Here is a 72,089-nt window from a genome sequence, read left to right as displayed (position 1 = left end):
CTTATAACAGTAAAATAAAACATGAAACCTTCTTATGAAAATGTAGATAGTACTGAATAACAACTCGTAGAAAGAGATATTGACGTGAAATACAGCAAAGAAACATTTGATAATTAGAAAACATAGGACTAACTTAGAAGAAAAAGAACATTTCGGCAACCTGTACAAGGAGACCCAAAGTCAGATATCGAGTACTGGCTTTATACCGTTGAAAAAATTTTTGTTACATAGCTGTAGGTGATCGTTAAGGATGAGGTTATCCTTTCGAGCAAGATGTTTGAAAATCTCTAATTCTTCTAGAATGTCTAGTGTACGCCCTTTCTTTTCGGTGTGCAAACTGTTGCTATCGCAGATGGCTTTAGGTGAATGACCTGTAATTAGAAGATGGTCGGCAAAGTACCAATTTTGGGGGCTAGTGCCATTTTTTCTTAGCAAGTGTTCTTTATATCTCGTAGTGGAGGCACGTCCAGTTTGTCCTATGTAGTAAGAGGAGTAAGTATCGCAGACAATTTTATAGACACCAGAATTTTCTAAAGGGGAACGAATAGAATGTAAATTATGAATAAAGTTTTTTTAAAAAATTGTTATAAGTAGAAAAAGCAACGTTGCAATCGTATTTCTTTCGAAGAATGCCTTGGATCTGATAAGAGATAGACCCCACAAAAGGAATAGAGAAGTATTTTTTTTGTACCAAATACTCTTCATTTATATTCATTTCTGCCTATTTTTCAATGTGAAGTAGCCTAATTGTCTCTACGGCTACTAGATGGCGCGCTCGTTGCAGTGCCATGTTCTCCTACCCGCATTTTTCAACGCGGGCACCTCAGTTCGTTTGCAACCTGCAACGAGCAGCCATTAGTGGCTTGTCATCACATTTTTTATCTTAAATTTCTCTGTGACTAATGCCCTTTTGGCATATTTATTATTTTCTAAGTGACATATAAGTACTGCCAATGTTTCACGATGATTCTGTACTTATACTCTGTATCATACGTTTTTAGTCATAATTCTGTGACCATGTTATAGACCATCCTTTGATTTAAATTCTGAGGAAGACACTCCCAGCAATGTCGAAACCCGGTTAATTCGTTAAAAATAGAGACCGAGGGCTGTTTTCTTTCATTTATAACTTCAAGTAATAGCCTATAGCTGAACACTTAAATCACTAGCTGCCGAGGTAGACGTGGAAAAAAAAAAATACCAAAATGAATCCCTAACTACCTTGTAAACCATCCATTCTGAGAGGGGCTTTTATACTGGTCTCAAACGGTATCGACAATATTAAAAAAAGAAAACACAGAGTTGACAAGATTCACAGACAGATGGCATGAATGACGTCCTATTTTAGGTTAAGTTGCATTATTGCGACATTGAAGGCATCCAGCTACAAGAATAAAAGTAACACTAGATCTAGCATGAGCGAATACTCAGCATGGGTGGACCGTGAGAATTGTTAATAACATCAAAGACAGAGAATGAAATAAACAGGTAGTGAATTTCTGGTATGTGTATATCAGTCAAACAAATAAACTGTCCAGTCACACTAATGTGACCACCGCCTATGTTCGACGTCAACGTGCAATAACTACTCACACACGGCAGGTGACAGTACTAGCAGTGGAGGGCAAATAAAGAGTGTTACAAGGACGCGCGAAACAGTGCAGCCGTTGTCGTAACAGGGAAACAGAGGGACTTACCTGACAGGGATGATAGACGGCTGCGCGGATGCGTACGGGCGAATAGATGCGCAGCTGTTGAGCAACTGGCTGCCCAGATGAACCAAGGGGATACCAACAGTGTCAACTCAATGACCGTTGATGACTGCTGTTCATCGGCGACGAAGGCTGTAGTGTGCACTCCAAGGCCGCAAGTGGACGTCCGCTGGGTGGCGACAGGTGGCCTTTTCAGATGGGGCACGTCTTATGCTCCATCGCACAGATGGCCGCTGGCGCGTACGGCTTGAAACATCTGAAAGCAAACACCCAGCAACTAGAGGCAGTCCCTGGGCGATTTCACCATTCTGGAAGGCACATCGATAAAAACAAGTATCCTTGGGGACCACGTCCACCGCCGGCCGGGTGGCCGTGCGGTTCTAGGCGCTACAGTCTGGAACCGAGCGACCGCTGCGGTCGCAGGTTCGTATCCTGCCTCGGGCATGGATGTGTGTGATGTCCTTAGGTTAGTTAGGTTTAATTAGTTCTAAGTTCTAGCCGACTGATGACCTCAGAAGTTAAGTCGCATAGTGCTCAGAGCCATTTGAACCATTTTGAACCACGTCCACCCCTGCTTGCAGTTTGTTTTTTCTCGATACGAAGGCATCTACCAATAGAACAATGCAAAGTGTCACAGATTTCGCGGTGTAAGTGCGTGGTTCTAAGACCACCAGATTGAGTTTATCTTACCATACTGCCATGGCTGCCAAAGTACCCGAATTTAAATCCAATCGTGAGTATATGGGACCATAGATCCTCAATCGAGAAACGTAGCGCATGTAGCCACTGCAATGGAGTCGGCATGTCGGTACGACCAGAACTTTATCGTCTCTTTCTGCACATCTCCCGCTGCAAGAAGAGGGTGCTGAGGCTTTTCAAAGATGGTCATATTTACGTGACTGGACAGTTTATTACACCGCAGTTGCAATTTTCATCTTTCATTCTGTAACAGAATGTAGACCGAAGTTAACTTTCATAGTTGACGGATAGTGTATGCTGTCTCAGAGCTTGGACGAATGTAAGTCCGTGCTTCTCTGCAGAGCGGAAAATTTAATTCTAGAATCAAATTAAGCAAGGTATTTTTCGTCGTATTTGTTCTTGGAGAACTGGTTACCAGAGTGTTTCTGTGATTATAGGGAAACCACAGGAAATCTAAATTTAAAACAAGATCGGAATGTGAGAATTACTCTTACAGTATTTGCACTTAGCGAAAAGTACACAGAGCCGCTCGATAAGTTTGTGAGCAAGTATGTTGAGCTCGTCGAACTCATTGCATTTTATACTCCTTTTGTTAACGTGTCAAATGAAGGGCCACGGCGCAGCGGCAGAAATCGTCGGAGAGCTCTGTAGGCCTTAGAAAGACGAGGGATCGGCCCAGGCAGCTCGTGGCAGGCGGAGCATCGGTTACTGAATTACAGAATTTCATTGTATCCGTTAAACGCGCGCTCTCCAGTACTGATTCAATTAATGGTGCCTAATGTGGCGTGAGGTCATTTTACTCGCAACTGTAGACAGATCCGCAGATGCTGAAATTAATTTTGTTATGCAGCAGGTACGCGCTGCTCCAACAAATCCTCGTTTCCTGTCGATAACGGATTGCTGTAACTTGGAAATTTCCTTCTGAGTGAATCTGAGAGATAAAATTTGACACTAACCAAATCACGTGTCTCTTTCATTCATTCTTAAAGAAAAATCAGAGTATTTACATTGAAAACGGGAAGTGTATAGGTTTGGCACAGCAAAGGTAGAACCTTACATAATCACATTGTTCTATGTAGGACGTTCTGAATACGGTTGTTCGTCGGTAGTAACAAATGAGGAGATATTATTTTCATTTTAACGTGTCGTTAAGATCTTCTGATAAGTCTTTGGGAAAAAGGACACCTAGTCGAGAAAAAAAATCTTATAACACGGATAGAATTATGACTACACCGAAGCCTTAACAGGGCACATCCAAGAACACTCCAAGACATTTCTCTACAAAACTTAAGGACAAGATAGATAAAATAACATAACATATTAGCATTTCGGTGGAAATGAACGAAAGCTCAAGAGCATGTTGCCAGAGATCTGCCAGTGGTTCAGAGAGAGCTGGACGTCATACGGTGCTAGGTCAGCATGACTATTGCGGCAAACGTGGCTGGTGCTGCAACACGAGATTGTTGAAGAAACGAGTAAAGACACCTGAGTGTCAATCAGTGAACATTTATAGTGCATCGTGGTACTAATCTTTATTACAACATTGCCCAGGGACAACAGCTGCATGACTTCACACGGATAAGAATCATAGGAAAACTGCAAGATGGACGAAGTGTAGCGACTGTAGCTCAGGAGTTTGGTACTGCCAGAAGAAAAGGAGATCGTCGACTACGGTCAGTCTATCGCAGGAGCTGAACGTGACATTGTGCAACAAGCAAGAAGGGGGACCCACGTCACACATTGGGGTACAGTTGCTACCATACTTCACACAGCTGCAAGGCAAACAATCTCACGCTCCACAGTGGCACAGCGACTGCGTGGGGGATGGTCTCTCTGCCAGATGACCAGTCTGTTGTGTTCCGTTGACACCCACACATCGGCGGCATAGTTTACGTGCTGCCAAGAGCAAACGAGAAATGGGGTGGCGAGCTCTTCTCGGATGATAGCAGATTCGGTCTGTCTGGTGATTCTAGACGTACCGTATGGCAACATGAATGCATCGAGAGACATTGTCGAATATGATCGTTTTGCTGGTCCAAGTGGTATGGTGTGGGAAATCATAACGTTGCATGAGCGTACTGACTTCCATATTTTGAAACGCGTTGCACTAACCGGTCAACGTTATTGCGGCACTGTACTCCTTCCTATGTGCGTCTTTTCAGGGGAACATTCGTCCATGACTTCATTTTTATGGATGACAGTGCGCTACAGCACTGAGCAGCGTAGGTGGAGGAGCTCTTGGAGGGAGAGAACATTCGGTGAATGGACTCTCCTGTCCGTTCCTCCGACTTGGATCCCATCGAGCTCGTGTGGGATGCATTGGGGAGACGTATTGCAGCACGTCTACATTCACCAACGAGCAATTCCTTACTAACCTTGTGGCGAGCATGGGAGCACGTTGCGGGGCATGCATTTCCATCCGTGGTGATCACACAATATTAAGAACGATGTTCCGCATTTTGTAATGCTCAGGGGACTTTTGTACGTCACGGTTACTTTAGTGTAGTTGTTGTCTTTGAGTAAATGCGTACTTCTTACCGTTATGTGCTGTACTACACTGTAGCACTTCCTTGTACATTGTTAATTGGCAGTGGAACATCATGTTAGAGTTACTTTTGTTCAAATGGCTCTGAGCACTATGAGACTTAACATCTGAGGTCATCAGTCCCCTAGAACTTAGAACTACTTAAACCTAACTAACCTAAGGACATCACACACATCCATACCCGAGGCAGGATTCGAACCTGCGACCGTAGTGGTTACTTTTGTCCTTACGTTTTTCACGCAAGAGTATATAGACCAAGAGAAGGGGAACTTCATAATGATCTCAAGGAAATGAGGAATGACAAATACTCTTGAAAAAAATAACAGAAACTTGAATCCTCAAAGAGGGTAACGAAACATCCATTAATATTGTAAGTCGACAAGATACTCATATAAAAGAGCTGTAATAAGGAATGCTATTTACAGATTGAAAAAAGCGTCTAGTATTACACGTGGCAAGGAATACGACTCCTAAAACTGCCTAGCAAACAGAAACGAAATGCCGTGCTATCTACAGCAACTAAACAGTCATCTCACCAAAGACATTTTAGAGTTACAGTGTTAAAATAAAAAAGAAAAAAATGATTTGAGGTAACATGACAGGTGCACTGATCATATGTATGGATCTCACATAATTTTAGACGGCAAATCAAACTGTCATAAAGCCGGGAAAAAAGTGTTTGAGTCAGTCTCCACGAAACTGATATTGCACATCATGAAAGAGAACTGAAGCACCGTAAAGTCGCTACCATACTCTAAATCTATGTCAACACTTTATACAATGTCGTAAATTTAATTAAAATAATGTTTCTTTACCTTTATTTGTTGTTGTTGTTATTGTTGTTTTGGTATTCAGTCGGACGACTGGGTTGATTCACTCCGCGACACTAGTGTATCCTGCGCTAGTCACTCCTCACTCCATCGCTGCATAGCCATTGTGGTCTATATCCAGTTGCAGCTTCTTACTGAAGTGAATTCACGACCTCTGTCTAAAATTTTAATCCGCAGAAGTACCTTTATAAGTAAATGAATTTAGTAAGACAAAATTGGGACCTTCGCTAGCTCAATTACGTCTTACCAGGCATTCTATCTTCAATTCGCTTAGGCTAGTATGTTACACTGCTAAAAAGTCATAAACTCTTGTGTTATAAGATTACCTATCAAGCGCCATTATTAGTGGTAGAATCAGCATTATGAAAACGTAATGTCACAATAGTTCCAATGAACAAACTCGTTTATTCCTCATATGAATGGAATCAAGAAAGTCGAATCCTTCATAACATTCGCGTGTGTTCCATAACTATCTGTTGTCTTTGTCACTCTTGTGTAATAATGAGATATAATGTAGGTACCTGAAGTGGTATACACTAGAGCCACGAAAAACTGGCGGATGTGAAATCATTTAATACATTTAGGCAATATCACATGTAACTGCCAAAGATTTGGCAGCAATCAAATATAGTTAGACTAAAGTACAACGTGAGCGTTAGGTATGAAATGGTACTACATGTTAAAATAACTCAGGCAGTTACTTCATTTGTTTACCTCGTGGGCACTAAAAACTACCAAAATGAAATTTGTGAATGGTATGAATGGTAGCTAAATGTGATTTTGTCCTTCCACGTACTCTTGCTGGCGGATGTTCAGTGCTCAATTTAGTGCGGACGGATGTGAGGTGAAAAATAAAAGGTCACACAACAAGAAAGTAAAGGAAAGAAATTGACTCTGATAGGCCATTCGCCGAACGATGTGGTCATATTGCTTATGATTAACTCAAATCTAGCCGGCCGGAGTGGCCGTGCGGTTCTAGGCGCTACAGTCTGGAACCGAGCGACCGCTACGGTCGCAGGTTCGAATCCTGCCTCGGGCATGGATGTGTGTGATGTCCTTAGTTTAGTTAGGTTTAATTAGTTCTAAGTTCTAGGCGACTGCTGACCTCAGAAGTTAAGTCGCTTAGTGCTCAGAGCCAGCCAACTCGCATCTACCTCCATTACAATCTGAGGTTACGCTAAACTACTTCAGGCATAGTTCCCCATAGTTCCCTGGTAAAAAAAAACCTTCTCATTCTAAAACTGAGTTAATATTTAGTTTCTGACGACGCTGTTTTTAATGGATGTAGACACATCATGAGTAATGTACAGTATTTACTCTCTCACCCACAAATAAGCGTTAGAAGATTCTAATTCCTAGTTAATCTTCCCAATTCCTGTAACTGTGATTTAATGATTCATCAGAGGCATCAGGATAAATCCTAAAGAGAATGCTGTAATTTTTCCGCTTAGAGAAAACCATTAAGTTTTTCTCTGAATATAGGGGCAAGGCCATAGATGACAACCGAAAAAGGAAAAAGTTCTTTTTTCCTTTCATCCATATACCACAACTATAAACCTGTTTGGTCAAAAGAGCTGCGCTAGTTAGTAAGTTTAACATTCCATGGATCATTTGCATGATAAATCTTAATGATGCGGAACGAGTCATTGTACATTCACATCAAGAATTAATTTGTAGTTATGGTTACATAATGAACACTTCTAAGATTTGTTTTGAGATACAGATATAAGTTAGTAAACCTTACCCACCACCTTTTACACATTACAGTTATAGAAATTGTTCTACCAAATAGGAGTTGTTCAGCACAAACCTTCATCAGCTTGTTTTCAAATTTTACTTTGCTGTTTATCAGACATTTTATATCACTGGGCGAGGGATCAAAAATTTTATTTCAGCATTGTGCACCTCTTTTCGTGATAAAGACAACCTTACTGCGGAGTAATGAACATAATTTTTCTTCTAGTATGGTAATAATGTACATCAATGTGTCTTTTGAACCGCAATGGATTATTTACAACAAACTTCATGAGAGCATAAATATCCTGTGAAGCAGTTGACTATAGGAGTTATAGTAGCAGATGGTATCCACCGTTGATGTTCGGAAAAGACTGTTTAATACGTCAGTCACGTCAACGGCACGAGTCTGTGGCACAATGAGCACTGTCAGGCTAAAAGTTTTGACATTCACAACATGTGGGGTGAAATGCTAACAGAAAGACCCTAAGTGTATTTTACGTCAGCGGAACTGTCGTCAAACGACGGGAAGACTACAAGAAAAATTGAGGTGGGATGGCAGTGTGGTACTTACAAGTAGAGATGGTTACTACCCTTTGCTCCAGCTCCAAACTAACGGTTCTATTAGTAAAGGGCCATTCTGTTCTATGGTAGCCATCCGTTTGTTAACATTACAGAAAATGCTCAATATGGTTACCACGCATTCTGGGACATAAGCCTCCGCTCGTTCTCAAAGAAACACGAATTCGTTCGAACTCACCTTGCTGCCCTTGGTTTTGGTCACATGTATTTACTACTGTAACGTGAGTACGCTGTAGATGGTTGTGGAATACGCTATGATGTTGCTCTTCGTTCCTATCTAAAAATCACTGTTGACAATTGGTGTCATAATATGGCACTATTATAGCAATTTTAACTGCTAATTCGATACATACGTAACTTATTTGGAAAGAGAAAACATTAACTAAAAGATCGTAGATGAATAATAATGAGAGTAAAAATTATACTCATCTTTGTTGTAGTTCCAAATTTCTGGCTAAGCATATTCTTTGCAGAGGTAGAGCAGTTGTCCTGTGTTTCTGATTTCATAGTAAAGGTGCTTCTTCAAGGCGTCATAACACAAAGTTATATTACACGGTTTGATATGTCATAACAGTAGGAATTTACAACTGTGTTCCTTTCTTGTCAAAAATACGACGTTAAAAATAGTAATATAGATTGTTTTAAATACTTATTTAACATAACCTTTAAAACTGTGAAATTTCCCACGTGTATAAGGCAACAGATATTTGGGTTTTACAAAATATACTATTATTTATAAAAAATTATGTGTGTTTTCAGAACATAATAATTATAAGGCTTCGTGGAAAATTACGTAAATTACATTTGGAAAAAAATATTCGAAACATGTGGCTTATGTTATAAATGATATCAAGAAAAAAATCAGATCACCTTTTGCATAAGTAGGCTACATGTTATAATTTGAATCCACTTCACTACAAAACGAAACCTGTAAGATAACTAACTTTTGTAGCACAACATTATCTCACAGGAGCACGCAAAAATATTATTATATTATGGACAATTTTGGAATAATATAAAATTTCGTAAATCCATAAAGGTACAGCGTAACTACTTGAGAAACACGAATCTCATGCTTTATGGCTGAAAATCGGAATAAAAATTACTGAAAGGAAAGTGGTACAGAAAACTTGGGTTAACGCAGTATATCTTGGTTTGTTATAAATCTGAATGATTAAAACGAGATGAATGGGAACGCCATGCTATGGAGGTTACTTATGACCTATCAGTTTCTCGCTTATTTGTTCCGGGATAATCTTCTACGCGTGGCAACACTAATTGCTGCATATTATGTAACGCGTGAACTATGCATGGTCTGCCGGCCGGAGTGGCCGTGCGGTTCTAGGCGCTACAGTCTGGAGCCGAGCGACCGCTACGGTCGCAGGTTCGAGTCCTGCCTCGAGCGTGGATGTGTGTGATGTCCTTGGGTTAGTTAGGTTTAAGTAGTTCTAAGTTCTAGGCGACTGATGACCTCAGAAGTTATGTCGCATAGTGCTCAGAGCCATTATGCATGGTCTATCGCGAAAGGCTTGGGATACCTTAAAAAATTCCTTTGGAACTACACTATACCGAGAATTCCGAACAGTATGTTATGATCAACCGCAAAATGAAAGACACGTTCCAGATACATATTTCATTTAGTGGAGGTTTGGTTTACATCCAAAAGCTGGTGCTGGAGGTATCCTAAAAAGTAATGATGTGTTTTGTGATATCTGTCAATAGTAATGATGTTTCTCTTCCTGGATTTACAAACTCCCGGAAGTCACGAAGGCAGTTCATGCTGAGATGAAAGCTAATGTGAATGAGAACTAGACGGCCGTCACGCTGTCCGCAATGCGTGCGCCGGAGGCGGCAAAGCGTGGGCTTCCCACCACCTACGTGGAGCCTGAGGTCAGCTCGGCTGCAATTGACCGCATAAGCCGTGCCCATGCTACTGCAGAACCTCAGCTTGTCTATTTGTCCTTGCCTATAGTCCTCACCAATATTTACGTATACCATATTTGTGAAACATGCTTTCGGCTGTATATGAACTTCTACAGGAACACGACCGATTTTGTGATGTCAGGTGACGTTCAGGTGTACATCTACAAGGCAGGAAATCTACAAACGGCATTATGATCATAAGGTTGATTGTACGTTTCCTTTCTTGTAGATATACATGTGACCTGACATAGCGAAACCGGTCGTGTTCCTGTAAAAGTGCTTATACAGCTGAAAGTGGTTTATTTCATAAACATGAGTTACTTAAAATTCGGTTACTCTCAACAAAAAACTATTTGTAATTCATGTATGCCACTGCAAAACAGTGTTGTAATAACAGTACAGAAGAGCATGCATGTAAGACATGTCATGTTGGCTGCTTGGAGGGTTAGTGTGCAGTAAGTGTTCATCCGTGTACTGTACGTCGATGGAACTAGTAAGCTACACAAAGAAGGGATTAATAGTTTACCAGAGCCATAGTAAATGAGTGCCCTGATTATCGTCTGAAAAGGACGTCTTAATACTTTAATGCTCCACTGACACAAAAACAAAATACACTCCTGGAAATTGAAATAAGAACACCGTGAATTCATTGTCCCAGGAAGGGGAAACTTTATTGACACATTCCTGGGGTCAGATACATCACATGATCACACTGACAGAACCACAGGCACATAGACACAGGCAACAGAGCATGCACAATGTCGGCACTAGTACAGTGTATATCCACCTTTCGCAGCAATGCAGGCTGCTATTCTCCCATGGAGACGATCGTAGAGATGCTGGATGTAGTCCTGTGGAACGGCTTGCCATGCCATTTCCACCTGGCGCCTCAGTTGGACCAGCGTTCGTGCTGGACGTGCAGACCGCGTGAGACGACGCTTCATCCAGTCCCAAACATGCTCAATGGGGGACAGATCCGGAGATCTTGCTGGCCAGGGTAGTTGACTTACACCTTCTAGAGCACGTTGGGTGGCACGGGATACATGCGGACGTGCATTTTTCTGTTGGAACAGCAAGTTCCCTTGCCGGTCTAGGAATGGTAGAACGATGGGTTCGATGACGGTTTGGATGTACCGTGCACTATTCAGTGTCCCCTCGACGATCACCAGTGGTGTACGGCCAGTGTAGGAGATCGCTCCCCACACCATGATGCCGGGTGTTGGCCCTGTGTGCCTCGGTCGTATGCAGTCCTGATTGTGGCGCTCACCTGCACGGCGCCAAACACGCATACGACCATCATTGGCACCAAGGCAGAAGCGACTCTCATCGCTGAAGACGACACGTCTCCATTCGTCCCTCCATTCACGCCTGTCGCGACACCACTGGAGGCGGGCTGCACGATGTTGGGGCGTGAGCGGAAGACGGCCTAAAGGTGTGCGGGACCGTAGCCCAGCTTCATGGAGACGGTTGCGAATGGTCCTCGCCGATACCCCAGGAGCAACAGTGTCCCTAATTTGCTGGGAAGTGGCGGTGCGGTCCCCTACGGCACTGCGTAGGATCCTACGGTCTTGGCGTGCATCCGTGCGTCGCTGCGGTCCGGTCCCAGGTCGACGGGCACGTGCACCTTCCGCCGACCACTGGCGACAACATCGATGTACTGTGGAGACCTCACGCCCCACGTGTTGAGCGATTCGGCGGTACGTCCACCCGGCCTCCCGCATGCCCACTATACGCCCTCGCTCAAAGTCCGTCAACTGCACATACGGTTCACGTCCACGCTGTCGCGGCATGCTACCAGTGATAAAGACTGCGATGGAGCTCCGTATGCCACGGCAAACTGGCTGACACTGACGGCGGCGGTGCACAAATGCTGCGCAGCTAGCGCCATTCGACGGCCAACACCGCGGTTCCTGGTGTGTCCGCTGTGCCGTGCGTGTGATCATTGCTTGTACAGCCCTCTCGCAGTGTCCGGAGCAAGTATGGTGGGTCTGACACACCGGTGTCAATGTGTTCTTTTTTCCATTTTCAGGAGTGTATTTTTCATAGCACGCATGTTATAATATGGAATAACTCCAATAATGCCATTTACCTTCAGAAAATGTGACCAAATATGGAGTCTGATCGGTCTGGCGTATTATGCAGATAGTAAGACCCCATCATGTTGCCTGAAGTCTGACTCCACGTTCAGAAAATGTGATCGCTAGATACTACTGTTCACTCTCAAAAATGCTCAGCGTCATGAAATTCCTCTGTATGCCGTCACAATAATCGCTACACTCAACATGCACATTCGCATTCATGTCCCATATGAGGATGGTTTTAGTCAAGCACCTTCAAAAGACCAGTTCCACAAAACGTTCCGCTACTTGTCACTACGTAAATAACTTTTCTTCAGTGTCATTTTGCTGTCGCCGTTCAGCCAGTCGCTGCATCTACATACATACTTTTCATTAATTACGCTATCTCAGTTGGAAAAGTGTAGCAGATAAATCCGGGCGTCGCTTAGCCAAAGGAATCATCATAACCTTTCTCTGCAATGATTTAACGAAATCACGGAAGATTTAACTTACGGATGTCTGGTGGTAATTTGAATCTTATTCAACCTGAATACGGGTCCACTACAACGATGTCCAAAACTCTCTACCACTGTTCCACAAATCAAAGAGAAAGCCGTCTGCGCACACTAGCTCACGTCAGGCACTTTTGTCACGTAATCTATGGCTTATGGTCAGTAACACGGCCATGAAAACAGACTTACCTCACTTTTCTACCTCTACAACAGTTTTACGTCTACATGTGTACTCCGGCAGCCAGTTTCCGGCTATGGCACGGAGTGCGTAGTGTGCCAGAGTCATTTTGTACCCTTCCGATAAAATTCGTGGGTGTTACGTAGGGAGAAAGATCGTCGTTGTGAGCATTACAGGAAATGTTTGTTGGAAATAATGCTGGAATGCGGAGTCACGGAATTTCTTGTACTGTCTCCCATGATAGTTTGTTGAGCTGTTTAGTGAGGCTTTCACTCTGTCTTCACAGATCTGTAATGAAGAGAGCACTTATTTTTTCAATATTCTCTGTCTCTTCCGTTTATTAATCTTGGATAAGCGCCCCAGTCGTGATCAATGGACAGTACTCAAGAACCAGTCGATCGGAGGGTTTGCAAGTGACGTCCTTCATAGACGATTTGTACATCAGGATTTTTCCTATAGCTCTCCGTGGCCACAACTTGAATTCTATGATTGTTTCACCTGCAACTACTCCGATCATGTATTCCTTTATCTAGGACCACCGTAGCTAGCTCCACAGACTGATCGCCAATTGTGTAAATAACTACCATCAAATATTTTCTCCCATTTTCACGAATCTTATTTATGTTCTTGTGAGCAGCCAGTGTTTGTACCAGACACTGATCAGCAAACAGATTTCTCTGCATTTTATGAAATAATATCAGCTACTCCACCTCATTACATGCACCTGCTTCCTCTCCGAACAACCTTTTGATTACCACAGACGATATGTCCCATGTCTTTTGTGCAGAGTCGTCCATCCATCTTCTCTCAGAATAGCTTCATGCAACCTACTATTTATAGACGTACTACAAACATCGGTTACTTCTCTCAAATCGCAGTAAGATGAGATGAGCAGATTTAACAGCAAGATGGCAACAGAAATCGCTAGCAACACTCTTAATTTCTTTTTCTTTTTCCTGGTATTATACCGTATCTTCACGGTGTCGGCATGTTGATCTGCATTTCGCGATGTCAGTATCAGGGGTTGGCTGATGCCTTCCCTCTCGCCAGACCTTCCCTCCCGGGATAGAACTTCTTTGACCCCTTAAGTCTACGTCTAGCGTTATCCCGTGTGAAAGTATGGGAACGTTTTCGAAATGTTTGCGAATCGTGTAGCTTCGGAGGGACGCGAGTACCAGCCCAGTATTCACGTAGTCGGATGAGGAAAACCGCCTGAAAACCATATCACACTACAGTCCATACTTATCGAGCGTAAGTGGACCCGTGGGTACTTGGTGTTTGTAATTATGGTGCGACGTCTCACTGTCGTTTCCATGAAATTTTTGTTTATTTGTCCCTAAAACATAACATTTGTAATGCGTCGTAAGTTATGAACCTGGGGTAACATAGAAAGAGATACGTGATTCACGAAGTACCCGTCGTTGCGTAAAACGTCGAGGCAGCAACTATGTTGTCCCTGAATGCGTATTTTATTGCTGCAGTTTGTTTTCACCCAAGATCTGGCATCTTATAGTACAGCGTCGTGTGTCACATTTTGATAGAATATCCATTTAATATCTGACGACCAATAACCAGTTCTAATACTGCTAGTTTTCCAAATTCCTAAATAAGTACTGAAATAAATAAAACTAGAATAACATCAAAAACAGCACGCTCTTATTGTTAACATAAATTAGTGCTTAATGATGAAAGTAAGCAATAAAAATATAATAATAACGAATGCAAGTAAGTGTTACTTGTAAATTACTAAGAAATTCAAGCGTAGTCTGCTGGTTTAGTTAGTGTCTAGGAGGAATGTCATCTTCATCACTACGTAGTCGCCGGCCGGAGTGGCCGTGCGGTTCTAGGCGCTACAGTCTGGAGCCGAGCGACCGCTACGGTCGCAGGTTCGAATCCTGCCTCGGGCATGTATATATGTGATGTCCTTAGGTTAGTTAGGTTTAATTAGTTCTAAGTTCTAGGCGACTGATGACCTCAGAAGTTAAGTCACATAGTGCTCAGAGCCATTTGAACCATTTGAACTACGTAGTCGACTAGTACCTTTTACTAGGACCTAAATCCTACTGGCCTATTTCATCTGTTGTGAGTGGATTTCCCTCATTGGTTTATGAACTATGTAAACGACATCTACTATTACATTTAAATTAACAGCTACATTAAGAACCGTTAGACATTTAGAATTAAGTTCAATCTTCGAATGAAAATATTACAGTTAGTGTGGTGTTCCCTTCACAATAAACAACTTTTACGCTGCACAACAGTCGACGATGTTGACATTGCTATAGATCAGTGATTCCCAGCCTGGGGATAATTACCCTCTAAGGGGTAAAATGAAATATTCTGAGGCATAAAAACATAACGTTGCAATTATGTTTCTGTCACAAAGCTAAATAATCTTTAAAGACTATTATTATTATCACTATTTCGTAAGACTGTAATACCGATTACATAACTTACCAACTATTACAATTTATTTTTAAATAGTGGAGTAAACATGGGACACAGTGTGCCGGAGGTTATACCTTGTCAAGCTAATTTATGTACAAAATTTTTGTCACATGGTCCACCTATTAAAAAAATGCTTTGTTCTTTGTACTGTGCATCACATATACAAAAATATCTTACTAAAATGCGTTTTCAGAGCTGTTGGTAGCTCCCGGAATAGACAGGAAATTGCTTCATTATGCACTTCACGACAGTAAAAGAACTAATTGACAGTAGAAGAGTAACTGCACTGAGGTGTCGAAGCCATGGAATAGCGAAATGCACATATACGGATGGCGATAGTATCACGTACAAAAAGTATAAAAGGGCAGTGCATTGGCGGAGCTATCATTTGTATTCTGGTGATTCATGTGGAAAGGTTTCCGACGCGATTACGACCGCACGTCGGGAATTAACAGACTTTGAACGTGGAATGGAAATTAGTGCTAGACGCATGGGTCACTCCATTTCGGAAATCGTAAGGGAATTCAATATTCCGAGATCCATCATGTTAAGAGTTTGCCGAGAACACCAAGCTACAGACATTACCACCACCACGGCCAACGCGGTGGCCGACGACCTTCACTTCACGACCTAGAGTAGAGGCGTTTGCGTAGAGTTTTCAGCGCCAACCGTAACGCAACACTGCGTGAAATAACTGGAGAAATCAATGTGGGACGTACGACGTACGGATCCGTTACGACAGTACAGGGAAATTTGGCGTTAATGGGCTATGGGTGCGGACGACCGAAGCTAGTGCATTTGCTAACAGCTCGACCTCGCCTGCATCGCCTCTCCCCAGCTCGTGACCATAACCGAAACCGTGGCCTGGTCAGATGAGCCCTGATTTCAGTTTATAAGAGCCCTCGGTAGGGTTAGAGTGTGGCGCAGACCCCACGAAGCCTTGGGCCCAAATTGTCAACAAGACACTATGCAAGGTGGTCGTGGCTCCATAATGGTGTGGGCTGTGTTTACAGGAATGGACTGGTTCCTCTGGTCCAACTGAACTGACCATTGACTGGAAATGGTTTTGTTCGGCTAGTTGGAGCCCATTTGCAGCCATTCATGGACTACATGTTCCCAAACAACAATGGAATTTTTATAGATGACAATCCGCCATGTCACCGAGCCACAAATGTTCGCTATTGTTTTGAAGAACATTCGCCGGCCGCGGTGGTCTCGCGGTTCTAGGCGCTCAGTTCGGAACCGCGAAACTGATGCGGTCGCAGGTTCGAATCCTGCCTCGGGCATGGATGTGTGTGATGTCCTTAGGTTAGTTAGGTTTAAGTAGTTCTAAGTTCTAGGGGACTGATGACCACAGATGTTAAGTCCCATAGTGCTCAGAGCTATTTTTTTGAAGAACATTCTGGAATGTGTTGGCCACCCAGATGGCCCGACATGAATCCTATCGGACGATTATGAGACGTAATCGTGACGTCAGTTCGTGCACAGAATCCTGCACCGGCAACATTTTTGCAGCTATGGACGGTTATATAGGCAACATGGCTCAATATTTCTGCAAGGGACTTCCAACATGTTGGGTCCATACCACCTCGAATTGCTGCACTAAGGCAAAATAAGGTCCGACACGTTATGAGGTTTCCTATGACTTTCGTCACTTCACTGTATGTAATGGCTACTACACTGCAGTGGCACCTACACGTTACTATTTTTACTATTATTATCGTTGTTATTATTAGTGGCAGTGGTCAGACATAAAGCATTCGCAGCTTCAAGACTTACAATTTACGTCAGTTCAGAAATAAGGAGTCCTGCAATCAAGTGATTCACAAACGACAAATGTAGTGCATAAATTTTAATTTGGTTGATTTTAAATGGGTTTGTGGGGTGTAGGTGAAGCAGTCGTCAGTAAGGAGAGGAGTGGTGCAGAGGACTGACGATTTGTAACAAGTGTAGAACTTCAGTTTTGATAGTTAACTTCCTTTTCCGAAAATGAGTTGTTGGTAGCACTCCGAGGCACTGAGAACTGCTTCATCGTCATAAAAAAAGACTGATAGAAATAAACAGTTCCAGTTGTCCCATTGATCTATAGTTCATGGTTAAAAAATATCGTTTACCTTTCATCATTTTAAAAACGGGGGTATATAAATAAATCGGTTTTTAATTCTAAAGTTTATTTAGGCCTTATACTGATGGTGGTGGAGCGGGGGGAGGGGGAACGGAGGTGGGGGAGAGGAGGGAGAGTATCTTAGTTCTGATTGAACTAAAGGGTAATGGTCTCAGAAAGGTAGGGAACCACTGCCATAGATCAATACAGCAGCGTAGCATAGCAGCTGAGAGCGCTCTCGATGGTTGTAACAGTAGACCTAGCCCTATGGCACACAGGGGGTGAAAGAGAGGGCCAGAAAGGTAGCACTGTTGCAGGAGACAATGTGCTATGTACAAGCAGAGTTGCTTCATCAGTAGGTAGTTCACCTGCACTCTCGTTTCCAGACGTGCTGAATCTTTCAAGTTCAGACCCGACAATCGGGCCTTGTGACTGACCAACACGTTGCACGAAGAAAAACTCAGAATGAAAGTATCTAGAGATGGATAACACAGCGCTAATGGCATGCCGCTAGGAACCGGTCGCTAGCTAACCCAACTAGAAAAGAATCTAGAATGCCGTCCGTTCTACATCCTTTAGACATCGAACAGAAATATATAAGATGTTGTAGAGTTCCACAATTGCTCTGTCTTCCTTTTCTCAGTAGTTATGTAGAAGTTTTGGGAAAGAGCCGTGTACACACACAAAGTGAATCATGTCCTGAATGGGAGATACGTAGTTCATTCTTTCCTGATATATAAGGGGTCTAGGTAGGCTTGATGGTTCCTAGCATATATTACGCAGACCTGTTATCCAGCTTACAACTGGATTTTGTCTCAAATTCTACTGTTAGTGATTCTCATAATTTTTCTAGTCATACAGCGGGCAAATATTTGACAGTTGCATCCGCTGCTACACCATAGGATTACCAGCAGTGACTCGACGAGGGTGGTACGGAAAACCACAGGTAGCCTTTTAGATACATCCATTTGTGCACGCCGCACGGCAGCTGACAGAAAAATTCGTAATCACCTGCAACGGCAGTTTGTATTCACAGATCCCCGGTCTGCTCATTGGCTGGTCCAAGGGTACGTGATAACGGGAATTTGATATTTCATGAACTCTTAATGAAACTAAGGTACCGAAATTTCTGAGATTATTCATATTTTGTAAAGAAATGAAAACTTCTGTTTTCGGATAAATGTGATCTCTAAGTAATGAAAGCTATGTTAATGGTTTTAAGAAAACCACAAGGTAAAAACAATGATTCTTACATGCTTTCACACAGCCTTAACACAGTCACTTCCTCCACTGACTTGAAAAAGAGTCTACAACGTAGACAGACAGGTAAAATAATGATTCTCACGTATTTTTAAGGAACCTTGACATACTAATTTCCATCACTGACTTGAAAAAAGCCCATAACGTAGACAGACAGATAGGATTCCTAAAACTAGAAGAAGCAGGTATCTACAAAAACAGCAGGAAATTAGTCGAACAGACTTACCTTCAAAAGTTAAATTTCTAGGAGGAGTTTCTGAACCTTTCAGAAGTAACACACGAGTTCAGCAGGTCAATGGGATGTCACCGATTCTCTTCAATTTGGTATTACACAAAGTCATCAGAAAGAGAGAGAAAGAACTAAGAGAGAAAAATATCGAAAGAATCGCCCTGGATAATCAAGTGAAAAATCTCGTTTTTACTGACGATATTACAACCATTCCTAAAGATAAAACAGATGCAAAGACAAAATTTTAGCTAAAATCTTATTACAAATATCACATGAGAAAATATAACAGAGAAAAATATATAGAAAAATAATTTGAAAAAATCAAAAGATTTTATAAGTTCAAGTATTTCGGGGCATAGGTTCAACAAAACGGGTTAGATAACACCACAATTAAAGAAAGATTAAAGAAAACGAAATTTGCATACAAACTCACCCAAAAACGACATAATATAAGATCAGTTACGTTCCAGGCAAGATTTAGACAGTGTGGAATAGCGTTTAAACCGGAAGCAGTAAACGGATCTGAATGTCTTAAACTGTATTAAATAGATGACCAACAAGAACTGGAAAATAAAGCCACGGGGTGGCTGCAAAAGACAGAAGGGATTTTAAAAGGCTTAACTTCACAAAACTTACCATTGAGCACAGACAAAATTTCAGGCAGTTCTTACTGCAAAAATTCCTACCCAACAACATAAACCACAACCTAGGAGAGTGATATCAAACGAGGCAAGCCATCAGCCAACGCACGAAGTATTTCTGGGAAGATAAGAAGAAAAGGCTGTACACAATTTTAGTTTCTAAGCGAACCTGGCCAAATTCTGTAAGAAAAAAGTTCTTTCCGTAAGAGTTTGCTATGAGACTCACAGTCTCGTTAAAGGCCTGTGCTTCGAAAATCCACCACACAAGGTTTTGCAGAGGAAAATGTTGTCCCCAGTCACTTTACATCTGGTGTACATTAGGTCTTACATTACTGCATATGAAATTAGTGAAAATATCGAAATACCTTTTAATGTTGGAAGAAGGACGATACCTCGGTCTGTTTTGACTAAATGGGTTTTACGCACGTGAACTAAAATGATAGCACAAAGTAGTACTAATACGGCAGCACAAATGATCACTGATTTGTTTGACCCACGGCAGAGTGTGAGGAAGATGTTAAAAGAACTAAACAGACGCTGACTATCCCGTGAAAGTCTAATTAGAAAGACTCTGGAATAAACATTACGTGGTGAATCTAGAAATATAATACAACTTTCTACGTATCGCTCCAATAGCAATCACGAGGACAAGATTGCACTACTTACAGAGGGCACAGAGGTGTTTCAGCTGTCATTTTTCCCCCGCTCTTCCCGGCAATAGAACGGCGAAAAGTCCTAATAACTACTACAAGGGGCCTACACTCAGCAGCCAGATATCTCAAATTTCATAAACGATTTACCACAAGGACACGAGGTTCTTGGTAAATGATGGCTCAGAAGAGACAAGTACTTTTTTGTACGGTTCATGCCGAAATCATATTTAAACATTGAGATGTAGAAGCACTTTCAGTTTTTTGGCGGAAGAATGTACTGTTTAAAGTTATGTGAGGGTTCTTATGAAGACAGATACAGGTACGTAACACATGGCAATCTTGTGAAACATTTCGTAAAGTGGAAGATGAAAAATTTTCCACACTACAGCTGCTGGAGTAAAGCTGAGAGGAAATTCAAATCAACACGTAATTCGAATACTGCTTCAGGCCACACTGTGCCATGATTTCTCCTCCCGGTCCCTCATCTCTTGTGAGGTCCTGCCAGAATTACTGCGGGAAAAACCCAATATTTTTAAAATAGGTCACTCTTGTTGAGTATAAATGGAAGGAAATTGTAAGGAAAATATTCCTAGCGAAACTATAGAAATAGGCTAGTTATGTAAAGTTTAAACAGAGGAAAATATCTAGTAAGGTGAAAGTAGGTCACATATCCTATGTAAAAATGAAAACAAATTCAAATTTCATCATAAGCCAAAAAGATCTCAAATACAATCCCCTAACCTAATTACAAAAATTTTGGAACCAACATTTAGTGCTTTCTAGATACTTTAGATCTCACGGCGGTGACATGCTTAGAATTTTTCGCCACAATCATCCGTTTTATGAATTTTGATATGTTTTCGGTGTTTCCACATTCAATGCTTCAGGTTCCACTTCCGTCTGGAGTAGTTTTTGAATATTTTCTCAATGGTCAGCACTTTGCAAGCAAGTATATCACATCATACTTTCAAATCACAACTCTTTCACTTAGCAATTATAAGTCACAAGGATAGTATTTTCACAATTTTTGAGTACTAGACTAGTGTCTCAGTTGCTCCCTCCCAAAATCTTACGAATTTGAATCCTGGTAATATCAAATTCATCATTTAGTTTCACCTTATAAATTACTGGATTGATGCTTGTATCCAGGTTAAAGTTTCTTGTTTTGTAAATAAGAACAAAGACATTGTGCATAATTGTTTAAGAAATTACGAAGAATAGAAGCTATACGCACAAAGTAATGAAATGCAGCTTATCTTTCATCAATAAAGTATTTTTCTTTGCACCGTTGGTATTATTTACTTCAAGAAAAGTGAAACTTTCAGTCGTGCCTCTTTATGACACATTTTTTTTGGCTACTTCAAAATCTTTTACCTGAAATCGTTGCTCTTAGTTTCATCCACGGTCTCTTTTCAGCTCACAACCTTGTCTGCGTTTCTTCGTCCAGTGCCTATCACACCAAGGTGAAAACACTTCTGTCTCTTTGTATTCCGCTCTCACTCTCAAAACAACTACAGACAGTAATACCTATTCTGATACTATACGTTGCTAGCTGTGGGAATGGAGAAGCTGGAGAAAACATATATACTCGTACAATGCTAAAATAGTAACACAATGAAGGTGGCATACAAAAATCATCAAACTGGCAAGAATAAGTTTGGAGACGCAAATGCTTACCATTTCAATGCAACCGCACATAAAAGGTAGAAGTAATGCTATTTACATTCTCTTTATAAGAAAAGATTACGCAACTGGTTTCTCATTGAGCAATCGCTATCAAATGTTGTTTCTTTGGGAGAAGATCGTGTTATGCCACGTGTAGAAAGGAGAAACCTCTACATAATGCTATGCAGAACTCAACTGACACAAAAGTTCTCTCGTGGGGAACTGCTGGTCTGCAGTGCAGGTTCATACAGACACGTCACCTAACTCCAGTCAGGATATGGTCTTGTATACAGCAAGACAAGTATCATCTTGCACGTCTGGAGCATCACAGACAGTTATCACGGCTACGGTTTTAGCGATTTCCCTGGATGCAGCAGCAGAGTGAGGTGCGCTGACTGTGACAGGACTGAAGAGTGACACCATGTCGTCTATCAGCAGAAATACGATTCTGCATACATCCTCATGATTGACGCATTTGTTTATGAAGGTCCCGAAGAGAACGAACGTTGTCAGATTGCGTTTGTCTTCCTCATACTATCGTTTGTCATTCTCATACTGGCCGAGAACCTGGTGTGAAGTTATCAGATTCCTTTGGGCACACAAAACGATCACCTCTGCTTCGTGGATCCGGTGGTTTTGAAAGTAGACGTTACATTTATGAAGTGTTATGGCACTGTAGGGCTGTGCCCAGCATTAAAGGTCTCTGTGACGTTTATATACTGTATTAAACAAATGCTGCAAGACTACAAGTTGCCCTTACTGTCCTGATCTACCTCGAAACGGAGGAGGTTTGACTACTTCCTGCCGCGCGGGATTAGCCGAGCGGTCTTAGGCGCTGGAGTCATGGATTGTGCGGCTGGTCCTGGCGGAGGTTCGAGTCCTCCCTCGGTCATGGGTGTGTGTGTTTGTCCTTAGGCTAATTTAGTAATTTAGGTTAAGTAGTGTGTAAGCTTAGGGACTGATGACCTTAGCAGTTAGATCCCATAAGATTTCACACACATTTGAACATTTGGACTACTTCCTGTCCAGCACGTTCACGAGACTCGTCACCCTGGAAACCTCCGGTCTTTTGTGGCCAAAGACTAGCATGAAACCACTTGTGAACCACTACGATTTATAATGTCTGCCATAGAGTTAAAGCAGCATAGAATGGCGTACCCATATCGGCCACGCAAGCTGTCCAACTCAATGTCCAGCCAGGTCAAATCCATTGTTTCTTCCACAGGTGGCAGTTTTGTATACTAACGTTCGCAACATGTTGTAGTAGAAGTATTATGCAATCAGAAAAGATTGTTCCAATGTTGACAACCAAAACTATGATAACGGAGTAAATTGCAAATTTAAAAGAATGGGCTCATACTGCCTGCCAAAAGTATTATTAATATTGTGCTGTTCAATGGAACTGTAGAAAACTGTAGAAAATAAAACTACTGAAACAATAATTACATTTATTATTTTAATATACATTTATTATTTTAATATACATTTAATTATTTTAATATACATTTAATTATATTTGTTATGATGTTTAAATTATAAATACAAATTTCTCAGGTCTGGTGGAACTGGGCATAAGCAAGATTCAGTAATTGGGCATGTAGTGGGAAATTAACTGTTTTATCTCACCACATGATGGAACTGACGCTGCATGAATGCGTAGGGAGCTGACGCATTGTTGTCTCGATCTTCAGGGAAACTGACAAGTTGATTGACAATCAGTGGCTTTTATCTCCACACCTTTGTGTATAGGGTTTACAGACGATGCTTAGAGCAGCTTAACCACGTGCTTTTCACCACTCCCTACTTAATCACTTTCCATTTTAGACCGCTGACACAGCAATACTGTTCTGGTTTAGCCTACGAGGTTTCTTTGGGCCATATCAACCGCTCGCTGTATCCAGATGCTCATGCGATGTCTTTTGTCTGCAATAATGAAACCGCAGAAGCAGCGTCCAATTTATATTTGGAAGTGTAGGTCAGGTGGTGGGAACACGTGTTCCTACCAGCTTCATGTATTCGAACATAAGGCCGAAAGGAAGACAATGCGATATGGAACGAAACTGAAGTTTCACAGTATGACAATAGACATCAGTATGAGTACAAAAATAAGACTCAAATTCTGAAATTCTAATAGCAGACATAGTGACATGACTCCAGAAAGCAAAACCGGAAAGCTCTATGCGATTCACTTTGAATAAAAAAAATCTATCATCCGAAAAAATCTCTGAATCACACATAGAATGAATCTCAGAAAGCTCAGAAACTTCAGAATAAATCAATCTCTGAAGAACCACTTGAAAGCTTCTGCTTGTTCTTCTTTCCCCACTTCTGTAATTCAGGGACCTGAATTTCCCATTGTACTGTCTTGCCATTGGTGGGCTCACTTTTTCAATGTCCCCTACTGAACGATCGACGCTGAGACACCAGCTTAGAGAGTGTCAGCCTCTTCGATCTAGCTTCGAGAAATAGCTGGATGCCGGCTGGTGCGTAACATGTGCGCACTGGTTAGCACACTGTACGCACATTTTGGAGACGACGAGTGAAATCCCCGTCTGGCCATCCAGACTTAAGTTCAGCCTTTGCTTACGACAAGTTTCTTTGCAGCTTATCAGATTTTCGTGAGAAATGGCTGTGAATGTGTCCTTTCTCTGCATTCCCTAGTCGCCAAGAAGGCTATAGCTTATCAAAAAGTCAACTTATTTGTATGAGGGTGGCCTCTAATTCCCTCTTTCTGAAATGCCTCCCGTCCACGGGAAATTGGCGACGTTCCTCAGCTGTCAGTCAGACTTTAAGCGTGACTTCCCTTCCAGAGCGAGCGAAACTCAACTCCTGTAAACCTCACCTGTCCATTTTCTGTGGCTTTGGGGACAAGGTACGGCTTGACTGTAATTCTACTGTTTAGAGTATCGGGTTGGAGAGGAGTACACAGTATACGCACAAATCACGATCAGATTAAATCATGTTTCTTTCCTACACTGAACAGCCAAAGAAACTGGTAAACCTGCCTAATATCGTGTAGGGCCCACGCGAGCACGCAGAAGTGCCGCAACACGATGTGCCATAGATTCGACTAACGTCTGAAGTAGTGCAGGAGGGAGCTGACACATTGAATCGTGCAGGGCTGTCCATAAATCCGTAAGAGTACGAAGGGTAGAGATCTCTTCTGAACAGCACGTTGCAAGGCATCACAAATATGCTCAATAATGTTCATGTCTGGGGAGTATGGTGGCCAGCGGAAGTGTTTAAACTGAGAAGAGTGTTCCTGGAGCCAGTCTGTAGGAAATCTAGATGTGTGGGGCGTCGCACTGTCCTGCTGGAATTGCTCAAGTCCGTCGGAATGCACAATGGCTATAAATGGATGCAGGTGATCAGACAGGACGCTTACTTATGTGTCACCTGTCAGAGTCGTATCTAAACGTATCGGGGGTCCCATATCACTCCAACTGCACACGACCCATACCATTACAGAGCTTCCACCAGCCTGAACAGTTCCCTGCTGACATGCAGGGTCCATGGATCCATGAGGTTGTCTCCATTGTCTCCATATCCGTACACATCTTTCCTCTCGATACAATTTGAAGCGAGACTCGTTCCCAGTCATCAACAGTCCATTGTCGGTCTTGACGGGCCCAGGAAATGTGTAATTCTTTGCCCGCATTTCGTGGTCGTGTGGTAGCGTTCTCGCTTCCCACGCCCGGGTTCCCGGGTTCGATTCCCGGCGGGGTCAGGGATTTTCTCTGCCTCGTGATGGCTGGGTGTTGTGTGCTGTCCTTAGGTTAGTTAGGTTTAAGTAGTTCTAAGTTCTAGGGGACTGATGACCATAGATGTTAAGTCCCATAGTGCTCAGAGCCATTTTGAACCATTTTGTAATTCTTTGTGCCGTGCAGTCATGAAGGGTACACGAGTGGGCCTTCTGCTCCAAAAGCCCATATCTATGACGTTTCATTGAATGGTTCGCACGCTGACACGTGTTGATGGTCCAGCATTGAAATCTGCAGCAATTTGAGGAAGGGTTGCACATTTGTCACGTTGAAAGATTCTTTTCAGTCGTTATTGGTCCCGTTCTAGCAGGATCTTTTTCCGGCCGCAGCGATGTCGAGATTTGATGTTTTACCGGATTTCTGATATTCACGGTACACTCACGAGAAATGGTCGTATGGGAAAATCCCCACTTCATCGCTACCTCGGAGATGCTGCGTGCCATCGCTCGTGCGCCGACTATAACATCACGTACAAACTCACTTAAATCTTGATAACCAGCCATTGTAGCAGCAGCAGTAACCGATAAAACTACTGCGCCAGACACTTGTTTTACGTATGCGTTGCCGCATCGCAGTATTGTTCCTGCTTACTTATCTGTATTTGAATACGCATGCCTACACCAGTTTTTTTGGCGTTTCAGTGTATTATACTGCACATACACGATGTGCAGAAGTTCGTTAATTGCTTCACTTCTTGGTTGCAGTGTCACATGCCAAACAACTAGCCACACGAGTTATCATATAAATGTGTGCACTATTCAATCCTCTTCCTCTAGGACTTGATTGATGTACGACAGACGCACAAAGATGCAGTCAGAACCACTATATCCAAATTCTATTCGTACATGGACTGTTTCAGACACATTAATATATATCAGGAGTATCTGTGTTGTCTGGAAATCCAATCTTTTCTCAGTTATCTCGAAGATCAATTGTCTTACGGACATTCATGAATATAACAAGGTCTCGAACTTAGAAATCGTTGCGACTCTGAAGGCATCGGTATCATTAAAATACCGGTGGCATAATTAATAGAAACCTCTAGCGCTTCTAGGGCTTGGTCCTAAAGTAAGCTACACTCCTGGAAATGGAAAAAAGAACACATTGACACCGGTGTGTCAGACCCACCATACTTGCTCCGGACACTGCGAGAGGGCTGTACAAGCAATGATCACACGCACGGCACAGCGGACACACCAGGAACCGCGGTGTTGGCCGTCGAATGGCGCTAGCTGCGCAGCATTTGTGCACCGCCGCTGTCAGTGTCAGCCAGTTTGCCGTGGCATACGGAGCTCCATCGCAGTCTTTAACACTGGTAGCATGCCGCGACAACGTGGACGTGAACCGTATGTGCAGTTGACGGACTTTGAGCGAGGGCGTATAGTGGGCATGGGGGAGGCCGGGTGGACGTACCGCCGAATTGCTCAACACGTGGGGCGTGAGGTCTCCACAGTACATCGATGTTGTCGCCAGTGGTCGGCGGAAGGTGCACGTGCCCGTCGACCTGGGACCGGACCGCAGCGACGCACGGATGCACGCCAAGACCGTAGGATCCTACGCAGTGCCGTAGGGGACCGCACCGCCACTTCCCAGCAAATTAGGGACACTGTTGCTCCTGGGGTATCGGCGAGGACCATTCGCAACGGTCCCGCACACCGTTAGGCCGTCTTCCGCTCATGCCCCAACATCGTGCAGCCCGCCTCCAGTGGTGTCGCGACAGGCGTGAATGGAGGGACGAATGGAGACGTGTCATCTTCAGCGATGAGAGTCGCTTCTGCCTTGGTGCCAATGATGGTCGTATGCATGTTTGGTGCCGTGCAGGTGAGCGCCACAATCAGGACTGCATACGACCGAGGCACACAGGGCCAACACCTGGCATCATGGTGTGGGGAGCGATCTCCTACACTGGCCGTACACCACTGGTGATCGTCGAGGGGACACTGAATAGTGCACAGTACATCCAAACCGTCATCGAACCCATCGTTCTACCATTCCTAGACCGGCAAGGGAACTTGCTGTTCCAACAGGACAATGCACGTCCGCATGTATCCCGTGCCACCCAACGTGCTCTAGAAGGTGTAAGTCAACTACCCTGGCCAGCAAGATCTCCGGATCTGTCCCCCATTGAGCATGTTTGGGACTGGATGAAGCGTCGTCTCACGCGGTCTGCACGTCCAGCACGAACGCTGGTCCAACTGAGGCGCCAGGTGGAAATGGCATGGCAAGCCGTTCCACAGGACTACATCCAGCATCTCTACGATCGTCTCCATGGGAGAATAGCAGCCTGCATTGCTGCGAAAGGTGGATATACACTGTACTAGTGCCGACATTGTGCATGCTCTGTTGCCTGTGTCTATGTGCCTGTGGTTCTGTCAGTGTGATCATGTGATGTATCTGACCCCAGGAATGTGTCAATAAAGTTTCCCCTTCCTGGGACAATGAATTCACGGTGTTCTTATTTCAATTTCCAGGAGTGTATGTACTTGTGTTTCATCCACTCAGTGGCTTTCTGGACAAACCACTCCACTCCGGCTTTATATGACAATAGATGAGCGTTGACTGTAAAATGTGTTGACCTTCAGACGTTTAGAATCGTTAATGTAACTTCTCGCGCAATGCTAGCAGTGTACACGTGTGCTCGTAGTATGTATGGAATGAATACGGTTGTCTACCTCAAGATTATGGATTATGGCGCTACACAAATTGCACATGGAAATGGAGAGTTTTTGAATATACGTAGTGCCTACCACTCAAAACTTCGTTCAAACATGTCACAGGTATTTCATACGAAATACGACGTAGGTGCCGTAGAGCTGTGAACCATGACTGAAACTGTATAATTATCTGAAGTAAAAGCAAGTCTGACTGCAGACATTTGAAATCTTACTTTTTTATGTGAAAAAGGGAACGGTGTTCACAGAACAAAAGAATAGAATGCGTTCACAAAACTTCTTCAGAGTGATCTGAGGTCTTTCACATATGTGTTTGCTAGTCATCAACAGTTTGTGTGTAATCAACACTACTAGATTCCACTTTTGTGGACTTGCAACTATTTCGATTATGTGTACAACGGAAGACTCTGCGCCCTCTTATTAGTGGTTTTTCCTCTAGGTGAGGAGAACAGAAAGGCCGATAGCGGGAGAAGAATATCTGGAGGCGAGAAACTTGCGAAAATTTGGTAAGTTGAAGCTGTTTTGAAGAGGTAAATCACAGAGTAATCCCTGGTACAAGGGCAAGCTCATTTCGACATGAATTATGTATGGCGCCGTAGATTTTTGATGCACATAAAATAAAACAATGCGGAAGCAGCAGTTGACCATAAATTGTGGGATTATTACATCGTCCCATCCAGACAGCGGGAGGCCGTGCGGATTTTCGCCTTAATAAGTCCTCTGCCTGCTGGAAGGCCCTTGACACAACGGACTTAGGCCCTTTGCGAGCAGACCACAATCCTGAAATCTGGTAAATCTGTCTGCGAACCTGGAGTTGTTGAAAACGTAGACAAAGTGAGAAATTGTCTGACGCCGACCTCCATTAAACTGTATTTTGCACTGCTGAAGTCGCGTCTATATATGATGATTGCCAGACACTTAATATTAGAAACATTAACATTAGAATTATGAGTACCCGGGATTTAATATTAGTAATATAAGAACTAAAGTTCAACCTAAAAATTGTGAATATATTCGGTACAAGATTTGTGCATAAGATATCTTTGCAATAGCGTCAGGACGTTTAGGTAATTATGTAGGTTCTCCTCAGAACTTGTCTTTACCACTAATTGGAAATCTTTTCGCCGTTATTTCTTGTTTAAAAATAGTTCAGTCTTTCCGAATCTGGATTTTGGAATTATTTGATGTTGTAACAAATATTGTTCGCAGGAATTATTTCATGTTTTCCACTCTGGCTGTATGCTGAATGTGGGGCGAAACGCACATGGGAATATCGTGTAGCTTACACTACGTAATATTGTCAGCACTAAGAATATAAAAGAAACTCCCTTAAGTACTCTGAGGTTATGGTTAGGTTGAACCCTAGATCTGCTTTAGCTGAGTCATGTAACTCACAAATACGCCTGTTCGCGTCGCTATGTGTTTACATCAAATGAGAACCCTGTGCAACCCACTGTGATCTTCCACTTGTGTTAGAAAATGGCGGAGAAACCAGTATAGACATAAAACTTAACCAAAAAATCTTCATTCATTCGTCAGTTAAAAATACCTATATATATTGAAAATAGTCCGTAATTACACCTTCTGCAATGCAGAGCAAAAAATACACCTATACGGGGATGTGTAGGGAATACAAAAAATAAAACGTCATGTAGGGACATCAGTCCCTATTTTGCAGTTAAGGTGTTCACTGCATCATATTCTAAAAGATTCATGAACATAAAAGTTTGTTCCCATGTGAAAGTAAAAGATTGTGGTTGAAGAATGAGAACCCCACGCTTATAGCATTTGTAGGTATAGAACAATCTTTTGAAAAGGTTGACTAGACTAAAACTCGTTGTGATTCTGAAGTTGTCAGGGATGAATTACAATAACTTACACGAATTGAGAGGTTATCTAAAACTTCTAAAGAAACCAGACTGCCGTTATAACAGTCGAAGGACATGGAAGGGAATCAGTGGTTGAATATAGAGGGACAAAGGATTGTAGCCTAGTCCGTATGTTATTCAATGAGTATATTCAGTAAACAGCAAAGAAAACTGAGGATACATTTGGAAGGGGAATTAAAATTCAAGGAGAAGAAATGAAAATTTTAAGGTTTTGTAATTCTGTCAGAGGCAACAAGGTACTTGGAAGATCGGTTGAACGAATCCGATAGTATCTTGCACAGAGGTTATAAAATAAACATAAATTAAATTAGAACTGGAGAAAACTGAAAGAAGTGAGGGGTTAGGTAAGAAATGGTCAACCTACAAATAGACTGTCTAGCATTTGCCGACGATCTAGCTAATTTTTTTCAGTCTCAATGCAGACAGCCGCTATATAGATATAATTTCTGGAAGAACAAACCGAAAAAGCAGGCTTATCAGTTTCCTTCGACGAAACCAAATCTATCGCGATAATTAAGGCAACCCCGAATATAACGAAAATTAAACATGGAAAAGTTGAGGGAACTAACAAATTCAGGTATCTCAGAGAAGTAACTCAGCAAGACATTTCGCAGAACGACGCCATTAAAGCAAGAGTTAATAAAATGAAAACAGCGAACTATCTCAATAAGAATGTATATAAAATAAGAAATCAGTATCCCTCAGTGCTACACCTACGCACTCCTCTATAGTAATTCCCCCAAACACACTTTATACAGCAGGATGTTTAACTATAAACAAAATGGCGATGATGGAAGCAGTGGAAATCACATAAAGAAAAATACTAAGCAAAATTTTGGAACCAGGTGAAGAGAAAGCACAATACGGAAGACGTCATGATAGTGAACTTTGTACAAATATTGAAAAATATTATAGACGTGATTAGGAAAGGAAGAATAGCTTTATATGGTTATCTCCTAAGGATCAGTCACAACAGCCTGTCAAAAAGACTGTTCACTTACTTCGGTAAATTAAAAATAAATAACGCAAGGCACAATGAAACTGGGAGGCACATAGACGAACTCCAAAAAAACTCCACGATATTGAGGGGCGACTGCTACTCATAAATAACGGTGAAACAGATGAAATAAACGAAGTCCATTTCGCTCATGTGTAAATCAAGGAAAAGTGGTTTCAACTTAAATTAGATGCTGGGAAAAATAGATTATGAACGAAGATGCTGAAAGTGGTAGATGCAATTTGCTGTTTAGGTAGGAAATTAAGTGAGTATGGCAGAGATAAAAAGGATATGAAATTCAGATGGGAAATAGCAAAAATAATTTTTTGAAGACTAGGAATATGCTAACATCGAATATAAACTTAAATGTGAGGAAGTCTCTTCTGAAAGTATTTGTTTGGAGTGTAGTCTAATACGGAAGTGAAACGTGGACGATAAACACTGTAAATATTCAACGAGTAGATCGCGGAAGTAATGCAAGTTGACTCAACAGAATTTGGGAGAAAACGAGCTTTATGCACAATTTGATGACAAGAAGGGATGTAATTTATATGAGACACCGTAAGGCATCAGGGACTAGATGATTTGGTAGTGGAGGGAAGTGTGAGCACGTGGATGATAGTAAAAGTTAAATGGCTGAATGTAGTGAGCAGATTCAAACGAATGCAGGATGCATTAATCATGCAGAGGTGGTGTGTCAGGTAACGTCTCCTCTTGAGCACGTATGCCTATTTGTTGTTTTGATGTTCAGCAGTTCTAATGGCATTGTGTTAACAGACTCTTTATAAGGTTTCACCAACTTAAGATGAATTTTTGTCAGCTCTAAACGGGTAAAAGAAACAGATTTTCATTAATAATTTTAAACATAATATGTATCGAACTCTAGCAGTTGCTATACCTTGGTTCTAAAAAATTGTCTCAATCGCGTTTGTTTAGTGTTGTTAGCGTTTTCTGTCAATAAAACATCATTAGCCAAATTTGGGGCAGGGCAACGTGAGCATAGCGATATCTACATATATGTTGAAACTGACAATTCGAACGTTTCTACAACACAACTTTTATGTACGTGAGTCTACATGGAAATGACTGAATAACAACGAAAAGTCACAATCATAAAGCCTACTAGAGGCAACAAAAGATAACTTCTAAATTTCCCACAAGAGTCCGTTGTAACACACATACACTTAATTCCAAGTCCTATTCCGATGGCGAAGACGTAGTCTTTGGTACAGACGTCCATGAGCTCGGTATTCTGCGTGAACTTACGTACGGTGCTGGCTCTAGCCCTTAGATAGTATTGGTCAGCCACTCAGATGTTGGTTTAGTAATACTTCCTGCAGGCCATCTCTAACTCCCTCTGCAGGAAGTAGTAGGCAGAATGTCTGTTTCCAAAACAGCCGATGTTTATCTTTGTTTACGCCTTTCGGCATAGGCAACCTCAGTCCTGTGTCGTGTTAGATGTGTTGCCGGCCCGCAGGGGCTACCTTGGCGACGGCGTAACAATATACATCTATCCTATGCTGTGCTTCTTCCCGTTCCATTCTCGTTTCGAGCGCGCGAAGATAAATTGCTTATATGCGAGCCGCAATTAGTTTAACCTCGTCATCGCGATTCCTATGGGGACAATACGTGGAGCGTTCTAGTTGTTGTTATTGTGGTCTTCAGTCCTGAGACTGGTTTGATGCAGCTCTCCACGCTACTCTATCCTGTGCAAACTTCTTCATCTCACAGTACCTACTGCAACCTACATCCTTCTGAATCTGCTTAGTGTATTCATGTCTTGGTCTCCCTCTACGATTTTTACTCTCTACGCTGCCTCCAATACTATAATTGTGGTCAATTGATGCCTCAGAACATGTCCTACCAACCGATCCCTTCTTCTAATCAAGTTGTGCTACAAACGTCTCTTCTCCCCAATCCTATTCAGTACCTTCTCATTAGTTATGTGATCTACCCACCTAATCTTCAGCATTCTTCTGTAGCACCACATTTCGAAAGCTTCTATTCTCTTCTTGTCCAAACTAGTTATCGTCCATGTTTCACTTCCATACATGGTTACACTCCATACATATACTTTCAGAAACGACTTCGTGACCCTTAAATCTATACCCGATGTTAACAAATTTCTCTTCTTCAGGAACGCTTTCCTTGTCAGTCTACATTTTATATCCTCTCTACTTCGACCATCATCCGTTATTTTGCTCCCCAAATAGCAAAACTCCTTTACTACTTTAAGTGTCTCATATCCTAATCTAATTCCCTCAGCATCACCCGACTTAAATCGACTACATTCCATTATCCTCGTTTTGCTTTTGTTGATGTTCATCTTATATCCTCCTTTTAAGACACTGTCCATTCCGTTCAACTGCTCTTCCAAGTCCTTTGCTATCTCTGACAGAATTACAATTTCATCGGCGAACCTTAAAGTTTTTATTTCTTCTCCATGGATTTTAATACCTACTCCGAATTTTTCTCTTGTTTCCTTTACTGCTTGCTCAATATACAGGTTGAATAACATCGGGGAGAGGCTACAACCCTGTCTCACTCCCTTCCCAACCACTGCTTCCCTTTCATGTTCCTCGACTCATAACTGCCATCTGGTTTCTGTAAAAATTGTACATAGCCTTTCGCTCCCTGTATTTTGCCCCTGCCACCTTCAGAATTTGAAAGAGTATTCCAGTCAACATTGTCAAATGCTTTCTCTAAGCCTACAAATGCTAGAAACGTAGGTTTGCCTTTTCTTAATCTAGCTTCTAAAATGGGTCGTAGGGTCAGTATTGCGTCACGTGTCCCCATATTTCTACGGAATCCAAACTGATCTTCCCCAAGGTCAGCTTCTACCAGTTTTTGCATTCGTCTGTAAAGAATTCGCGTTAGTATTTTGCAGCCGTGACTTATTAAACTGATAGTTCGGTAATTTTCACATCTGTCAACGCCTGCTTTCTTTGGGATTGGAATTATTATATTCTTCTTGAAGTTCTAGTATACTCCTAGATTCATTTCTTAAATTTTGTCCCAGAAAACATCAATGTAGGCTTTCATGGGATAGTTTGCGTCTAGCGTCAACAGTCTGCCGGTTACGTCCTTTCAGGATCTTCATGACAATCTCCCATGGGTCAAACAAAACCGTGACCATTCAATGTCTACTCTTCAATATCTACTGTTAGTCCTCTCTGGTACTGATCCCGCACACTTAAGCAATATTCCAGGATGGGTAACACGAGTGTTTTGTATTCAGTCTGCTTTGTAGACAGACTGTGTATCGCTACTATACTACCAGTAAACCATAGTCTGCCACCTGCTTAGTGACAACTGGGCCTATGTGATCGTTCTATTTTATATCCTTACAGTTTTTAACACTGAGGTTTTGTATAATTGACCGATTCCAACAAACTAGTCATAGTACACCACTTTTTTTCGGTTTTTGAAGAGCGAAATTTTTACATCTCTGAACATTTAAAGCATGTAGCCAGTCTTTCCTCCACTTTTAAATCTTATCGAGATCTGACTGAACATTTGTGCAAGCTGTATTTCATTGCAATTAACTGCATCATCTACGAAAAATCTGAAGTTCTTATTGATTTTGTCTGCAAGGTCATTAATATACCGGGTGATCAAAAACTCAGTATAAATTTGAAAACTGAATAAATCACGGAATAATGTAGATAGAAAGGTACAAATTGACACACATGCATGGAATGACATGGGGTTTTATTAGAACCAAAAAAGTACAAACGTTCAAAAAATGTCCGACAGATGGCGCTTCATCTGATCAGAATAGCAATAATTAGCATAACAAAGTAAGACAAACCAAAGATGATATTCTTTACAGGAAATGCTCAATATGGCCACCATCATTCCTCAACAATAGCTGTAGTCGAGGAATGATGTTTTGAACAGCACTGTAAAGCATGTCCGGTGTTATGGTGAGGCATTGGAGTCGGATGTTGTCTTTCAGCATCCCTAGATATGTCGGTCGATCACGATACACTTGCGACTTCAGGTAACCCCAAAGCAAATAATCAACGGACTGAGGTCTGGGGACCTGGGAGCCCAAGCACGACGAAAGGCGGCTGAGCACACGATCATCACCAAACGACGCGCGCAAGAGATCTTTCACGCGTCTAGCACTACTTGTTTTTTGTTCTAATAAAACCCCATGTCATTCCAAGCATGTGTGTCAATTTTTACCTCTCTATCTACATTATTCTGTGGTTTATTAAGTTTTCAAATTTATACTGACTTTTTGGTCACCCGGTACGTCATGAACAGAAAGGGTCCCAACACACTTCCTTGCCACACACCATAAATTACGAGGGTGAGTCAAATGAAAACCTTAAATTTGTAATAACAAATCGAAATTTCGCGCCGTTATCCTGTAAGTTGGTAAGCGTGCTAAAAACAGCGTGCAGAATGGCCTGTATGTGGCAGCAGAGTGCAGATGCACACATACCGTCGCAGTATCAGTATAAAGATGGCCACCCCACTTGCGACTTGCACCAGGGAAGAACAGCGTTCTGTTATTTTGATTTTAGTCAGTGAAGGTGTGAAACCTATAGAAATTCATTGGCGAATGAAGGTTCAGTACGGTGATGCATGTTTGTCACAGCAGCAAGTCTACGAATGGAGTAGGAAGTTCGCAAATGGCGTGACTTCAGTGGAAGCTGCTCCTCGTCCAGGTCAGGCACAACGAGTTGTGACTCCACAGAACATTGCAGCAGTTGAAGCCATAGTGAAGGAAAACCTCCGAGTGACACTGAATGACATTGTAGCATGATTACAGATTCCGTTCTGTTGAAGAGGTACGCCACTCGGTGCATGAGTTGTTGCGCGGACTACCAAAAGAATTTTTTTCTAAAGGAATTTATGCACTTCGTAAGAGGTGGAGGACTTGCACTGTGCCTGGGGACGATTATGTTGAAAAGTGATATAGCTTTGTACCACTTCTGCACAATAAATAGTATTTAAAAAAGTATTTAAGGTTTTCATTTGACTCACCCTCGTACTTCAACATCTGTCGATGTCTCTATTAAAGATAGCGCGCTGTGTCCCTCCCACCAAGAAATCCTCAATCCGGTCTCAAATTTCGCTTGATACACCATATGCTAGTACTTTCGATTATATGAGAATGTATGGTAGGAGTAAATGATTTTCGGACGTCATGAAACACTGGATTTACCTAACATCCACGGCTTTCAGGATGTTGTGCATAAAAAGCACGAGTTGGATTTCACATGTTGAGTGTTTTCGGAATCAATGGTAACTAAAAGTTTCAAGTTTCTCATTTGGATATGACACTGCTGTCTCTTTGTCTAGTTTACTGAACATATTAAACTCTCTATTTGTTTTAGTTGCCCTTTATACTTTGGTAACAATTGTTGCTACAACTGCCTCATAGCGATCTTTACTTAACCACAGTCAGACAGGAAGTGCTAACAGCCTCGGTACTTTCCGGGATCATATGGCGGTAAGCGTGTGGGTGGAGTTTACAATGTTTTCCCCCACTTGACCCCACACACCGATGGTTCCCCAGGCATTCCTGGACTGTGGAACTGTTAGTGTCAAAATCACACGTGCTTGTGTAGGCTTTGAATAATGAATATGTAATATATGATTTGCTAGGTTTATTGTGTTTTGAAGATTATCGTCTAACAACAGTCATCTTTCAATGAAGAAAAACAATAAAGAAAGCATGTACTGCTGAAAATATTGTTATAGTATTTGTACTGGTCCAACAGTTGTACGCGTTGCTGATATTTGTGAATATTTGCGCGGAAGCACTTTGATTATACGTTCCTGAATAACGCTCATGCCGTTCTGAAAGAATGAGAAAGGGAAAACTAATGACGTAAGTTACCAGGAATTTCCGGTTGGTAATTATCTAATAGAAATGTGGTTAGGAACGATTTCTCGAGAAAACTTCACGCCAAATACGCACTCAAATTCACAAGTAGTTTGCAGGAAACATTTTACCTGGAAATCTGGTTCCAAGACAAAAATTCAGAAAACATATAGCATTCCAAGCAGATTTCCAAATTATCCTCTCCATAAAGCAGCCTTTAAATAACCCCGTGTCTGGTAAACGTAAAAGAAGTGCAAGCCTTACGGAAAAAGCCCGAACAAATGTTCCATTAAACGCATTCGCAGAAGTTGGAGCACAAACAGAAGATAGTAATAAGCATCCCTGGCGTTAAGAAGCAACTGAAAGAGTTGAAAACAAATAAGTGGCCGAGTCCGGATAAAATCCCAATTCGGTTTTACAAAGAGTACTCTACGTCAATGGACCATTACTTAGTTTGCATTTATCGCGAATCTCGCGGTCAGCGCAAAGTGTCAAGCGACTGGAAAAAAGCACACGGATCCGCAAAATTACAGACCAATATCGGTTTGCTGCAGAATTCTAGAGCATGATCATAGTTAGAGTATAATAAATTTCCTGGAGATCGAAAAGCTCACGTGCACGAATCAGCACGGTTTTAGAAAGTATCGCTAGTGCGAAACCCAGCTTTCTCTTTTCTCTCATGAAGAAGGGCAACAGGCAGATTCCATATTTCTAGGTTTCCGACACGGCACCCCACTTTAGACTGTTAATGAAGGTACCTGCATGCGGAAGAGTCTCCCAGATATGTGACTGGTTTGAAGACTTCTTAAGTAATACAAACCAGTATGTTGTCCTCGACGGCGAGTGTTCATCGGAGACAGGGGTTACATCAGTTGTATCCCAGGGACGTGTGACAGGACAGTTGCTATTTTCTGTACGCATAAATGATATGGCAGACAGGGTAGGCAGCAATCTGCAGTTTTTCGCTGATGATGCTGTGGTGTATAGGAAGACGTCGAAGATAAATGACTTTAGGTTGATATAAGAAGACCTAGACAAAATTTCTAGTTGGTGTGATGAATGACATCTGGCTCTTAATGTAGAAAAATGTATGTTAATGCGGATGAGTAGGTAAAACAAATCCGTGATGTTCGGATACGGCATTAGTAGTGTCCTGCTTGACACAGTAGGGCCGTTTAAATATCTGAGCGTAACGTTGCGAAGCGGTATGAAACGGAAAGAGCAAGTGATGATTGCAGTAAGAAAGGCAAATGGTCAACTTCGGTTTATTTTAGGAAAGTATGGTTCATCTGTAAAGGAGACCGCATGTAGGACGCTAGTGCGACCCGCTCTTGTGCACGGCTCGAGTGATTGGGATCCATACCAGGTCGGATTTAAAGAAGACATCGAAGCAATTCAGAGGCGAGCTGTTAGATTTGCTACCGGTAGGTTCGATCAGCATGCAAGTATTACGGATATGCTTCGGGAGCTCAAGTGGGAATCCCTGGTGAGAAGAAGACATCCATTTCGAAGAACGCTACTGAGAAAGTTTAGACAACCGGCATTTGAAGCTGACTGCAGAACGATCCTAATGCCGCCAACATACATTTCCCGTAGAGACCACGAAGATAAGATACGAGAAATTATGGCTCATACGGAGGCACATAGATAGTCGTTTTTCCCTCGCTCTGTCTGCCAGTGGAACAGGAATGGAAACGGCTAGTTGTGGTATAGGTTACCCACCGCCAAGCACCGTAAGGTGGCTTGCGGAGTAGATGTAGCAAAGAAAGCTCTCTGCTTCAGCACTACTGGTAAGGCATATTTGCACACAAGAACATTAAAACGTATTCCACGGTTTCCTCACTGTACAACAAAAAAAAAAAAAAACATGCTGTTTTTTTCTAGTTCTGGCACTATATACGTCTCCAACAGTTTTCTTACGCCGTAAGTTTCCAAGTACGAGAGAACGCTTGCCACAAAATCGGGCATAGCATTTAGCAAATACACGAAGGTCATTGATGGTTAACCACTCTATTTCCGGTGATTTCATGGGAATATATCAAATCTATTAATGCAAATTTCCGCAAATTGGGTGAAAGAAGATATTTGCAGGTTCGACAGATTATTTCCTTAGTACTTTCATTACGGCACATCCACCGACATAGACCAATGATGGAAGCTTAACAGGTTCATGCTGCCTGTCTGGAAAAAAGTTTGCCCTAGCAAACGACGGTACGGTTGTACTATTCTCCTGCGTGAACGATTTCTTAAAAGTGGAATTTAAAACTTAGGCCTTCCTTTTGCTATATTCTGCTGCCAAACCAGACTGGTCAACAATTGACTAGATAGTAGGCTTAGGCCCGCTCAGAGATTTTACATAGAACCAGAATTTTTCCGGCTTTTCCCCAGATCTTTAGTCACGGTATAATGGTGGTAGCTGTTGTATGCTTCGCGCATACATCTTTTCACAGACGCACGAACCTCTACTAAGCTTTGCCTGTCGTATCTGAGCGTCCTGTTTTGAACTGTAAGTGCGGCAGCCTTTGCTTCCTCAGCATTTTCCGAATTTCTTTATTAAACCATGGTGGGTCTTCTCTGTCCTTAATCCAGTTAACAGGCACATACTTGTCGAGAGCACTATTTACAATCTGTTTAAACATTGTCCATAATTCCTCTATGGCCATCATTCTGGAACTAAATGATTGGAGTTCGTTGTCTAAGTGAGACACTAACAACTTCTTATCTGCTTTTTCTAGTAGAAACACTCTTCTACTCTCGTGACGGATTTATTAACTTTCGTAATCATCGTCGCGATGATGAAATCATGATCACTGAGCCGTGGTGGCTCTTTTCACCTTCTCACTGCCGGTAACCTTTAGCTGGCGTCTCACGAGGGGGCGCGGATTATCCCCTTGTGCGGTTATCGCTGCATCGCCTAGTCTTCAAAAGTGGCCATTAGAGTCGCGCCTGAGACAAACCTCCCAAGAGCGCAGCGCAGCCAGTTGACTGATAGTTTTCGCACAATGTCGAGCTGGGGGCAGCAGCAGTGCTTGGAGCATCGGACATGCGGTGTGGATCGGCACGACGTCTTTTCCGGGTCTTCACCAGTACTGGGCAGATGATGATGATGATGATGATGATTGGTTTGTGGGGCGCTCAACTGCGCGGTCATCAGCGGCCTTACAAAGTCCCAATTTTTTTACAGTCCAATTTTTTTTAAACATTCCAATCTAGTTAGTATTACGAATGATGATGATGAAATGATGACAACACAAACACCCAGTCTCCGCGCAGAGAAAATCCCAAACCCGGCCGGTAGTCGAACCCGCACCCCGTGATCCAGAGGCAGCAACGCTAACCGCTAGACCACGAGCTGCGGTCGGACTGGGACGTAGTCGAAGGTATGACCCGCTTATGTTGTGCGCAACTAGTAGTTCAGCTTTGTGCACCGATTTCTCGCTGCGCAACCTGTTTGAGCAGATGTTTGTGTTTGTTCTTTGAGTTAACATGTGTATCTTATTATTTCGCTCTGTGATTCTTGGACTAGTGTGTATTGCCCTGTCTGCTCTGTGTGATTTTGAAGTACTCACTCACACACTGGTCATACCGGGCACGAGAGTCCATTACCGCAGCAACGTGATTTCGCCATCTTGAGCTATTTCCTTCCATTCACCTTCAATGCCTAGGCTCCTCAAATCAGCCTTCACATTGTCCTCCCATCTACGCCTCGGTCTCCCCATAGGACGTTTTCCCTCTAAGTGCCCTACCAGTACTCTGCGCGCTGCCCTGCCCTCATCCATTCGAGCTACGTGACTCGTCCAACGCAGCCTACGTGATTTACTAATACTGATTATGTCAGGGCTTGAATAGAGTTCGTGAACTTCTTCGTTATGCTTGTTTTCGCCACTCTCCGCTAATGTCATCCCTTTTCGCTCCGAAAATTTTCCTCAAAATTTTGTTTTCAAATACTCGAAACGGCTTTTCATTTTGCACAGTGAGAGACCAAGTCTCACACCCATAGAGCATAACTGGTAGAATAATAGTTTTGTATATTCTAATCTTTAAATTCCTAGACAATATCCGTGGTGAAAGTAACCTGTTCAGCGAGAAGTAGCAGGCATTTACCGCCTGTAATCTCTTCTTCAGTTCGGATTCAATATCATTTCTCGAAGTGATGTCCATGCCTAGATCCTTAAATGTGTTCACTTTTTCAAACTGCATGTCTCCAACTCTTAACATTTCCTGATCTACTGCTGTTGGCATTCTAGTAGTAACCAGGTATTTAGTTTTGTCTTCACTTATCCTTATACCTACATCTTCACTAGCCTTGATTAACGCATTCACATTTGCTGTTACAGATTCTTTCCTATCGCTAATGATGTTTAGATCATCTGCATACCCTAATATCTTAATACTTCCATTTAACTTCACACCCTCTGAATTATCTGCTGATATTCGTACAATATATTCTAGGACTAAATTAAAAAGTAGCGGAGACAGGGCATCTCCCTGCTTAAGTCCGTTCTTTATTACAAGTTCTTTTGACTCCAATTTCCCCACGCGTACTCTACCTTTTGTGTTTTTCAAACTCGCTTCTATAAGTCTAACATACTTCTTTGGTATTCCAAGTTCCAAGAGAATTTTGTACAATTTTGATACAGCTCCCTTCCAGTAGTTCTGTTAGCGAAGGCTCTATAAGTGCAGTCATGCTTAAATCATAACTTTTACTTGTACTGTAATCCAGTCAGACATTTATCTTTCTTGTGTGTTACTAAGTTACTGGGAGAGTGTTCCGTGTCGGCGGCTTCTTGCCTCGTTGGCCTGGCTTATTTGTGGCTGTACGCACGGCTCTCGAGCATATCCTAGCGCGGCTTGCTATTTGTCTGTGGTTGTGCGTCCTGGCTGTCTGTGCTGAAGCGATTATCTTATGTTATCTGACTTGCACTGAAAACAAAATTTTGCCGTCGGCCAAGAGGCCTTTGATTAACTGTCATCGCACAGGAAATTTTCTCTTTAACGTTTAATACATATTGTATCCTTGTTCTAAGTCTTATTGGAATTTTTTGTTTGGTGTAAACCTTTTGGGTAATACTTAAAGGCCAACGGTTGTTTTGGTTAATATTTGTTATTTGGGGGTCAGCTTAATGTTTTGAGTTTGAATTTGCTTGAAGAAATTTTATCTAGAACTGTTTTGATTGTTTGGTTTATTTAAAATTGTTTAATTTCAAAATTTAAAAAGAAAGCCAACATTGTTAAGGTCTTATTTCTTGAATTTGTTTGAGGTTATTATTATTGTAATTCAACGGCTATCTCATTCACCATTTTGAACGCCTTCATGTTTTTAAGGAACGATTAACTTCATTTTCCTACCTGTTTTTCAAATGGGATCTGTTGTTACCAAAAAATATATAAAAATAAATTTTGTTGTCCAAGGATAAATAATGTTAAAGGAGCCTAGTCTTGCGACTGCAGTCTTTCTCGGCGTATTCCAACGATAAATTCTTCTCAGGTTATCAGCCGAGTGGTGGCGTCGTCTTTCGATGAGTTTCGAACCCATCATCTTCTTGCGAAGTGTGACACTTGGGCCTAGTCTTTCCATGTATTTTCCTGATCCTGGTAATTCCCGATTTCAGTCACTAATTCCCGTCTCTATACTGACGCCATCGATAAGGTCCGGCCTGTTTGTAGCTACAAATACAATAAATTGGGTGTGGGCTGCCGAACTAGCTGCTCAAGACACAGAAGCTTACGAAAAACCGAAGTTTTTGAACGCCAAACGGCTCAGTCGAAAGGTGTTGCGTGTTTTAACACCATAGATTCTTCACTCTGTAGGAGCTGGTAACAGTCGGCAGTCAGCGCTTTTCGGCGACCGTCTGAACTTCATACCATAACAAGTTCAGGTTCAAAAAAATGGTTCAAATGGCTCTGAGCACTATGGGACTTAACATCTATGGTCATCAGTCCCCTAGAACTTAGAACTACTTAAACCTAACTAACCTAAGGACATCCCACAACACCCAGTCATCATGAGGCAGAGAAAATCCCTGACCCCGTCGGGAATCGAACCCGGGAACTCGGGCGTAGGAAGCGAGAACGCTACCTCACGACCACGAGCTGCGGGCCAAGTTCAGGTAAGAAGTGCCGAGGCTGCTACAGCACACGAGTGGGCTACGACTTAGAGCTGCGACAAATTCACCAACGCCAATTAGAATTAAACACATCATACAGTATTATTCTCTCTGTAAGTATTTTTATTTATTACTGATTTTGAGGAGGAAAACTACGCTGTTAAGAACCTCTTACCGCTGGTTGACCTTTTTGGATTCGCTTGTTAGTTGCTAGATGTATAGTATACAGTTGTGAACCACGGTCCGCACGAATACTTGATTCGGGCCGCATGTGGCCCACAGGCCTCTGTTTGACGACTATTGCTCTAAAGCAGGACTTCCCAACGTATGGTCCACGGACCCCTTAGCGGTCCGCCGGCTCTTTCTAGGGGGTCCACGGCCACCTTTCACCAAGTCGTGTAAAATAATGAGTAAAATTATTGAATAAAAATATGAAAATCAAATTCATCACTTTTTTTCGTGTGAAAAACATGTGTACTTTTACTTCAGGTCGTATTCCCAAGCAGCCTTTGCGGTTCCTGCGTGAGAACGCATACACAGTTTAGTGCCGGAGAATGCGGCTTCTCTGATCGACTGTTTCGCAGCAATACGTTGGTCGTTTGTGCGCCGGCTCGCGGCGCTGGATGCGCTGAAACCTTTTACGCAAGCACGGAGCGAGGTTTGTCGACCAGTCACAGAGCTCGCTGGCACGTATGCGGCCCCAGGCATCATTAAATGTTAAACTTGCTTTGTCAGTGCACTACCTGTTTCATAAGTCGATTTTTGCATTAAGAAACTTCCAGTTCCCATGGCTTTCGCTCTGAAATTTAAAGTTACTGTGCTCTTGACTGACTAGGGGTCCGCCATGGATTTTCGACTGAAGAAGGGGTTCGCCAGATGAAAAGGTTGGGAAGCCCTGCTCTAAAGTTTTCGGTTATATCATACTGTGAGTCTGGTGGTCGACTGAAAGACTCGATTATAAGTTTATGTCCGGACTCGATAATTAATCTTGCTAAAATAATCTCACATGCAGTTTCGGTTTCTGTTTCGGTGGACCTGAGTTTCTTATTTATTGCGACAAATACACCATCTACATTTCCCATTAGCCGATACTAGACGATTAAATTTTCCCTAAAAATTTCACTGCTACCTATTTCTCGTTTTAACCAGCTTATTCTAACTAGCATGACGTGAGCTTCACTGCTTTTTACGAGCGCTTCAAACTCCGGCTCTTTATTGCGAAGGTGAAATTAATCTCGCTACCTAAGTTTCAGTTTCAGTGGAAGAAAACATCTATAATGTGTTGGTTAGAAAGACATATGAAATCCCTGAGTTCTCGCTGGTCCCTGTCACCCATTTACAGGGCGCCTATACATACCATTAACACGTCACTCACAGTGAAGTGGACGAGTAGTGATAGATTCTGTACGTCCTGCGGACAGGACAGTATTCAAAAATCTTTTGTATGTCCATACTTTTAGCAGGACGTCTCTGGGACGACGTCCGTTTACTATTGTGACAAAAAATAAAAACACTTGCAACCGTCCTTAGGATTTTATTTTACACTCCTAGAAATTGAAATAAGAACACCGTGAATTCATTGTCCCAGGAAGGGGAAACTTTATTGACACATTCCTGGGGTCAGATACATCACATGATCACACTGACAGAACCACAGGCACATAGACACAGGCAACAGAGCATGCACAATGTCGGCACTAGTACAGTGTATATCCACATTTCGCAGCAATGCAGGCTGCTATTCTCCCATGGAGACGATCGTAGAGATGCTGGATGTAGTCCTGTGGAACGGCTTGCCATGCCATTTCCACCTGACGCCTCAGTTGGACCAGCGTTCGTGCTGGACGTGCAGACCGCGTGAGACGACGCTTCATCCAGTCCAAAACATGCTCAATGGGGGACAGATCCGGAGATCTTGCTGGCCAGGGTAGTTGACTTACACCTTCTAGAGCACGTTGGGTGGCACGGGATACATGCGGACGTGCATTGTCCTATTGGAACAGCAAGTTCCCTTGCCGGTCTAGGAATGGTAGAACGATGGGTTCGATGACGGTTTGGATGTACCGTGCACTATTCAGTGTCCCCTCGACGATCACCAGTGGTGTACGGCCAGTGTAGGAGATCGCTCCCCACACCATGATGCCGGGTGTTGGCCCTGTGTGCCTCGGTCGTATGCAGTCCTGATTGTGGCGCTCACCTGCACGGCGCCAAACACGCATACGACCATCATTGGCACCAAGGCAGAAGCGACTCTCATCGCTGAAGACGACACGTCTCCATTCGTCCCTCCATTCACGCCTGTCGCGACACCACTGGAGGCGGGCTGCATGATGTTGGGGCGTGAGCGGAAGACGGCCTAACGGTGTGCGGGACCGTAGCCCAGCTTCATGGAGACGGTTGCGAATGGTCCTCGCCGATACCCCAGGAGCAACAGTGTCCCTAATTTGCTGGGAAGTGGCGGTGCGGTCCCCTACGGCACTGCGTAGGATCCTACGGTCTTGGCGTGCATCCGTGCGTCGCTGCGGTCCGGTCCCAGGTCGACGGGCACGTGCACCTTCCGCCGACCACTGGCGACAACATCGATGTACTGTGGAGACCTCACGCCCCACGTGTTGAGCAATTCGGCGGTACGTCCACCCGGCCTCCCGCATGCCCACTATACGCCCTCGCTCAAAGTCCGTCAACTGCACATACGGTTCACGTCCACGCTGTCGCGGCATGCTACCAGTGTTAAAGACTGCGATGGAGCTCCGTATGCCACGGCAAACTGGCTGACACTGACGGCGGCGGTGCACAAATGCTGCGCAGCTAGCGCCATTTGACGGCCAACACCGCGGTTCCTGATGTGTCCGCTGTGCCGTGCATGTGATCATTGCTTGTACAGCCCTCTCGCAGTGTCCGGAGCAAGTATGGTGGGTCTGACACACCGGTGTCAATGTGTTCTTTTTTCCATTTCCAGGAGTGTATTTCGTCACTACCAGTTTCGACGCTTCATTGCGTCATCTTCCGGCTGTTTTGATGCAGTACAGGTTGATACGATCCCCATGCATAACCCATCAGTTGCCAGCATTACTGGATTCGCAGAAAATGTGTCAGCACTCCAACCATCCACTTATGTTGATGGTTGGAGTGCTGACACATTGTCTGCGAATCCAGTAATGTTGGCAACTGTTGGGTTATGCATGGGGATCGTATCAACCTGTACTGCATCAAAACAGCCCGAAGATGACGCAGTGAAGCGTCGAAACTGGTAGCGACAAAATAAAATAAAATCATAAGGACGGCTGTGGGTGTTTTTATCTTTTGTCACGGTATTCAAAAATGGTTCAAATGGCTCTGAGCACAATTAGACTTAACATCTGAGGTCATCAGTCCCCTAGAACTTATAACTACTTAAGCCTAACCGACCTAAGGACATCACACACATCCATGCCCGAGGCAGGAGTCGAACCTGCGACCTAGCGGTCGCGCGGTTCCAGACTGAAGTACCTAGAACCGCTCGGCCACAGCTACCGGCTGGATAGTATTCGCAGGAGTGGCTAGTACTTGAGGCAACTTTGTATCTCCTGTGTATGGCTCTCAGTAGAGTACACAGCACACCCATTCGCAGCATTTCCCTATGATTTGACAGTATACAGGGCGATTTCCAGATGCTTACGAACAGTAAGTAACTCACCGTGAGTCGGGAAACACCATATGCCGTGAGGATGGGGCAGTACTTTACAATCAAGTAAACAAATGACTTAAAGTTTGCTCTTTCCCTTTTAATTTATGTGACTAATATGTTACAATTATTACCATCTGTCTTTAAGAACTGAAGCGATTAACAGCCAAACTTAGGAATGTATTATGATAACAGGAAAACTTCGTATAAAATTTTCTGTTCCTTGAGCGTTTCAAGGTCATGGTTTTAAACAATTTTGACTATAGCGTTAATGTATATCAAATGCAGACAATATCCACAACTGTTAAGAGACAACTGATGTGATGCAATAGGTTTGTTATGTACAATTTCTATAAATCACAAACTCCGATTTACTACGTAATAAATCATGCACCAAAATGATCATTTACGAAAATTCCTAGAAATATACTTTTATTCACGTTGATATACATTGAAAAATACAAAGAAATTGGGTAACGATTGTTTCTGAATAACGATACTTTCGCCAAAGGCTTCTAAATAGAATAAATTAAGTTTAAAATTGACGATATAGTATAAGTTTTTTGTGGGCCTCTAAAATTTCGAAAATACAATATAGGTATATGCACAAGAGAATTGACACAATCAATGAAAAATTACGCAAAAACAACACGAACAATAAAATATTATAATATAGAAATTCTAACTGCACTGATTATTTAAATTAAATGCATTTGTGACTCTTTCTACATTGGCGTACCAAAGATAGACGCTACAGCGTCAGTTTATCACTGTCAAAATTGCGAAAATCCTGTACTACCAACGAATGGCGTCTTCCGCTTGGGGCGGCTAACAATGCCAAAGCGTATGAGTTAAGTGCTGAGCAGAGGTCTACTAAGGTCTGTTCTGACACTGTTGTGATGGGGTTGTCTTCTAAAGATAGAGGACACCTGCGCTGTACTGTTTTTGAGTAACGGACATGTGACATAAGCTCTCATGTCTTTCGCTAGTCGAAAACTGGTGGATACATCAGGGATCTCATTCCATCCCATGTAAAATTCACAATCGTGGCTACTCCTAATACCTGGCTGAACACTGCCCTGTTGGCAAGCGTGATGCTTCACCTCATTTGCGTTTCGTCGTACTCATACCTTTTCATGGCTGTGTACCCACATGCCACTCATCAGTCCTGGTGACCATGATCTGAGGGTCCAATGGCTAAGTTCCTGCGCCTAGGCTGATCTATGTAGCCAGTGAGGTGCAGAGGCAGATCGGGATGTATGACTGCTGACATATAGGTGTTGCACAGCACTGAATTGCCGAGGGATTTCTACCGCTGTGGCTCATCTATCCGCAGTTAGAATCCACAGCAGTCGGAGATAACAACTGTTATCGAAGTACTGTTGTTCACAGCAGCTTAACCATAGTGGTGACGCTTTTTCTCGACTCGAGATATATACATCATCAACGCGGTGCCACGCATGGCGTAGAGGATATTGTGTCCCATGACTCAGACATGTGGCACGATCAAATGAGCTGATATCGGGAGTCTTGCCGATGGCTAGTTCAAATTCTGGTACTATAATATTTCTCATATTCAATGTAACCTTTTTATGGAAATTTGTGGTTTTCCATTAACGATGAAGTTGGACACGAGAGCCGTGCCCTGCAAAGCAGATTCCGGCATTGTTACTCTCAAATGTCTTAGATAATTCTTCGGAATTTTGAATTCCTGCATTAACTGGTTTTGCTCAAATGGACTAGTTTCAGCCTTTGAAGAAACGTAGCGTATTATGACTTGTTTTCTTTATTGGGGACCACAGTCATTCAAAAGTGTGTAAATACGGTAGGCAATGAAAACCTCGTAACTCCATCTGTCTGTGAAAATTCGTAATTCCAGTAACCAGTAACTCCATAATGAGAGAGAGATTTGAAAGTGTACGTATTGCCCTTATCTGTCAATAACTAAGCTTCCCCTATACAGTTACACATGTAGCAACTTCCTGTACCAGTTTATATTGTTTTTTATGGAACTATTTTCTCTTCACCCGCAAAATTTAACAAAATGGAATTATGAGGTTTTCATTGCCTACCATCGATTACGCCATTTAAGAGCAACTCTGTTTCTTTCCCTGGTTTTGAATGTTTATTGCGTACACCGGACTTTGGTCTCTTGACATTAGTACGTGATACGACAGAAATATATCAAATGCCCTACATTTGGCAACGACATGCACGTCCAGGTTTCTGCTTGACATTGCAGTCGAGAGTGGATCCAAAGCAGAAATTGTAGTAGTGGACATACTTAGGTTAGAAGGTTCGGAGTCATTGAAAAAAAAACATACGATTGGCGTGTTAAAACGTTTAGGTTCAGCTGCTTCTTCTATAAGGATAACTGCTAACTTTGGAAATATGGAAGTCAATAAGCTGACGTATTTTGCATATTTTCATTCAGTGAAGTCCTTCGGGATACTACACTGTGGTAATTCCTTACTTAGGCAAAAATTTTTCATTACACAACAGGATATCCTTGTAATTAGAATTATATGCGGAATTCACATACATAAGTATTGCAGGCTTCTCTTTAAACAACTGGGAATATTAACCACAGCCTCGCAGTGCATTTAATCAATCAAAAAATTTGGTGTCGAGAATCCTTTACACATTGAGAATAATGGAGACGTTCACTAACACAGTACTAGAACGAAAACCGAACTGCACTTCTGCCTTTTGGATGCAACCTTGTCACCTAAGGGAATCCAATAGTCAGCTATAAGACTCTTTGATTGTCTGTTCGTTCAAATAAAACATCTTACAGACAGGAGAAGTGTTTTCAAATGTAGATTGAAGTTGTCCCTCTTTAACTACTTCTTCAGTACCATACCATAGAGGAATTCTTGAGTAGAAATATATATATATATATATATATATATATATATATATATATATATATATATATATATATATATATGGAACATGTAACTAATGGTTCAAATGGCTCTGAGCACTATGGGACTCAACTTCTGTGGTCATCAGTCCCCTAGAACTTAGAACTTCTTAAACCTAACTAACCTAAGGACATCACACACATCCATGCCCGATTCGAGCCTGCGACCGCAGCGGTCGCGCGGTTCCAGACTGTAGCGCCTAGAACCGCTTGGCCACTCCGGCCGGCAACATGTAACTGCCTAACTAGCGTTACATCACTGAACTTGTCGTTTCAAGAGTTTTCGTGTGCCATTAAAAAGATGACAACGATCCATTACTATATATTTGCTGTAGATGATGTAAGGATTAAGAATATTTACCACATAACCCAAAGAAAAATCAAAAATACATCACGTGACCACTAAATCTGATGTCAGCACGAATGGGGAGAAATGTTTAGTAAACGAGTGACGGATCATACTGTTTAATATCCTTCACAACCATAAAGCATTGATGGATTTCTACCTCACAATCGGCAAGCGTATTCCAGTCGGCGGGTATTTGACACCACTCTGGATGGAGTTTCATAGTGTAAACCAAAGATACCTTTATCTAAAGCAGGCCGCTGCGTGACTAATGGCAAAATACCCTGTTTTCTAATGAATATCTCTTGAGGTAGATGAAACGATTGGTGGGGCTGTGGCAATAGGAGCTTAGACAACTAAAAGTAGTCATGCATAGAGCATTCTCCTTACTTTTACCGTACGAACACGATGCGGTGTCGCAGTATTAGTCGACAATAAACGCAAATACAAAATTCACACCTGTATTTATTTAAATGAAAGAACAGTAACAGTTCGGCTACCAATAGACAGAATATATTTGACAATAATAAATATACAGGCACCTGAAAGAGGAAAAGGAAGATAAATTATTTTACGAATATTTGCAAAACCAAGTAGTCAATAGTAAATACGAGCTTTTGATAATAGGAGACCTGATGGGAACATATCAATACCTTGGGTTAAAGGAACATACGGAGAGCACGCAATAAACAATAGTGCAAAAGAACATAAATATTATAAACATAAACGGTGTGCTAGAGACCATCGGTCCGCTTTCGATTACAAAGCACTTAGATCACTTCTCCAAGAAATAAGGATGCACAGAGGAACTCCGACCACTATCCAGCTACGGCAGAGATAACCCAACTGGCTAGTAAAAAAACAAATAATTTGTGCAATACCAAGAAAGAAGTATTAGGAGAAAATAGAATAACGCATCTGTACCAACGACGACTCGGACAATGTCTACAGAACACAGAACAATGTAAACGCAGAATGGGAAAACATAAAGTCATGAATTAACAGCGTATGGCATAAATGACTCAGAGACTCCCAAGTGCGTATTCAGCCACCTAAGTGGACAGATTTTTCATATTCTTCGCAGTCACAGGCACCTTTCCTTGGCGAAGTGTGAGAACTGTGTGTATAAGAGTATTTGTTAAGTGTAGGTGACTGTAATGGGTGTGTATAGTGTAGCCTCACGTGCGTGTTGGAGATGGCGAGAGAAGGGAGAGAGTGAAAGCCGGTGCCGGCACATAGCATACTCTACTCGAAAATTACCAAGCGTCCACCGAACTTGACGTCACCACCCGACCGCCGGATCACCATCAACAGTGCCCTCACTTCATGAACACTGCGAAGAGGTTTGAGACTACATCTAGACAACGGCACAAAGAATGAAGATGAGGGACTTCACGCCACCACTTCGCCTGTCCCCTCTACAGTAAAGTTAAAGAGAAAATTGTCAAGAGCAAGTGCCGTACCTGAACGGGTACCCACCCAAGTACTAGCTATGCCAGGCGATCCCTTAACTTGAGTGATCTAACGGGAGCCAGTTTACCCACCTTTGCACGGCCGTTGACATGAATCAACAGAGCAGTAATTAAAACTGTATGGGAAGAAGAAATTCAGGAAGAAGAACGTTCCCCGAATATGGATTGATGAAACTGAGAATACACGTACAGGAAAACAAAAAACTTACCCCATAAATCCGCGTGATAATACAGAAGAGACTCGAACGATATATGAAGGAAGGCGCAACTTGGACTAACAGTTGTAAGGAAAGCTTATCAAGAATCATGTGACAGATTTGTATCAAATTTGGGAAATGAAGTACATGGTAGACAGTAGATTGATATATAAACTCATAAAGCAACTTAATAAACACGAAAAAGATACAAAAATAGATGTCGTAGATAAAGGGTCTTGCATAAAACAGTACAAAGAACAATGAACGGAAGAAGATGAGAAAGAGGGAGAAGTAACAAATAAAATGGTTCAAATGGCTCTGAGCACTATGGGACTTAACTTCTGAGGTCATCAGTCCCCTAGAACTTAGAACTTCTTAAACATAACTAACCTAAGGACATCACACACATCCATGCCCGAGGCAGGATTAGAACCTGCGACCGTAGCGGTCACGCGGTTCCAGACTGTAGCGCCTAGAACCGCACGGCCACACCGGCCGGCGGAGAAGTAACAGCTCCAGAGTATGAACGAAATCAGCTCGTGTATCAGGGAGATGGTATCAGACTAGATGAGGTACAGGAGGCTCTCAAACAGATAGAAATGTAAAGCTGCAGAATCTAATGGAATTTACGTAGAACTTCTTAAGTGCGGAGGGCTAATATGACAGCTGAAGCTCTTGCACCTTTTCACTGAATGCTGCAATATGAGGATGGTACTGGATCGTGGAAGACTGCGGAGGTGATACTGCTCCACGAAAGAGGAGGATGTAATGCCTGTGAGAAATGTAGAGGAGTAAGCCTTCTAAGTGCTTCTTACAAACTGTACGCAAAGTTATCAACAGTCCCCAATCGAGGAACAAAATGGTTTTAGAAAAGAACAATCTTATAGTGACAATGCTATTACAATACGACAGTTAATTGAAATCCGATAAGAGTACAATATGGAGATTCACATCGCATTCATAGATTATGAAAAGGCAAACAGTAAGTGAAAAGAGTGGACAGAAACAAGCTTTGGAATATCACGAAAAAACGAGGGTATGCGAGATACTTATGACGCGCAATACAGTTTACATCAGTGCGCAGAAATTGTAATAAATACAATAAAGAGAAGACAGGATCAATAAAGATCAACAGAGAAATACAACATATGTGTTGCCTGTCTCATATTATACTGTATTCAATACATAATACACTTAGACGACATGGTTAAACATAGGAAACGGGAAAGTAATCAAGGTGTCAGATTAATATGAGGACAAACACACATAAACACTCTTTGCTAATGATGAAAAAGTTATTCAGAAGACGGAAAATGGCCTCCAGTCTGCAATACATCATACAAATCAAATGTGTAAGAACTGTCTTCTAAAAATTTCCAGAAAGAAATTTACGTAACTGTCATCAAAGAAAAACTTCCAGTGCGCTCCAAACTAGTACAAGCTGAACAGTCAATAGAATAGGTGTCACATTTACAATTTTTAGGACGCGATATTAGCTTTTATATGAAAATGACGCGACTGATAAATGAAATAAGTGATATTTGGCACAATACACACAACACAGGATAACAAGACAAGGAATAATACAAAGCTAAAGTCGTACATACTAATGGTAAATCTGTTCTGACATACGCAAACGAATCTTGGGCATTAACTATGAAAGACGAAAACAATAGGCTGAAATGATGTTCTAGAGGACTGGTAACGAATGCACTCTCAGAGATAAAATACAAGGCTTTATTACAAGAGAGGAATTCAATATATACTGCATAAATTAAAACATAGAACAAGGATACACAAAATGGAATTAACATATCAAATGTTTGGGATATGATATCAAACGTTTGATAACATATCAAATGTTTGTTAAATCTCATTAATACCATCTTCAGTCCCTTATGCACTCGATGTTTAGAAAAACAGATACATCGATGCAGGCATAACCTCAGCCATCAGTACCTGGATTCCGTGAATTTTTTTGGAGTGTGTGTTTCGATGAGTAGTCAACAACGTAAGATTTCTTGTCAAGTCTTCGAAATAGACATTCCACAAAAATTCACGGATTCCAGGTACTGATGGCTACCGTTATGCATCCATCGACGTATTTGATTCTCTGTACATGGAACGCATAAGGGACTGAAGATGACATTAGTGAGATGCCTAAACTGACTAGTGTAAATAAAATAGCAACTTCTGAAAACATATGACTGTTTGGTGATTTTTCTTTGGTAAAAGTTACAACAGTCGGTGCCAGCTTGCCTCAAAAGAGGATATAACGGCTTTATGACACCCTTCCCATCCGATTCAGTGTATATATCTAGACCAGAAGGGGTGCATATTCGTGCTGTTAAGTGGACCCATATTGCCAAATGCTAAGTAAATTTGATCCTGTTTTGTAAACACTGAGATAACATTACATACCCTCTCAATCCGTAAAGTCTCATTTTGTTTGCTGCCCACTCCAGTGTGCTTCTCTTTTCTTGTAAGGTTGTGTAAATAAAAATTAGATAGAGGGGAAAGATCTAAAGGAAAGGAAACTAATCTCAACGATAATGGAAAATAGTAATTGATGAATGTATCCTGAACATTTCCGATGGCGATATGCCACTGCCCTTGTTAGGGTATTACGTATCGCATGTTCTGTAGTCAGAGATAATCTAATAGTTGGATTAGGATACTTCAACAACGGAGATGAGATTCAATAGCAAAAATGAACAATAAAGAAAAAAAAATCGCTCGGTAAAATACGGACGATACCAAGCATCTTACTCTTTCTACTACATTGATATGCAAAACGCAGAAGATCCATTTATTAGTCAGTTACTGAAACAAATATTTTTCTAATTATCTTATCCTTTTCGAAATAATTTTGTTAAAACATTGTTCACGCCAAAATATTTCTTCAATAAATTGCTATTTTTCGTTATTTTCTCCCGTTTATTGTTCGGTTTTTCGTAAGCGATGTCATATCTGACGCAAGAATGTATTAAAAAAATTGTCCTCAAAACAGGCACATTCTCAGTAGTAATCATAACTTACGATACCCTCAACCACTAGCGCTAATTTTTCCTTTGTGTAAATATTTCTCCTTCAGTATGACCGGAGTCTAGCACATTGTTAGAAATACGAGTGGCCTTTATTCTACGCGCCGACCAAGAATTAGCGGGGATTGCAACTTGGATTCGAAAAATAAAGTTGAGCGAGTGCGAGTGGTGTTGTGGCAGCGGCGCTAATCCGCGCGTAATTGCCGGCCAAGGCGAGAGGCTGCAGCGCTCCCCGCGGCAACTTGTCGCACCACTCGAGGCGAGGGCCGGCGGCCGCCTCTTGCGCCAACTCTGCCAACAGCCGTCACCAGTCAATTCTGCTGCCGTACTTACGCCACTTTGAGGACCTTAGTTCACTAGTCAGAATCACAGGTCGACTCCCTAGAAACAGACTGATGGACGTGATAGCATGATCGACACGATAAAGATCCTTTCGTAATATAACTACCCTTCTGCAGCTGAATCTCGAATTCGTGACAGGTTATTTTTATTTTGTACTGGAATGTGGCTGAAACAATTAGTAAATGAATAAAATAAGGAATGAAAGTGGCATATATTACAAAGTAAAAAGGGGTCTGCCTGGAAATGAAAGACTTTACTCTTATTTTTCGAGGTAAAACTGTTTTTGGTACTGTATTCAACGTTCTTACAGTACGTATATTTTATCCTGGAAGTGCGGCTCTGGAGGCTGAGTATATTATCCATGAAAGACTGTCATAACCCGTTCAATATACTCAAAACGGTTTCCAGCGTCATATTTCTCACATCGTGGGAACGGGAGAGGATCGTAATTTCTAAATCGAATGGATAGAATTTATCCAGATTATTTTTGCATTCACAATCCAGGATTCTTCACCCGTATTGTTTCATCTATCTCGTTCAAAGCTTAAGTTTGAACCACAAGTTATTGGTTAAATATTTGCTACTTAATTTTAAAAATTATCTTTTTTGTATTCCATAAACACTGTACGTAACATTTACGAAACCTGAAACCAAAATTTTCCCTTTTTGTGGAAAGTCATCGATTTCCACGCGCTGCTTTGATTACTGTTTCGTTTATGAAGCGAAGCGGTGGACCCACGTCTCGTCCACAACATCGAATCGGCCACAAATAAGATGAATTAAAAATGGGGGGATGGTTCAAATTTTACTGAGAAATTCGTTTCCGCATTTACATTTGTATGGCACTGAAGAAATGAGGCACTCGTGTTGCACAGAGTTTTCTAACAGTTAATTTTAAAATACGTCTTTCTTGAATACCTACGATAGTTCTTCATAACATCGTACGCCCTCTCGAAGTTTCATCTGTTATTAAAGTTCTGGCACGCATTCTATTAGAAGCGTCGGAATTCGGCCGTCCACTACTCAACTCTCGAAATCGAAGGAGCTGAGTCTTTATAAACATTCACGAACATTGGTGAATTTACGTTGGCGATAAACCGTTCTTAATAAAGAATGTTACGATGCCTTGGTGTTTCAGTTTATCGCTTTAAACGAAACAAGACTAAACTATTTTAAAAACTATGTAAGAAAAATTATTGCTCAGGAAGGTTGATACTTAGATAATATTAGTGGGCAGCATGTACCAACAAAAGAAAATGTAAATTTTATTGATAGCAATGCCCTCTATCTGCTACATAGAGATCTTCCCATATCTCATTACTATGTGTAAATTACAGATGTATACTTTATTTTGCATTTGTACTACAAACTTTTCGTCTAACGTTCTCAAATAATTACAACAACGTATCATTACTAATAACATTTGTATGATACGAAAGAGCTATGATTATATGCTGTTGTCCGTTGTAATTTATCTCAGGTCTCTCTAAGTGATTTTTGATAGCTGTCGGTGTATTTGCTGAAGTTGTCAGTGTTTAGTGACTTTTTGTGTTGGCTGTGGTACTATTAGGAAAGAGTGCTTTTGCACTACATTACATGAATTACTTACATGGTGCCCCCAGAATCCATTCTCTAGGATCTCGAAGAGTCCGGAATGTGCAAATAACTCAAGTACAGTAATAAAATTTAGAACTTTATGAATACCAACTACTGAGGGCGGTAGGCTTCAGAACGGTCGAAGTTAACGAAATACGCCGTCAGACAATGCAGACTTTGTGTTGTGGCGTTGCAAGACAGCCACGCCACTCGGAAGTAGCCGAAATGCACGCGTTACACACACGCGGCTGGCGTGAAGTCTGAAACAGGATACTTAATGAATGCTATAAAGAAAAGTACGGAGCTTCTGTTTACTTAACTTTAATTCATCCTTGTGGTACATCGCTTTTGATAATACAAGTGAGACTCTCAGATATGGTTAATGGCGCCTTGCTAGGTCGTAGCCATGGACTTAGCTGAAGGCTATTCTAACTGTCTCTCGGCAAATGAGAGAAAGGCTTCGTCAGTGTAGTCGCTAGCAAAGTCGTCGTACAACTGGGGCGAGTGCTAGTACGTCTCTCTCTAGACCTGCCGTGTGGTGGCGCTCGGTCTGCAATTACTGACAGTGGCGACACGCGGGTCCGACATGTACTAATGGACCGCGGCCGATTTAAAGCTACCACCTAGCAAGTGTGGTGTCTGGTGGTGACACCACACTTTGGAAAAAGGCAGGAAGGAATATAAAAGGTGCTATCTTCTATACAACCGCGAACACTCCGATATAGCTAACTATACGCTGGAAACGATCACCGTATCACATTTGATGACAGGTCTGTCATGGGTTACTTGAAGAGCGTTTGGAAGATTGTAATTAAAGAAGCCATAGAAATAAAAAGCACGGACAACACTCTAAATAGAGTCGTGGCCTTCAATTAGGCGTGGTGTGCGATCAAGCGTTTGCGAGGTTGAAGCGGGCGCATAGAAAGTCAAGTGTCTGGGTAGGCACTGGTGACGTCACAGCCGGTATCTACAGTATATAAGAACGTACCACCAGCCAATTAGCTGTTATTTCACTTGACAATGAGCGAGGAGAACTTGGTCGAAAGCCATACTGTAGGTATCTGAATTAGTTGACACTGCCGGAAGCCTAAGATCATTAATACATATTACATTTACTCATGTATTCACTTCGTATTGTGAAATCCATATGGTTAAATTTGAAGATACGATGTTTCAAGAACACTGAAACAATTCTTCTGCGTCAGTCATAATAATACGACAAGTAAGATGTGGCCTCGTACCGAGACCTATATACAGCCATCTTTTTCTCGCTTCATGCGCGTATGGAATAAGAAAGAAATACGCCACTGCTATTATATCGTACTTACCAACGTGTACTGCACACTGGCTTTCGGAAAATACATGTAGATGTAGATACGGGGTGCAGCGTCGTGGGTTGTGCGCACTGGTAACTTTGGTGCACTGTTGTGACGCTACGTTTGCGTTAACTCACAGCATTGACGTAGAATGACCACAGATTTTGGAATGATTGGAGGAGATGAACTTGCGACAACGCTCTTACCAGTGTTAGAAGTTTGTTCTGAAGGCCCTCGGGGGGAGACGATCTGGTGACACTAACTGATACAGCCCTGAGTTACTTCTGGTGCTAGATGAATAACTATTCCAGTAACTTGTCAAAGGGGCCTCTAGTTGCAATAACTACTTATGAAAACCTCCGATATGGACAGCAGCAGTCGAAAGTCTTTCTCAGACTTCGCCAAGGCATCTTCTCTGCAGTTTGGTAACTGCTAATCGTCAGCACGAAGGTAACGACCAGCATCGTCGGTTCCAAATCTGCAGGCAACAGCTGAGTCAGTAGGTTGTTGTTAAAGATGCCAGCTACACCGTCTTTGCGAGACTTCAGTCACCACTGTTGGTAATCGACTTCCTGCACTGCGACTAGAACCATCACATTTTTATCTGCTCGTGCATCCAGGAGGAGTGACAGCTGTTCGTGGACCACCTCGATGTGGGAATGATACAGTGTTTAACTGGTCGCAAGGTTGACCACGATCGCGTGTGGCAGGCCGTTGGCTTTGGAAAAGTGTTCGCTGTTTACGTCTTGATGCACAAGCAGTGGGAAGGATTCTGACGAGGTAATGCAAAGAGATTTTTGCGGACGTATGAGTTGTGTCATCGCATTGCTTCAACGTAGAAGTATTTGTCGTTTATATCTTGTTATGGTTCACGCCGAATCAGCCTTTATCTACCTCCTGAGTCTACCCAGAAACTGCCTCCTCGCTACAATGGGGGTCAGTTTGCATTTTTGGTAAACCTTATGAGATGACGTCGATAGTACGGGATGATAGATTGCACTAATTCTCGGAGCCGGTCTATTCTGTTCATGGTATGACGGATTCATCGACATGCATTGTGCTTGCTGTAAGTTGAGATACAACCGACGTTATCTGGCGCTGTTTCCATAGCTTACGAAACAGTCACCCAATAAATCTCTGTTTCATCCTCATTAGTTGAGATAACTATTGTGTGATGGTGTAGCTTTGACATCGAGATCGTCAGAGCTAAGTGCTATTCTCATAGCCGCGAATACACGCTGCATAGCCCCTTAATTATGGTGACATCGATGACATATACCCTTTAGTACGGTTGACTGGACGTTCTAATGGATTCTTAGAATGACTCACGGTAGACGGCAAATTCCAGCATCGGTTAGGTTTGAGTTCCGAGTGTCTCCCACTATAAATAGTTCACCACAGAAAGAAAATAATCTGGCTGAGTATGTGGCTTGTAACACTCCTATCAGTGAAGATGAGCCACACTGTATGTAACAATGTTGCAGTTGGTTAGTCACGTCAAAAGGAAAGGGATATAGTGGGTGCAGACGTTCAGAGCTGTGTCGTTCTGTATGCTCGTCGCTATACTGCATGGTGTCTATTGTGGTCACATGGTTGGGATGTTTATCCTGAGACGCCATAAAAAAGGAAAAACCCCTGACCTTTTGTATCTGTGCCTTTGGCTCCACCAGTCGGCGCACCATCTGTCAGCCTACAAACAATGCTCGCTGCAATTTTTTCAGGTGGTGTATAGTTGGTTAAAACTACGGAGACTGAGTCAGCAAGAGACACCTTTGGGGCATTTTCCATGTAGGGGACATCCTAAACCAGGCCACATATTTTCGCTATGGATGGAGCTCTTCAAGGAAAGTTAATGTTCCCAAGAAATGTATAAACAGTGTCCCTTCACAGTGTTCAAAATGGCTCTGAGCACTATGGGACTTAACTTCTGAGGTCATCAGTCCCCTAGAACTTAGAAATAATTAAACCTAACTAACCTAAGGACATCACACACATCCATGCCCGAGGCAGGATTCGAACCTGCGACCATAGCGGTCGCGCGGTTCCCGACTGTAGCACCTAGAACCGCTCGCCTTCATAGTGTGTCTTCGATTTTAGTCACAGCTACCATAACCTCAACTGCGAAGCTTACCGCCGTAGTCTACTTCATTGTTCTGTCCATTGGCCTCTTTGGCCAAAAGAACATATTCTCACTACGAAAGAGGAAAACTCAGCAACAAAAAGATAGCAGGAGGCAAAAGTGCGGGAGAATTCCCAATAAGCATCAAAATTTTTAACGGTCTGTTAGAAATCTTTAAAGACCTTCATATTAATTTCAAACAGTGGTTAAAAACTTCAAGCAAAATGTCATCATGAAAAATTCGGGCCCCATATCTTCGAAGGAAGGAAGGTTAGATCTGAACGTCCCTGTCGACAGCGAGGTCATTCCAAACGGAGCACTAGCTCGGATTACGAAAAGGTGAGGAAAGAAATCATCCGTTCTCTTTTCAAAGAAACTATCCCGGCGTTTATTTGGAGCGATTTTGGTAATTCATGGAGAACCTAAATTTTGATGGCCAGTCGGGAATTTGAACCGTCGCCCTCTCTAATGCGATTCCAGTGTGCTAACAACTGCATCACCTCGCTCGGTTCTCAGACATGAGTAGTCCTAGTCGTACTACCAGACAAAAACTTAAGCATGCTCGATTCTATCGTGGAAGGATCGTAGACACAGACCCAGAGAAACATACACAAATTATATAAATTTATTCAACAATACATTATCAACACGGTCGCAGGTTCGAATCCTGCCTCGGGCATGGCTGTGTGCGATGTCCTTAGGTTAGTTAGGTTTAAGTAGTTCTAAGTTCTAGGGGACTGATGACCTCAGATGTTAAGTCCCATAGTGTTCAGAGCCATTTGAACCATTACCAACAAACAACCCGGTTTGTCTACAAAATTTTCAAATGGCAGTGAAGTTGGGATCCAACGAACGGCATAGCCTCCAAAGTAACAGCCCCCTACACCCTTGCTGACCACTGCCTTCAAAAAAATACATTTACACAGGCCGGATAAAGGGAAAAATCTAAAACACACATGTATTAAAAAATTACAAAACGTAAACTGGCAAATAATAATTCGACATAACATCCGAATCTTGGGATGAAAGTCAAATTAACTTTAGAAAGCATAAGAATCAATAACAACACTTTAAGTTCTCTGAAACGTTTATGCCCATGAGAGTGAAACAAAAATTTTTATCAGAAAATACACTGTATCTTAAGGTAGAATTTCAACGCTTGCAACCTATGTAAACTCAATTCCGGCCCAGTATAATCAACTGACAGAGAGCCACAACGCATTACAAACTAGCAGTAATCTTTCGTAACTTGCTCCAGACAACATAACCATTTAAATTCAAAATGAGCTACAGAAAATTTAAGGAATAAGTAGGCCCATACCATAAGAACGTTTAAAATGCATTGTTTCATCAAACATATAATGAATTTTACAATTTAACTTCTGTTCTTAAGACAACAAATTCTTGAACCAAGAAAGGCCTTAGGGCCAGTCAATTTCAGGAACTTCTAAGTCCAGACATGCACCCGAACATTCAGATCACAAATGAGTCCGTTGTTCTACTGCCAGTGAAAAATTATTTGCATGCCAACATGACGTTCAACATGCACTAAAGTGTCACTTTCTTTTTCATCAGCAAACATATCTCGGGAAGCATTCACAGCAGGCGACTAATATGGAGAGGGGCTGACAACTCCGTCTAATGTTTCTGATCGCCGATGTGCATCAGCTCTATTAATAAAAAAATGGCTCTGAGCACTATGGGACTTAACTTCTGTGGTCGTCAGTCCCCTAGAACTTAGAACTACTTAAACCTAACTAACCTAAGGACATCACACACATCCATGCCCGAGGCAGGATTCGAACCTGCGACCGTAGCAGTCCCGCGGTTCCGGACTGCGCGCCTAGAACCACTAGACCACCGCGGCCGGCCTCTATTAATAGGCCGTATCTGGCCACCATACACTATGACTACCACGGTTACTCCACTTCAAGATGCACTACGTTGGCCAGGGAGAGACATTATGCATCCAAGTGCCAGAGCGCCACCGCACAACTCTCGCAGGATCTTTCCTCACCTGACAACAGACTCGGCTGTGCAGACGCTACTCGTCCGGCATCACACAGAGCACTGCTGGCGGAAGGTACCCGGAAACCCCTTGGCAAATGGTTCAAATGGCTCTGAGCACTATGGGATTCAACATCTGAGGTCACCAGTCCCCTAGGACTTAGAACTACTTAAACCTAACTAACCTAAGGACATCACACACATCCATGCCCGAGGCAGGATTCGAACCTGCGACCGTAGCAGTCGCGCGGTTCCGGACTGAAGCGCCTAGAACCGCTCGGCCACCGCTGCCGGCGGAAAACCCTTATCAGGGCCGTGGGTACTCCTTTATATCCGCAGAGTCGGTGCTCTATCGTCTCCTAACGAGGTGGCAGGGTAACATAATCTCGAGCGCGGTCCGAGATACTTGACAGCGGAACGGCTCAAGACAGTTACTACCGACGTAAGGAGCAGTCGATATTAAAAAACAAAATTAATGTGCGTAATAGAGCTTGGAAAATGAGCGCCCCCTCTCTATTTCCCTCCAAGCCTGTCGACGGACGAACATAATAGCTGTTTCTCCATGTTACCATGTCCGACAATGACAAAGGGAGCGATATAATATAGCTTGCGAACTCAAAGAACACCATTTTCCATTTAAAATATTAGATGACAACTCCCACACTAATTGCGACGTCCCCCTCGGAACTTTGTCAACGTCCAGATCGATAGCAAACAAATTATTCGACGCAAAACCAATCACTAAAACGATCTTTCTTACATCTACTTGTTAAGTCGTATCCATTCTGATTTCTATCCGTGCACGATATACCTACCAGTCCGTAATAGGAGTTGGGATATTCGAGATCAGAGAATTGATAGATTTCGATATGTTCCTTGTGGTATTCTCAACAACCAATTTTGAGTGTTCGAATAAAATATTCGAGAACAATCTAGTCTCGGCAGTACTTGAGATTAGAGCGAGAACTGTAAGTGACGAACTCATACAAGTTCTCGGATGTTTAGTCAGTTCCGTTCGGTTAAAAAATTAATAATGGATCATGCATTCGTTATATTTTTGCATAAAGGAGTTATGCTACTAAGTTCAAATGATTTTTGAACCATTAACCAAAGCACCAGAACAGCTCTCCTTCCTCTTCCAGTACCAAAGGCAACGCACAATACAGCCGACGACATTTAAAGCTCTGATCACAGCAGTGACATCATCTGCAGCCACGAAAAGGGATACTGATCGTGAAGTGACCTGTACTGGTCAGGACAGCTGTAGGCCGTCAGAAAGGGCCACACATTTTCCTCAAAGGCAACGCATACGCAAAGATGTATCTGCTTCGTTATCTAGGTTTTATATCAGTGAAACTGAAACAAACTTCTGTTTTAATTCGCGTTATTAGTGGGGCAGGCATAAATAATTTTGATTAATATCGAACCTCTTATTTTTGTTTGATTGCGAAATAAATTTGGTTCTTAAAAACTCTGTAACGTATTAAATGTTTGTGTTTGATCCAGTCACCTACTGTCATCTGTGTCACTTTATCTAGGTTTCGCATTATTTCTTAATGCTTGTCATTTATGTCTTCATATCACCGAGCGTATGCAGACATGCTTGCAACTGAGAACACTTCAGCAGATCTGCTAGTGCAAGGGGAAAACTAAATACGAGTTTTATTCGTATAAGTGAGCAAATAAGTCCTGAAAAAGATCTGTTCAAATACACATCAACAAAAGTTTGCGTCACCCCGATACATTGTGCAGGTGTGTTGTTATATTGATTGTTCCTGTAGCGACAGGAAGATCACCCATGACGTAGTGCAACATACACACAGTCACCACGAATGTGGTAGAAGGCAGCACTCGGCTGGATTGCAGCATTTCAGTTAAAATTAAAGCACAAGTAGGGACGCATTAGATATATCTGTGAAACAGTAGAGTGAACATCCATAGTGCCACAAAGGACAATCGCGACTAGTAATCGGATTTCCATCATCACGTTACGCGCAGAAGGCTCCTCAACCACGAGAATTGCTCTACGTGTGCACCGGAGTCAAAGTGATGTGGTGCAGCTATGAAATCGGTTCCAATTGACAGGACGTACACCGCATAGGCCGTCCATATTTGACAGGTGCACCGGACGATCGATATCTACGACTTTTGAGTCAAAGGAATACTATGCTGAGTGCTCCAGAATTGAATTCGGTATTAGAAGAGGCTAAAGGATATCAAATGGTTCAAATGACTCTGAACACTATGGGACTTAACTTCTAAGGTCATCAGTCCCCTAGAACTCAGAACTACTTAAACCTTACTAACCTAAGGACATCACACACATCCATGCCCAAGGCAGGATTCGAACCTGCGACCGTAGCGGTCGCGCGGTTCCAGACTGTAGCGCCTAGAACCGCTCGGCCACTCCGGCCGGCAAAGGATATCATGTATTGCAGTATTGCATCAGACTGTTAGCACACGATTGCATTATGCTAATCTTCATTCCAGATGACCATGGCAAGTACCACTTATTTTAAGCTGACTGCCACCCGATTCTGCTGCCGCCAACGTACATTGCGCATAAGATTCACTGCAACATCATGGGCTCAGTTACAGATTGGCAACAAATCATGAATAACTGACGCCACAGGATTTGTACCCTGACAATCATAGACAACGTATCTGGAAATAACCAGATAATATCGAAGTGTGACCAACATGTGCAACAACGTGGTGGTGGAGTGATATTCTACATCTTCATAGATACACCGCAATTAATTGAACAGCGTGTGGTGGAGGGTACCCTCTACCAGTACTAGTCATTTCCTTTCCTGTTTCACTCGCCGGCCGGGGTGGCCAAGCGGTTACAGGCGCTACAGTCTGGAACCGCGCGACCGCTACGGTCGCAGGTTCGAATCCTGCCTCGGGCATGAAAGTGTGTGACGTCCTTAGGTTAGTTAGGTTTAAGTAGTTCTAAGTTCTAGGGGAGTGATGACCGTAGAAGTTAAGTCCCATAGTGCTCAGAGCCATTTGCACCATTTGAACCTGTTTCACTCGGAGATATTGAGGGAGAAACGACTATCTGTATGCCTCCTTGTGAGCCCTAATTTCACGAATTTTATTTTCGTGGTCCTTATGGGCAATGTTGACGGCAGCAGAACTGTTTGGCAGTCAGCTTAAAATGCCGTATCTCGAAATTTTCTCAATATTGTTTCTCGAAAAGACCGTAGCCTTCCATCCAGGGATTCTCATTTGAGTTCCTGAAGCATCTTCGTAGCATTTACGTGTTGTTCTAAACTACCGGTAACAAATCTAGCAGCCCGCCTTTGAATTGCTTCGATGCCTTCCTTCAATCCGACCTGGTACGGATCCCAAACACTCGAGTAGTACTCAAGAATAGGTCGCACCAGCGTCCTATATGTTTTCTCCTTCACAGGTGAACCTCACTTCCTCCCAGTAAACCGAAGTCGACGATTCGCACTCCCTACCACAATTTTCACATGCTCGTTCCATTTCATATCGCTTTGCAACGTTACGCCCACATATTTAAACGACTTGATGTGTCAAGGACACTAGTAATACTGTATCCGTACATTAATGGTTTATTCTTCCTACTCATACTCATTAACTTAATTTTTCCGCATTTAGCGCCAGCTGCCATTCATCACACCAACTAGAAACTTTATCTAAGTCGTCTCGATCTTCCTACTGTCACTCAGCTTCTCGACACCATACCATACACCACATGCTTCAAAGACAGTTTGTTTTTCTTGCCACGAGTTTCGAAGTGAAGAGGTGGTACAAAGCTTTTGTTGATGTTCACAATATTTTATCCAGGTCCTGTATGTCGAGCACAGGCGCAGTGGAACGGTAGCTAACTAAAAAGCACGCTTCAGTGCTGCGGGCTCGGATGGAAATTTGAACAATGAGCGCTGTGAATGGTCGAAAGCTGCAGCACGGAGCAGCAGCCGTGGCGGGTTGAGTTACCAAAGAGCGGACCGCGGCAGCAGCACACTTGTGCTTGAGCCACCCGACGCCGCGCGCAACGCGCCCCGCGCCGCGCTGCCTGCAGAAGGCAGACGGCGTGCCAGCGACAACCCGGTGCCCAGGGTGCAGCCGCCGATTTTGTTACACGCGCCCCAAATCGAAATCTCGATTTCTAATCAGCTAATTTTACCCTGTGATGAACTACAGCATTGCGTCGTAATTGAGTTTGCTCAATTATGACGGTATACTCGAATTACGCGATACCTCCGATTAAAATATGTAGTCCCGCGTTTATTATTTGCAGCTACGGTATCAGCCGTCCTGTACGCCACGAATTTAGTATTCGACAGCAACATTTATTCCATTTCGGCAAATGTGTACCAGTAAACAAAACGAAAAAACGAACAATTCGGAGATTTGCCGTATTTCGTGCTAGTTGGCTCAAGATATATGTGTATTCGATTTTGCATTGCAGTCTGCTAATGTCTATTACAGTGTAATTTTGTAATGTTGCGTGTTTCCTGCAGGAAGCACAATGTGAGAGATAATTGTCACGACAGTGCCAGTAATGCTTTTAGCGACGTTCAATAACTTGTGCGTGTACCGGTCGAAGGTTCTGATGAGAGTACGTATGACTTTTCAACGACGCTGTAGGTCTGTACACCTCAGCGCAGTGTTCATAGCGAAGCTGGTTAGTACTTGTAAACTAACTTAGAGGAAGGCGCAGTTTAAAATGGAGTCGAGTTGGGGTCACTACAGTCCGAGGATTAGCTCATTTGGATTAAGGAGGTACTAAATCGGCTTAGCCTTTTTAAATGCACCATTCAGAATTCGCCTGATGAGAATTATGAGGCGGATCTGAACTTATTACTTTCGAACAACAGTCTTAACTATTGCGTAGTCCGTTTCGGTATCCTAGAATTTATCACTACGATTGGTGACTATGGGATTCATCACACATCGTTCACTCAGTACGGTGCTTCTGGAAGTTTTTTACATATTTTTTCTCAGACTAGTGGATGGTGTGTCATATTTGTAGCTATATCGTACGTCTGACTGCGATTAGGGTTTGTGCAGTGTCTTCGAAGGAGAGATTACCTTCAACGGTGTACACATTAAGACTTCATAAGATTTTGCGAAGAGATTTGCGACTTAGTTTACTTTAGTTACTTGCATATTCTATGCATAGTTTCGAACTCGCACTATGATCTTGAACGAGTAAGTTTTATAATCATAATGCATTTTGTCATTGAAAGAGACGGGAATATGCTGACCGTTTATATGATTGTTTTCAGTTACTTTTTATTAATTTTTGTAAACTTGTTTTCTGTCTCTCTCTCTCTCTGTCTCTGTCTCTGTCTCTGTCTCTCTTTCTCTCTCTCTCTCTCTCTCCATCGATCTTTCTGTATTGAGGCGTTTCGTTAGCATACAGTCTTACTGTCAGGAACTGCATACTACCACCTTCCGTCCCTTTACTGCCCAGCTACTGATTAGGAATATTGTTTCGGCTGGAGAAGGTTGTATCTCTGTCGGGCGCCACCCTAGTGCAGTGCGTTTGCTACCTCGTTTAATCAGACAACTTCAGTCCTCCTCTAAGACAGAAATATGTTCGAAAAGGACTGGCAGTTATGTTTTTTATGTATTGGCTCTTTCATGTCAAGTAACGGTTATTTGGAGATGCTATTGTGAAAAAATTTGAATTGAAATGTTCATATAAACACACAAAACTTCGAAATTTTATTAGCTTATAGCTGTTGTTATAGTTACAAAGTGTACCGCTGTTAAGAATGCGAAATATCATTTCAATTTCAATCATTAGAATGTGGCGAGTACGACTCTTCGAACATTTTTAATGGCCGTCAGAGGGCAATACCGCACGTGCCTCCAGAAATAGAAATTTTGACGAATAGTACGTGAGGAGTTCTATGTCTGTTGTTTTTAACAAATAGTCTGCGCTTGAATAACTGCTCGCAAATTAAGGAGCGATACTGCACGTCTGGTAACGTAGGCTACCTGGATATGTCTTAATATATTACTGTCTTATCAATAAAGAAGGGAAAGGTCGATAGCTCCAGTGATGAATGAGAGATAGGTTAAATCAGTACTTAAAAAGTGGTTCACAATTATCAGGTTGAGAATATCCGTAGAATGTATGTGGTTGCAATAATTTTGAGGAAATTGAGGAACTGCAGACAGAGCAAATGACTCCCATGTTTGAAGGAATGCAAAATGGTCTTTTTCTATTACTTTTCGCTCTGCAGTAACCTTCTCTTTGTTCAGAAGGTCGATCAGAGCCAGTAGTGTTTCTCAAAACTGAAGGATATCATTGCGAAATGTTGTCAAACAATCGAATATGACGATACCATGTTTAAATAATCTAATCACTCGATATATTTTATCGAAGCAGTGAGCCTGTTCAATTAACGAGAAAAATTGTATTACTAAATTACTTTCTTCTTTCATTTTTTCCACTGCGACACCTCTATGTATTAACGTAACAACAAAAATCACGAGTTATACAAATCAACTGCCGTCGAACTGAGCCTACAGGTCAAGCATAAAATTATATTTGACGAGAGAAGGAACGGTTTCTATGAAGCTACCTCCAGGAACTTTGTCATCGAGAAAGTCTGTGATATCAGAATATACAAAAATCGTAAACCAAGACAGCGGTTGTTTCCTTAAGTATGACATGTAAACTACGGAGAAACAGACCAACGTCTTTGTTGTCCAGTTATCACCTTCGTAGTAATCAACATAATATTGTCTATCAGATAAAAAAAGACTGGTAACTACATGACGCAGTCACGATATACGTCTGCCGGAAAGGTCACCAAACTGTTAGGTAAGGCGTTAAGATCCTATCGACGGCAGAGGAGAAAGTCGATGCAAGTTCTTAGTCAAAATTTACTTGAAGAGTAAACCAAGAAACTTTTATTCAGGTCAAAACAAGCAATTAAACATGTGGAGAAACATACCAGCATCTTTCCCATTTCATTAGTCTTCGCCATATTTTCCTCGACGTCCTAGTGATTTTTATCATATCCCGTCGAACTATTTGAGTCAAAGCTGATGAGGTATGGAATGAGTTCCTGTGCAGGATGTCTCAGGGCTTTAGAGTTAATGTTATACAGATGACACAGGATTCGAAATTGAGTACTTTGAGATAACGAACTAAATGTGGTAAATAAGTAAATTACCTGACAAAAAAGTGTAGCACCCTGAAGGGTAGGAGGAAACGAAGAGGAACTTCTCGAGTTTAGGGCATTTATTTCAGTGATTATAAAATGGAATAAAATTTACAAAGAACTTTTCAGTGTAAGACCACTTATCAGTACGACGTGCACCCCTTCTGCCTCAGATGCATGCAGTGATTCGTTTGGGAAGGGTATCATAAATCCGTTACATCCTCTACTGAGATAAGGTGGTCCATAACTGTTGTGAGTGGTCCTTAATATCGTGTATATTAGCACTTGGACAGAGATGACGTCCTGCATATGCTCTACCAGGAATACATTTGGGGGATCTTGCTGTTCACCGAAGTACCACAACATCACGATACAGATACGTGACATGTATGGACGAGCATTGTTCTGTTGAAAAATGGCACCACTATACTGTCCCATAAGAGGTAACAGATGAGGACACATGACGCAGGTAAAATATCGTTGCCCCATCACAGTTACCTCAGTCAGTAGTAAACGTAGTCTGAAATCATACCTGATGGCTCCCCCACACCATTACGCCAAACGTAACATCGCTGTGCCTCTCCTAAACACTGGAAGAGCGTACTTGTCCCCAGGTCGCCGCCATACTCGTCGAAAATAGTCATCTGGCGTAGTGCCGCGATTCATCGCTGAACATCAAGCGATACCACTCATCAGCAGTCTATGCTTGTCGGTCACGGCACCACTCCAGACGCTACCGTTTGTGTAACGGCAGGCTTTATGTTAGACGATAATTCCCTATCCCGGCTGTTGTTAGTCTCCGACCAATGATTTGGGATGACACAGAATGTTGCAGGGAGTCAGTTTTCGGATTGCAGGCGCAAATGTGAAGGGGTTACGATGTGTTTGCTGCACAATTCGACGAACCTCCCTCGTGATGGTTGGATGTGGTTGAGTGGAACCTTGACAACGAGTATCTCTACCCTCACCTTCTTTTGCAGTCCAACATCGGACCACTGTTACATCGTTATGTAACACAAATCTTGATGTTGTAAGATTCGGCCAGCTGGCAATAAGTTTCATTTGACCCGCAATGAGGTTCCTTTGAAACTCTGTCAGGTGATGATAACGCGGTCTCACTATGTACTTCAGTTATCACTCAGTATCTGATCCTGTTCATGCCTCTTACATATACCTCTGCTGGCAACACTTAAACACAGACAAGCCTAATGCAATCTAGTGGGCGTTCACCCTGTTTCAGATAACTGCAACTACGATCATTTACATGCTCGTATATGTCGATGATGTGCACGTGTACGAAGTTACGTTGACATCTGAGCATGTCTGTCTTATTTGTAAGGCAGTGTACTCGTATATCATTCGTTCATTTATACATATAATATGCAACTTATAGCAACATCTTAAGCTCATATTGTCCCTTCAAAGTGGCTATCGTCATTCTGAATCCTCAATGCATTTATTACAACTGCGCGTAACATTTTGTCACTCTGTCTCAAAAATCACTGTCGTCTGAAGTACAATGAGACAGGCAGCGAGGACCTTACAGACCAGTTCCTCTTCAATTTCTGATGAGGTTACATATCAACGTTTCCTAATAACCCTACAGAAAAACAAAATCTACCGTGGACACATCGCAAGCGATTGTATATTGTACTCGTTTCCCAACGTAGTGTCAACAGCTTCAGCGCAGAAACATAACAGTTTACAAACACATTTTTCACGTTTTGCTCATTCAAGACCTCGTACCATTTGAAATATCCATTTCTGATCACTGGTTCCTGATATCAAATTACTCAGGTTAGGATCGTCTACCGCATGTATAATTTTAATCAAATGGTTCCAATGGCTCAATCGCTTAACATCTGAGGTCATCAGTCCCCTAGAATTTAGAACTACTGAAACCTAACTGACCTAAGGACATCACACACATCCATGCCCGAGGCAGGATTCGAACCTGCGACCGTAGCAGAGCGTAGAACCGCTCGGCTCCAGTGGCTGGCGTATAATTTTAATTCTGAAATTTCATGACGGCCTATATACATAAGCTGTAGAATGGTGATAAAAACCCTGAAGATTTGGGGCAGTGGCAAAATGTTAGATTCACATTCGGGAGGATGGCGTTTCTGATCCTCGTCATGCCGTACAGGTCTAATAAAATGGCAGATTTTCCTCAAGTATCCTTCCACAAATCGAGCCTGTGTTCCGTGTCTGATGACCTCGAAGCCTACGGAACGTTAAATCCTAATCTTTCTTCCTTTCTTATTGATTAGAAAACAAGACAAGGAAAGAAGAGGTTGGTGATGGTGCGGTTACACGACAACACAAAAATGACAGGATCCGAAACTTGAAACCGGGTAAGTTACGTGGGAAGCAATTACATGACATTTTATACAATATTATAAAAGTGCATTACGTTTTTACACTTGAGTTTGGTTGAAAGAGGGATACGATGTTGCAATGCCTGTGCTGTTAAGGAAAATGATGCAATGTTCCTTCAGACATGCATGCATGTCCGAAGGAACGGGGACTCTGGCGGTTACAGCCGTTCTAAAATAGAGGAAATGTTTTCGCAGTTGGGAATACGAACAAGAGAATGATGACAGTAAAAATGTGTGCCGGTCCAAGATTCTAACCAGCATTTTCCGCACGACTCGCTGCCACACGCAAACATCCGTATGTCGTCGTTCCTGCGTCACAACCTCTACTCGTACACACATTATGTAGTTCCCGAACAGGGGAGGACATTTTAATTGAATGTCACTGCCTGTTATCGGCGGATAAATACGATTGTGTCGATAAAAAGAACGACGCTATGTTTCTCCGGACATGTATGCATGTGTGTACGAGGACAGGCTCTGAGGTC

This window comes from Schistocerca cancellata, chromosome 4 (assembly GCF_023864275.1).
Source record: "Schistocerca cancellata isolate TAMUIC-IGC-003103 chromosome 4, iqSchCanc2.1, whole genome shotgun sequence".
NCBI classification, from domain to species: Eukaryota; Metazoa; Arthropoda; class Insecta; order Orthoptera; family Acrididae; genus Schistocerca; species Schistocerca cancellata.
This window is presented reverse-complemented; position numbering follows the sequence as displayed.